Below are 72089 nucleotides of genomic sequence, written 5' to 3' on the forward strand. Positions count from 1 at the left end.
ATGCGTACATCTTATTCTTTATTTAGGTATCTAATCCCATAACTATAATTGGTATGTACTTGACTCGATAGTAGCATGGTCCATTTGGGTTGCATTCACCGGGGATAGGAAGGATATTTGAGAAAGAGGTTATTTGTGATTTATTAATATATTATAAGAATAATATATTAACTGAGAAATCATACTATTTAATTGGTATTGATCAAGAATTAATTTGTAATTAATTTATTGATCAAAAGAGACTGATTAAATTAACAAGGGCTGATTATGTAAATCAGTGATACATATAGTTTGGGCTAATGATCCATGATTAATTAGAGATGGACTAAGCTTATGTGAGAGTCCATGAAGTGTTAGTACAAATGAATTATTGGATCAAAAGCCTAAGTGAATGGATTAGGGTTTACAAGTGACCCTTGGAAGTCTACACTATATATGTAACCGCTAAGCCCCTAAAATCATGACACAAGAGTTCCAAGTAGAACCATAGACGATTTTGGTTCCTCCTAAACCTTTCTCATAATCCTCCATTTGTTCTTGGTGTTTTGTGAATCATTTGAGGCATCACATTTGAGGTGCTAAGCCCTCGAAAGATCAAGTTCTAAAAGCTATAACAAAGAGGTATTTATCTAACTAGTTTTTATGTTTCAAATATCAAAGTTGTATGCTAGTTGTAGGTTTCATGCTTTGGATAATTTTATTGCATGTATAACTTGAGAAAACTTAGATCCAAAACATTAGGGTTGTATGTGCACCATAGGGATGTTATAGTGCTAAAAAACTCATCAACGGTATCAGAGCCTAGGGTGTTTTCCGTTATATTGATGCAATTGTTTGATTTTCAAAGCTGAAAAAATGTCATTTTTTGGCCACTGACTGTTGGACTCGTCGAGTCCCATAAGGGAACTCGACGAGTTGGATCATATGTGATGAACTCGTCGAGTCTATGCCATGAACTCGACGAGTAGGATCCTCTGTTTGCATATTTTCGAGTTTTTTGGCCAGAATTGGGTTAGGTTCATTACCATAAACTATTTTATATCATAAAATCTGAGTTTTCTGATATGGTAGTGACTATCCTCATCCAACTAAATAATAAATTGTCAAATTTTAAGGTAATTACTAGATTATATGATAAGCTAATTATTTGCATTATTTGATTTGAAATTATCTTGCTATATGAGTTTAATTAGATCAAATTGGTAATGATAAAAAAAATATGTGATTATTTTACTTGTTTAAAATTTGATCTAAATGGCCTTGAAGAGTTACAAAACTTTTCATCAAGTTTTGGAATCCAAAAGGTTTTGAAGAGTTTCAAAACTTGCCCTCAAGTTTTGGAATTTAAAAAGTCTCATTTATGAAATATTAAATTCTAAAATTCAAGAGTTTTTTGAAGAGTTTCAAAACTTGCTCTCAAGTTTTGGAATTTGAATTACACCAAGTATAATTCATTAATAGGTTAAATCCATAATCATATGGTTTAAATTTAATTAAATTAAAAGTCTAATTCATTAATAGATTAAACCACCAAGTATTTTAAATGTGTAAAATACACCCTTATACTATATAATATTAAAAGTCTAATATATTATATGTATAAGTAAAAGGTCAAGCTTACCGTTAGTAGACCTCATTCACGAAGCTGGTCTATAAGGGGTGTTTAAGGAAGCGGCCTGTAAAATGACCGACATTGGGTATCCACGCTTACCCATCGCACCCTTGACTAGTAGAGGGTCGTTAGCCGATCAGTTAAGATAGGACACAAACTTCCATTATAAGTATAATGAAATACCAAGTAGCTAAATGTTTTATAAATTCCCAATCTTAGTTACTTAGGAAAAATGTGAATTTGGTGCTAATCCATGAAATTGCACATTGTACCTTGTTGGTCGTTAGTGGAGTGTGTGTGTTTAACCGTCACACTCATATGGGACTAATGAAGGATGACAATGGGTAGCTCGTAGTTTGATAGAGATCAATGGAGCGTGTGTAGTTAATCGACACATTGATTAGGTGATAAATGACTTCGAGAGTACCAACCTAATTTGCATGGTTATTCATACCTTCTTTGTGATCCTCGGTATCCCAGTCACAAACATGAAGGGCATTAATCGAGATTAAACATGTCATTGAAAAGTTCAATGAATCTCAAAAGATCTATGAATTTCATTTAAAACTCAATTCGTTTAAAATTTCGTTTACGTGGTGGAATTGGTAAATCGTCATTTACCTACATTCAAATATTCTACGATTGGATTACGACATCACTCTTTCGAATTGTAGAATATTATGTTAGGTCCTAGCCTTAATATTTCATTTGAGTGTTATATTAAGGATTAAATCAACTTACTTGAATTTGTCCCTTGTAGATGTCTAGTTCTAACAACTATGGTCTTCCTTATCCTTTTGGAAAAAGGATTACATCAACTTACTTGAATTTGTCCCTTGTAGATGTCTAGTTCTAACAACTATGGTCTTCCTTATCCTTTTGGAAAAAGCTTTCCTAATGAAGATGATATTCCACGTGGCGATCGAAGTGAAAGAAAAATCCTTTTTTCGTGCATTAGTGGAACTGGAAATCATACTTCACTTGCTCTACCTCCTCAAATAATTCTCCCTGACCCACATGTTCGTCGACTTGAAAAGTTCAAGATCACTCAAGCCTTGTTGGCAAGCAAACAGGAAGATGGAAAGTTTATATGTGCTCGCGTCTTGTAGATGAAGTTGCGTATTAACAAGCTGGGAATGTTGGGTGTCGATGTCTCGAGGAAGCTGGCTATTGACTTGGTTCTTCAATTGCTTCTTAAGTCATATAGTGAGTTGATTAAAGATTACTATATGACAGATCACGACGTGACCCTTATCGATCTTACCTATTTGCTAATTGTTGCTGAATCAGCAATGATTTTGCGTACTGGCCAAGAAAATTTGATTGGAAGATCAATCTCCCAAACTACCATGGACATTGACAATGGCAACATTGGAAGTCCAGAAAATGTTTCTCTTCCCAATGGAAAGGGATCGGCCAAGGTCAAACCGGTTAACCAAATGGTAAAGAGAAAGGCTAAGTCTGAGATTGTCCCGCGTACCATTCCGAAAGAGTCTGTTTGTTTCCATTGCCAAGAGAAGGGGCATTAGATGCGAAGCTTCCATATCTATCTGAAAGATCGCAAGGATAGTAAAGTCAAAATGTATGATTCTACTTTAGGTATATCCATTATTTAACTCCATTAAGTTCTATTTACAAATTCTTAATGCATGATGTGATATGATTGCATTTTGATGTTTTGTAGGATCGAAGAAAAGAAAGGAAGCTTAAAGGAAGAGTAGGCTGAGTCTGATCGCGAAGAGATGGATTTTGATCGCATGGTTCGATGATCGGATTTTTGAGCTGCTACTTAGGAGTTATGATAGATTGCTTAGGAAGATTTAGAAACAAAGTTTTCATATGTATTTGCATTGTAAGGAAAAGTTTTCCGCATTTTTATAAATAAAGAAAATTTTAAATTTTATCTTATTTTATATTTCCTTCCAATGGCATTTGTGAAAATTGTTGTTTATATGTTTCCATTAATAGCAATGTTAAACATGTTTGATTCTGAGTTATATCGATTGTGGTAGTGTCGTAATTTTCTAAGTAAGGAAAGATTATGATCGCCCAAGTTTCAATTGGACAGAAACTTGGAATCATGTGATTTGAATTATATGATGTATGAAAATCTTGGTACTTGAGAAAATTGGGACTACTTCCTTGTTCACATATGTATGTGAGTCAAGTGAAGGGATAAAGGATCTAGTACACATTGATGTGCACTGGTCAGATCCACCACAAAGGACGACAAAGTCTATTCGTCATGATTTACTGAAATTTCAATAAATATGGTTATGCTTACAAGGTTAAGTATAATTCTAATACCTTGAAAAGTTTCAAAGTATAGCAGAACGAATAAAAGGAATCAATTAGGCAGAAAGATAAAAGTTTCTCCAATCTGAAAGGAAAGGAGAGTACTTGAGTATCGTGTTTTATGATCATCCTTATGATTATGGAACCATGTCACAATTGATCCTCTAAGGACATCTTAGTGCATTTGTATGGCTAAGAAGAGAAATCGTGAATTGTAATTATAAGATAATTGCATTTGGGCTATGGATCACCTTGGAATAATAGGTTGGACGAATTCTATGGGGAAACTCATTAGAAATCGTCCAAGGGGTATTCTAAAAGGGTCCATGGGCTGCTTAGGGCTTAAGCAGTCAGATTAAGGTTTCCTAGTTGAAAACCCTAATAGCCTACATGTATATATAGTACCCTTAAGCCCCAAAAACGAGGAGAAGAGTTTCCTTAGGGTTTCTACACGTTTTGGGCAGCCTCCTCTCTCCTTATTCTTCATCCTCTTGCTCTTGGTGTTTGTGAGCCATTAGAGGAGTGACATTTGTGACTCTAAGCTTTCTAAAGCCATTACAAGGAAGATTTAAGATTGTTATTGCTACATAACAATCAAGGTAAGATCTAAACCCCATTCTTATGTTAATATTGATTTTCATATGCTAGATCTGGGGTTTAAAGTCTTGGATGAATGCATGTACAATAGAGAAACCTAGATCAAAGTATTAGGGTTTGCATGAGCACATAAGATGTTCTTATGGCTAAAAACCCATTAGTGGTATCAGAGACTTGATTTGTTTCTATTGTATTGATGCCTAGTATATTCATTCTTGTTGTAAAAATCGATTTTTTGTGCCCCTGACTGATGAACTCGGCGAGTTCCAATGTGGACTCGGCGAGTACCTCCAACTCGGTGAGTCCATAGAGGAACTCGGCGAGTTCAAGCGTCAGTTAGAACAGATTTTGGGATTTCTTGTTTTGCTTGAGGATACTTGCCTAAATTGTTTTGGGTCTTTAATATTCGAATTTTGATATATATATATATATATATATATATATATATATATATATATTTGAGTATATATCCTTGACCGAACAAAAGATAATTACCATTTGATTGAATGATAATTTCCTTATATGATAATAATTGATTATTTGAATTAAATTTGGTAAATTGTCTTGCAAGTAATATTGATTAGGTCAAATTTAGATAATCATTAAATTAATTATTCAATTTAAATTATTTGCTATTTGATCCTTGGTGTTTTCAAAAGTTTCAAAACTTTCCCTCAAGTTTTGGAATTTAAATTTTTTATTAAAAGGTTTGATTTTGAAATATTTAAATTCTAAACCCTAATGTTTTGAAATGTTTCAAAACCTGCCCTCAAGTTTTGGAGTTTAAAAGTTGATTAAAAATTTAATTTAGAAATGTTAAATTCTAAACCCCTAGCATTGTTTTGAAAAGTTCAAATCACACCCTTATGGTTTTATTAATTAATTAAAGTGTATAATTAAAAGAGATTTAATAAACCCATAAATTTTTGGTTTACATTTAATTAAATTAAAAGTATAATTTATTAAATTAAACCGCCTAGTATTTTAAAAGTGTAAAATACACCCTATACTATATATAACATTAAAAGTCTAATATTATATATATGTATGAGTAAAAGTCAGTCTTACCGTTAGTAGGCCTCATTCACGAAGCTGGTCTATAAGGGGTGTTTAAGGAAATTGCCTATAAAATGGCGATCGAATGGGTATCCACTCTTACTCACTGCATTCTTGACTAGTGGAGGGTCGTTAGCCGAACGGGTAGGATATGACAGAAACCTTCCATTATAAGTATAATGAAGTACAAAGTAACTAAATGCTTTTACAAATTCCCAAATCTTAGTTACTTTAGGCAAAAGTGAATTGATGCAATTCCATGAAATTACACTTTGTGCCCTTGCAAAGACGTTAGTGAAGCGTGTGTGGTTAACCGGCACACTAAATGGTTCTAAGCAAAGGTGACAAAGGGTGACTCGATGTTTGTCATAATTCGGTGGAGCGTGTGTGGTTAACCGACACATCGAATGGGTGACTGTAACATTGGGGGCACCATGTAAGTTTGCATGGTTATTAACACCCTGTTTTGTGATCCTCGGCATCCCAGTCACAAATCGAGGGGCATATCGAGATTTAAACATGTCATTGATAAAGTTCAATGAATCTCAAAGGATCTAGGAGTTTTCAATACATTTAAAACTTAATCTATTTTTCGTTTTTCATGGTGGAAAATTAGTGAATCGTCATTCACTTACCTTCAAATGTTCTGTAAATTGGGTTACGGCATCCCTCTCCCAAGTTGTGGAATATTGTGTTGGGTCCTAGCCTTAGTATCTCATTTGGGTGATTTATTAAGGACTCAATCAATCAACTAACTTGAATTTATTTTCTCCCGTTTTGTAGATGTCTAATTGTGACAATCATGGTCTTCGAAAATTCCAAGGAAAAAGTGTTCCTGCTGAAAATAGCCTGTTCCGCTATTCAAGTGAAGAATCAAGATGGACTAGCTTGATTTCACTTCCTCCTCCTCCTCCCATTGTTCTCCCTAACCCACAAGACCGAAGAATTGAAAGGTCTAATGTCACTAAAGCCCTATTGGCAATGAAACATGAAGATGGTAAACCCGTGTGTGCTCACGTTCTAGGATTGAAATCACACATCGATAGGTTGATTATGTTGGCTGTGTCATTCCCTGATAAGTTGGTTGTAGACTGGGTTCTGCAGTCACTCCCCGAATCATATAATGATTTCAAAAGAAAGTATTATATGATGGATCATGACGCAAGACTCATTGACCTAACTTACATGCTCATTGCTGCTGAATCAGAAATGATTTGGCGGAGCAATGGAGCATATTTGTTTAGAGAATCAACCAACCATGCTTCCAAAGACGTTCCAAAAGAACCGACCTGCTTTTGCTGCCAAAAGAAAGGGCATTGGATACAAGTCTGCCCTAAGAACCTGAAGAGTCCAGAAGATGGGAGAGTCAAAGAGTATGGCTCTGTTTCAAGTAAAATCCGCTATCTAACTTTGACCAAGTTCTATTCATTGATTCTTAATACGTAATGTGATAAGATTGCATTTGAATGTTTTGCAGGATTAGTGAAAAGAGAGGAAGCTTGATGGAAGAGCAAGATGAGTCTGATCACGAAGAAATGGATCTCAATCGCATGGATTCGAAGATTAGATTTTGAGCTTGGAAAGTTATGATAGAGTTGTTAGGAATATTTGACTACATAGTTTTTCAGTTGATTTTGCATTGTAAGGACAAATGTTTTCCGCTGCTTTTATAAATAAAATAAATTTTGGTTTGACTTATTTATTTATTTATTTCCTTGCAATAAAATCATTATGAAAAAATTGATGTTTGCATATTTCTACAACGAATGGATGTGATTCTTAATTATGTTATTTGTGGAAATCTCAATAATTTACCAAATAAGGAGAGTTTCTCATCACCCAAGTTTCAAGTGGATAGAAACTTGGAATCATGCAACGATATTGTATGATGAATGAAAAACTTTCACATTTGGGAAATTTAGACTAATTCTTTGACAAAGTGTCAATTGAAGGACTAGGAGATCGAGTACACTAGGTCGTACGTTGATCAAGTCTACCACAAGAGTGACAAAGTTATTCATCATGATTCACTAAAGTTTAGTGAATATGGTTATACTTATAAGATTGAGTATAATTCTGAACTGATTGAAAGAGTTTCAATCACTAGCAGAACGAATAAGAAGAATCAAGTAGGCAGAAAGAAAAAAGTTTCTCTATTCTAAGAAGAAGGGAGAGTACCTTTTATTATGTTCTATGATATGTCTTAATGATTAAGAACCATATCTCAATTGATCCTCTAAGTGAGTCTTAGTGCAATTGTATGTCTAAGAAGAGGAATAGAGAATTGAAGAAATGGTTAAATCAAGAAGTCAATCATACTTCGTTCCTAAACCAAGTCTTAGAGTTAAGATTGTGACATTGAGTGACAAGTCTAAAGAAGGTTTATAACATTCATCAAATTTAGAATTTGGAAAAAGGTTTTATTATTCTTGCACATTTGAAATTGGTAAGTTGTGATGTCTTGGATAAGACAAAGACCAACAAGGACCAATTTGTGAAGTGTTGTGTCTTGATAAAAACTGCACTAACTCTTGAATATTCATTTGTCAAGATATGTTTCTTGATAAAAGAATCTTATATTTCAAGGAGTTAGTGGGAGTTTTATTGGTCTTGAAAGGTTTCAAGAACAAATCAAGAATAAACCTTATCGAACATTACTAGCACACGACTTGAGGTTTACAACCTATCGTGTTGACGTTATTTTGTTTATGTGCCATTCCAATTGAGTTAATTGTACATATGAGTTCTATGAGTTCTCATTTGAATGCATAAAAGGCAAGCACCTTGATCAATGAAAATTAGTCTGAACTACTTGGAAGACATGGTGGGCACTCGTGTTGCCATAAGGCAAGAAATCAAGATTGAGAGAGTTCGGTCCATATGAGTTTGGATTTGTCGCAAACTTTGGTTTTGACAAATTTGCATGGATAGCAACACATACACCATTAAAATCTAAGTATCATAAGACTACCTCCTTCATGAAAATGACTGTGAGGAAATGCTTTCACTAAGAGAGATTTTAAGAAGATAGTGATTGTAAAATTGTATTCTCGAATTCGATTATAGTTACGGTATCCCTTTCAATAATTTGAATTGTGAGATTTGGCAATTAGTCTGAAGTGTTTAGACACACATATGAGCTATCTAAGGCAAAATTGTATAAGTTTAAGAAGCTTAGATAAAGGCTTATCGAAGCATCTGGTATTAGAAATCTGAAAGTTCAGTTGTTTTCTGAATACATGTCAAAGCTAGTGGGAGCATAAGTGTTATGTTTATAATAATCATCATGATAGTGAGAGCATAAATGTTATGCTTGTATGATTATTATGGCAAGTATTGCAAGTTAGCAATATTAATTATAGAAAACAAGAGTTATACTTTGCAAAGTCGTAAGCGTTGAACAGTTGTTTTGCTATAATTAAGGGAGAGAATATTATGCTTCATTTCAAATCTCAAGGCTTAGGTTGTGGAATGTTAATAAATTTAGTCAATGATACATAGTGTGTTCTCAAATTTCGATTATGACTATGGCATCCCTCTTCATAGTTCGAATTTTGAGAACGTGGCACATAAAATATTATGGCAGAAGATTGATAAAGTATCAAATATTTATGTAAGACATTATGCATCGTGTCCCATACGCTTCGGGTAAAGGATCGATTGCAGATGCTATAATATTTGACCATTCTAAATATTTCCAAATGTCTAGCACATTAAGAGGGAAAAAGGACAAGAATCAGTTTTTACTAAGATAATTAAACAACTATCAAAGGACGATCCAAAGTTCGCTGAGGATTGGTCGCTTGTGAATAGTTGGAAGTATGGTATTGGATGGAGCATATCGGCATTATTATGAATAGATAAGATTCTATTAAGAATGAGTTGTCATATGGCAAATATGGAAATGTTTCCATATTGGGAGTTGGATATTGAGAATCTATGTCTAGATTAGAAACTTTTATGCAAAAAAATGTTCAATGGAATATACTATGAGTGAGAGACATCATATCTATAGAATTGTTTCTGATAGAGATTGGCCAAGTCTTGATGATTTTGAGCTGTGACTTTAGGAAAAGGATCATTGCATAAAATGTTAGAATCTAGCATATTGTATAAGTGGAAAGAATTTGATATTCTTACACTTATGATAAGGATTGGGAGTTATGAAATGAGTATGATTGAACATGTGTTCATTTGATCTATTTCACGAAGTAAGGACCGTAAGTAAACATTGTGTGCATGCTGAGAGCATAGGACAAGTGTAGTAATAATTCAAGTAAGAAGTTGATTACCCGAAACAACAAATAATGAGTAATCAATATGGTGATGAAATAAAATGTTTTATTTATACCAAGAGTTTGAGGCCATATGGGATTAGTATTATTCTTGTGTTTCACTTTGCATGTTTTGACTTCCTGAATAATTATTTCAGAATAATTAAATTATTCAAACAGACCACAGTCGTTCATATGTTGGAAATAGGTATGAATGAAGACTGTTGTGAATTGGTGTGTGGATTGTCTAAAGTGTATTAGACATAAGCAAATGTTTGCTGCAACGTTCATGAGTGCTTATGAATATGATTTGAGCATTTGATTAAACCCACGCTCACAAGAATCACTTCATGGATTTGATCACGAGTGATTGTGAGTCGATAATATTGTATATTCTTAAAACCAAGATGTGTGAGTTGTATCTTGCGAGTCGGTTGCACATTGATAATATGTAAACGCACCATTAACTTGGTGTTATAAAACATATTGTTGTGTGTGATTCGGTGAGTGAGTGCAAACAAGCATTGAATCAAAGTTTATCCGTTCCTTTTACCCAAGGTGGGATAAAAGCGATATCTTTGGGCCCCTCGATGATTTAGTGATGGCACCTAAGCGCTTGGCCAAGCTGGGACTAAATTGATTTGTTCAATTGTAGTCTGTTGTCAGTTGTCATAAATCGGAAGTCGGGAAATAGTATAGAGAGAATGATTTAAATTCATGTCTCGTATCTATACAATATCTAGAATGGAGGAATATATGATCCCTTATCTAAAGGACACGCGTATCTGATAAGATCAGAGTTGACAGCGGCTTTTGAAAGCTACGATTGCGGATCGGGATCTGAAGTCACATGCAGAATAGTTATTAGACTTATCCAAGCGGGAGACTGTTGGATTAGTGTCTAAGTCCATAACTATTTTGGTATGTACTTGACCTGATGGTGTATGGTCCTTTTGGGTTGCCTTCACCAAAGCAACTTGATAGGATGAATTATGGAGAAAATGGATTAATTATGATTTATTAATATATTATGAGAATAATATATTAAAGGAGAAATCATATTGTTTAATTAATATTAGTCAAGAATTAATTGATAATTAATTTTGTGACTAAAAGAGATTAATTAAACTTAAGGGACTGGAACTGTAATTATAAGATAATTGCATTTGGGCTATGGATCACCTTGGAATAATAGGTTGGACGAATTCTATGGGGAAACCCATTAGAAATCGTCCAAGGGATATTCTAAAAGGGTTCATGGGCTGCTTAGGGCTTAAGCAGTCAGATTAGGGTTTCCTAGTTGAAAACCCTAATAGCCTACATGTATATATAGTACCCTTAAGCCCCAAAAACGAGGAGAAGAGTTTCCTTAGGGTTTCTACACGTTTTAGGCAGCCTCCTCTCTCCTTATTCTTCATGCTCTTGCTCTTGGTGTTTGTGAGCCGTTAGAGGAGTGACATTTGTGACTCTAAGCTTTCTAAAGCCGTTATAAGGAAGATTTAAGATTGTTATTGCTACATAACAATTAAGGTAAGATCTAAACCCCATTCTTATGTTAATATTGATTTTCATATGCTAGATCTGGGGTTTAAAGTCTTGGATGAATGCATGTATAATAGAGAAACCTAGATCAAAGTATTAGGGTTTGCATGAGCACATAAGATGTTCTTATGGCTAAAAACCCATCATATGATTGTGAGGGAACGCTTTCACTAAATGGATTTTAAGGTATTAGCAGTTATGATTGCGTTCTCAAATTCGAGTATGATTACGACATCCCTCTTCATAGTTCGAATTGTGAGAAATGGAAAATAGTCTGAACATTTGGGACTTACTACTGTAAACTTCTGAAATAGTTTAGACACACATATGAGTTATCTAAGAAAAGGTGTATGAGTTTAAGAAGCCTGGATAAAGTCCTATTGAAGCATCTTGTATAAGAAATCTGAACTTTGGTAAGAAAGTCAATAAGTATTGATTTCTAGAAGTCCAGCTGATTTCTAGGTACATCTCAAAGCTAGTGGGAGCATAAGTATTATGCTTGTAAGTACGTAATTATTATGCTAGTGGGAGCATAATTATTATGTTAAGTGTTGTGAGTTAGCAACACTATATATAGGAAAAAAAGTTTTAATTTGCAAAGTTGTAGAGTTTGAATAGTTGTTTCGCTGTAATAGGGAGAGGAACTAATACTTCATTTCGAATCTAAAAGCTTAGATTGAGATTTTAATAGAATATAGTCATGTACATACATGAATGTTATGTTAAAATGATTCAACATAAGGAAATTTTGTATGTGGAAATATTATAACAAATGACTGGTCAAGTATCATATCTTTATGTAAGACATTATGAATCGTATCTCATATGCTTCGGGTATAGGATCGATTACATATACTATAATATTCACATGCTCTAATTTTTCCAAATGCCTAGCGCATTTAGAGGGAAAAAGGACCAGAACTTGATATGACTAAAGTTGTTAAACAAGTGTCAAGGACAATCTAAGGTTTACCGAAGATTGGTTGCTAGTGAACAGTTGGAGGTATAGTAACGAATGGAGCATATTGACATTATTATGAATAGATAGGATTCTATTAAGAATGATTTGTCAAATGGCATATATAGAAATGTTTCCATAATGGGAGTTGGATATTAAGAATCTATGTGAGTTAGAAACTTTAATGCAAGAAGCATGTTTAAAGAATTCTCTTTGAATGTGAGACTTCAGTTCTAGGGAACTGTATTGTAACATTCTCAAATGGAATACGTTGTAATATCATTAGCCAAGTCTCTGTGACTTTTGTGCCTAGACATTACAAAAGGATCATTACATGTAAGTTTAGACTCGAACATTAGAAAATGTGTTCAATTTATCCATTTCATAAAAGAAAGGACCATATGTTAACATAGTATGTATGCTAAGAGCATGGGATGACTATTTTTTAATTCAAATGTTAAGTTGATTAGTCGAAACATTATACAATGAATAATGTGTAATCAATATGGTGATTAAATAATAAGTGTTATATTTATATTCAAAAGCATTGATTAAATAATAAGTGTTATATATACAATGAATAATGTGTAATCAATATGGTGATTAAATAATAAGTGTTATATTTATATTCAAAAGCATTGAGACCATATTGGATTCGATTATTCTTGTGTTTCACTTTGCATGTTTTACTTCCCGAATAATAAAGATTATTCAAACATCCACAGTCAATCATACTTTGGAAGTAAGTAATGAGGTAAGATTGTCATGAACCCAACTACAGATTGTCCAAGTGTTTAGACATAGCACAAGTTTGTTGCAGTATTCATGAGTACTACTGTAATAAGATTTGAGTATTGGATTAAACCCACGCTCATCTGAATCACTTCATGGATTTTATCATGAGTGATTGTGATACGATAATATATTATATTCTAGAAACAGAGACATATGAGTTTTAGTTTACAAGTCGGTTGCACATTGATGATACTTAAACGCACTAGTAACTTGGTGTTATAAAACGTATTGTTGTGTGTGATTTGATGAGTAAACTGAGAAAGCATATGAGTCAAAGTTTATCCGTTCCTTTTACCCTAAGAGGATAAAAGTGATATATGTGGGCCCCTCGACGATTTAGTGGTGACACCATAAGCGCTTGGCCAATCCTGGACTAAATTAATGTGTTTAATTGCAGTCTGTTGTCAGTCGTTATAAATCGGAAGTTGGGAAACAACACATGGATAGAGAGAATGATTATAATCTATGTCTCAGTCCATACGATATCTTGAAGGATGGAGGAATATATGATCCCTTATCTAAAGGACGCATTAGTGATCAGAACAGAGTTCAACAACGGCTTTTGAGAGCTATGATTGCTAATCGGATTCAAAAGTCGTACTTGCAATAATAGTTATTAGACTTATCCAAGTGGGAGACTGATGGATTAGGTGTCTAAGCCCATAACTATAATTGGTATGTACTTGACCCGATAGTAGCATGGTCCATTTGGGTTGCATTCACCGGGGCAATTTGATAGGAATGATATTTGAGAAAAAGGTTATTTGTGATTTATTAATATATTATGAGGATAATATATTAATTGAGAAATCATATTATTTAATTGGTATTGATCAAGAATTAATTTGGAATTAATTTAGTGATCAAAAGAGACTGATTAAATTAACAAGGGTTGATTATGTAAATCAGTGATACATATAATTTGGGCTAATGAACCATGATTAATTAGTGATTGACTAAAATTATGTGAGAGTCCATGCAGTGTTTGTCCAAATGAATTATTGGATCAAAAGCCTAAGTGAATGGATTAGGGTTTACAAGTGACCATTAGAATTCTACACTATATATGTAACCCCTAAGCCCCTAAAATCGTGACACAAGAGTTTCAAGAAGAACCATAGACGATTTTGGCGCCTCCTAAAATTCTCTCGTAATCCTCCATTTGTTCTTGGTGTTTTGTGAATCATTTGAGGCATCAAATTTGAGGTGCTAGGCTCTCGAAATGTCAAGTTCTAAAAGCTATAACAAAGAGGTATTCATGCTAACTAGTTTTTATGTTTCAAATATCAAAGTTGTATGCTAGTTGTAGGTTTCATGCTTTGGATAATTTTATTGCATGTATAACTTGAGAAAACTTAGATCCAAAGCATTAGGGTTATATGTGCACCATAGGGATGTTATAGTGCTTAAAAACCCATCACTTTTCACCCTCAAACAGACAGTCAAAGCGAAAGGACCATTCAGACGTTGGAAGACACGTTGAGAGCATGTGTGATAGACTTTGGTAAGGACTGAGATATCCACTTACCACTTGTCGAATTCTCTTACAATAACAGCTATCACACTAGCATCAAAGTCGCGTCATTTGAAGCTCTCTACGGATGCAAGTGCAGATCCCCTATGTGTTGGGCTGAAGTGAGTGACATACAACTAGCAAAGAGGCAAGTGCATGATAGCACTCTCACCGGCCCGGAAATCATACAAGAAACTATGGAAAAGATCGTCCAGATCCGTGAACAATTAAAGGCATCCCGGGATCGGAAAAAGAGTTATGCTGATAAGCGACGAAAACCCTTGAAATTCTAGGTTGGTCACCACGTTCTGTTGAAGGTGTCACCATGGAAGGGAATGATATGTTTTGGAAAACATGGAAAACTAAATCCAAGGTATATCGGGCCGTTCGAGATCATTGCTAAAATCGGCCCGGTAGCTTACAAACTCCGACTACCACAAGAATTTAGTAACTGCATCCTACCTTCCACGTGTCTAACCTAAAGAAGTGTCTGTCCGACAAGACTCTTGTTGTCCCACTCGACGTAATCGAGGTAAAAGAGAGTCTACACTTCGTAGAGGAACCTGTGGAAATAATGGACACGGAGATCAAGAGAACGAAACAAAGTCGTATACCAATAGTGAAGGCTCGCTGGAATGCCAAGCGAAGACCCGAATTCACTTGGGATCAAGAAGATCAAATTAATGAATCAGAAATACCCGCAACTCTTCTTGTAGTTGCAAGAACCCGTCCAAGATGCAAATTTTGGGATGAAATTCCCTCTAACGGGGGGATGATGAGACAACTGGAAAATTTTGGAATAAGCAATGTTGAAAATGTATCCATGTATAAGTACAACCACAATGTAACCTTGTAATAAAACTTTGAAAACCAATAAGGGCATTGTTTGTATATATATATATATATATATATATATATATATATATATATATATATATATATATATATAGGGTTAGGTTATTTTGTTTTCAATATCTATTGTGTGCATGTATGACTGATTATAAACCAATAATTTTAGTTATTTTAAGAAAGTAATTAATGCATATTACATGTTGAAGATATAATGAGTATTAATTACATCTTCAGGATTTAATATGCATTAATTACTTACTTAAAATAATTAAAATGATAGGTCCAGAATCAATCATACATGCACACAATAGATAGTGAAAACATTTGAACCTATGTCTATATATATATATATATATATATATATATATATATATATGTGTGTGTGTGTGTGTGTGTGTGTGTGTACATACTTTGAAAATCATGTTCGTAATAAACATTTAAAAGTCAAGCCAAGTCAATATAGTAGGATTTGATGCATGAATTATGTCATGCCTTTGAGATTTCGCTTTTGGGGACCCATGAACATGAGATTTCGGTTGTGGTAGGTCCAAGATCACAAGCCTAGGCCGAAAACACCCAGGATCCAAACCACTAGGACCGAAAACACCATTGTGGAGGGATTAGGACCGAAATCAAATGGGGTACATGGTGATTTTGGTCATACTCCCACATTTTCGAGATTTTGATGTTTTAGGGGGGGGGGAATACAAGTCAAAATTTGTTTATCATACAAATACTTGCATGTTTCATCTTTATGTTAAAGTATAAGCCATTATTTGTATAATATATGGTTATCACTAGCTATTATACAACTATTTGTGATATATTAGTTTAAAATGCAAAACTAACTAACATAAAACATGATCTATATATAAAAATCATGAGAAAAATGATGATTTGAAAATCTACAAGGTTTTTGGAAGCTTTTTACCAAAAATCTAGCTTTTCTAACAAAAATGAATACATTCTAATTATTTCACCATGTTGTGGGTTACAACCCAAAAATATAAATGTTTTGACCATACATTTTGACACTAGACAAGATAACAACTTTGTATTTATATAAAAGATTATATAAATAGCCTCAAAAAACAAACAAGATAAACTATAATTGGTATAGTTTGTGGAGACACAATATCATTTCAGAAGAAACATATAATTATTTAAAGGTATAATTATGTTATTCACAAAAGGAAAAGGATTTTTAATTCATCACACGTAAACTCGTTAAATCCATTATTTGTGAGACACATCTTCATGTATTATCTAAGTACCAACAAAAGTCCTGAATTATAATTATAACCAGAGTCTCTTGGAGGGAGAACGAGACAATTGTGTACAGATTTATATGGGACCGACAATCCCGCACCTTAGCTGCTAGCTACAGTTGGACCGACACCCGCAACAGGCATATCAGTAATAGTATGGTTATAATAACTCACATGGGAAAACGACACAATTGGTTTACGGGGTTAACATACGTTCAAGTAGTTTTATATAAAGATAAAACTTCACAACACTATTTTCAGGACACTATTACCTACATTTTTAGTCTTGGGATTTAAGACTGATAAGCCCCAGACTCTACTTGTCTATTGCAAAAGGGAAATAAAAGGCAATTGGGTGATTCCTTCTCCTTATACTGGTATTTTGCCAAAGGGGTATTTTAGTCTTTTAGTCCTTTCTTTTAATTTGTCAATTAGTGAGTCTACAGCCAATCATCGGTTGAAACAATTGTTAGTGGGTCAGCACATGATTATGTTGGCTGTTATTTCCTTTTTTCTTGTCTCAAGCGGTAGTATATATAGTCCTTTTGTTATAAGGAGTCCTTAGCTAAAGAATTAATCTGTAAAGAACTTTGTTCTTCTTGGAGAGACCATTCCTCTCGAATGAATGGAAATCTATCTTTAATTTCTGGTATTATTGAGTGGTTTGTTCCTGTGAATCTGTTAGAATGTCTGGGGTATATGATAGATTCAACAAGGATCTATCAATTAGTATCAGAGCAGTTGATGCTGGGGAAAAATGATAGGAAATGAAAAACAACAACAACAATCCTTGTGGATTCAACAACAAGCAAAGGCCCAGGAAGAGCTGAGGATCATCCGAACAAAGTTGCTAGAAATGGTGAAGATAATGGAGATGCATCGTCAGAACCAGATAAAGAGAGAGGAAGAGACAGAAGCTGAGATAGCAAAAATGAAAGAGTATTACTACTCAGAGGAAGGAATGAAGGCTGAGAAGGCTAAGTGGAGGAAGATTTATTACTCCACTTTGAAAGAGAAAGAGAAAGAGGTCGATGAGAAGGAAGAAGAAGTATCATCTGAACTTTCTGAGTCGGAATCGGATGATGAAAAAGAATCATTGGAAGTTACTGAGTTGGAATCGGAACCTATGATGGAACCTCAACTTCCACCATCACTATTGTCGGCTCCACAGCTTTCTCCAGCACCGCTGACTCCACCACCTCTAGAGTTCAAGTTGAGTAAAGAGGGTGCAATTCTGGACAATGGAGACTCAAATAGGCTCGTTAAAAAATCTGAGGTGCCTTTGACGGATAGCCACAAACAACCATTGCAGTCGCCGCCCTACCTGCCGTCGTCGTTATCTCCATCTCCACCACCATCAGCTCCGTTTCCCCCGCCACATCTAGGACTCGAAAACAGCAGCGAGAAGAAGGTTTGGAACACAAGAGACGCAAATCGAGAAGTCAGGAAGTTGGAGATGCCCATGTTCGACGGTAACACCGAGAGCTGGATAATGGAGGCTGAAGGATTTTTTTTGTTTCACAAATCACTTGAAGATGACAAGTTGGAAGGAGTAGGATCTCTTGAAGGTGAAGCGCTATGTTGGTATGGATGTGAGCATCGTAGGCAGCGTATACCAGGCTGGGAAGAGCTGAAGGGTTTGCTCCGTCTCCGATGCAACTCGTCAATGGTGGAAGTGTTTTACGAACATCATCTGACCATTCCCCTGGTCAGAAAGAAGACGGAGCAGAAGACGGATCTGTTAAATGACGGACAGAAAGAAGTACTGGTAGGGTTTTGTAAAAATGGGCTTAAAAAGGATAACTGGGTCGAAATTAACATGTTGGGATCATTTATTCTAGATCAGACGATGGGCTTAACTACTAAGGTGAAGAAAAAAATAAACCCACATTTTGTTAAGGCGGTGACAAAAAAACCTCCGACAACAACAATTTCATCTTTCCACGCGTCTTCTCCATCCTTTCCAGCGAATAACTCATCAACAGAAACATATCCAAGTAACAAGCAACACGATTATAAAGAAGATTTTGACGTCTCTCTTGACTTTTGCTTCTCGTATCTAACTCATCATGGAAAGGTTAGCTGGAACGTTGATCATCTTAAGCCATGGAGGTCCAGTTCGATTCAGAATCAAGGGAAAATGAAGCATGTTCCTTGCCAAACTCGTTTCGTAACAGATAGGTCAGGTACTTCAGAATTCTCAAATAGTTTTGTTAAGGTCTATCACTTAGATTCTGACCTTGTAGAGATATTTCACCGAGGTAATACTGATATTGCAATCCAGATAACCAATGGAAGTTTTTCATGGGATGTTTTATCTGGTGATCCGGTTCTGAAAAATATAAATATCAAAGTTACTCATGGCATTAAGGTGGTTGTATGTGATAAGGGTGGGTCAAGAAAATCAAGTTTACTTTCATGTATCCCAGAAGAAATGCCTAAGCTGTCAGGAAGTGTAAAACTCAGGGGTAACAAAGCTTTTCTTGCTCAGTCTCCATGGATACATAGTGGAAAGATAGAGGAGAACATCCTATTTGGTAAAGATATGGACAGGATAAGGTATGATAAGGTTCTAGAAGCATGTGCATTGAAGAAAGACCTTGAGATTCTGCATTTTGGTGATCAAACAGTCATAAGTGATGCCCATACGGAAAGCCATCTCTATAAAGAATGTTTACTTGAATTGCTGAACTCAAAACATAGTTATTTATGTCAACCATCAAGTGAAGTTCTTGGCGACTGCTTATCTTGTCTTGGATTTAAAAGTTGGGGGGATCAAACAAGCTGGAAGGTATGATGGCACATTGAATTTAGGAAGTGAGTTTACGGAACTCGTTAGTGCTCACAACAAAGCTTTATCAGTGATTGATTTTATAAAGACTAGCTTGGGATCTAACACAACAAAAGGTATGGAGGAGGATAGGGTTGAAGTTGAGTCACAAGGTACAAAAAGACAACCGCTAGTTCCTAAAGAAGAAAGAGAGAAAGGAAGTGTTGGTTCTTTTGTATACTGGAAATACATTACAACTACTTACGAAGGAGCACTTGTACCTTGTATACTTGTAGACGCAACTGTTTATAAATTGCTTCAAGTTTCAAGCAATTACTGCTTGGCTTGGGCATCACCTGTGTCACAAGGGGAGGTACCTCTGGTTGGAGGATCTACACTTAAAATTGTTTATGTAGGTTTGGCATTTGGAAACGCTTTTTGCTTATTTATTAGAGCTCTGTGTCTTACAACATCCGGGTATAAGACAACTGATCTTCTCTCCCAAATAAAGAGGTCTTCTAAGAGCATATGGGTGTCGTATGTCATTTTCACTCACCTTGAGGACAAGGTGAAATTTTGGGACGCCGGTATTGATAAGCCCCATACTCTACTTGTCTATTGCAAAAGGGAAATAAAAGGCAATTGGGTGATTCCTTCTCGTTATGCTGGTATTTTGCCAAAGGGGGTATTTTAGTCTTTTAGTCCTTTCTTTTAATTTGTCAATTAGTGAGTCTGCAGCCAATCATGGGTGGAAACAATTGTTAGTGGGGTCAGCACATGATTATGTTGGCTGTTATTTCCTTTTTTATTGTCTCAAGTGGTAGTATATATAGTCCTTTTGTTATAAGGAGTCCTTAGCTAAAGAATTAATCTGTAAAGAACTTTGTTCTTCTTGGAGAGACCATTCCTCTCGAATGAATGGAAATCTATCTTTAATTTTTGGTATTATTGAGTGGTTTGTTCCTGTGAATCTGTCAGAATGTCTGGGGTATATGATAGATTCAATAAAGATCTATCAAAGACTTTATAAAGAAAATATCAGATTTTCTAGAATTTCACGAAACAGTACAAATTCTTCTCATACAAAAACGTTTATGAACTCACCAACTTAATTGTTGACACTTTTCAAAATCACTTGTATTCTCAAGAAACCAGTTACAGGTAAACCACGAGAGTTTTTGGTGGATGGGACGTCATCGCATCATGTTATTCATTTTTATCATATGCATTGGAAATCATGTAAACAATGTTTTGAGCACAATGTAAACTTATTAAATATTCAATAAAATGGTTGTAATGTTTTGATTTCTATTATTCAATTGTTATGATACTGTACATGAAGTCATCCGCCTCCATACGTTTCCGTCGTTTTGGTTTAGGTGTGTGACAAACATTTAGGAGCCATTTTAGTGTGTGTATCATGTAAGGATTGAACCAAAACCCTTACATAGGCAAGCTTCCTTAACATTTTATGAAATTGGGACTATGTCCATGCGTTCTCTATATTAGGTGAGATGCTCCTCGGAATTTGTGGTTCCATCATACATCTTCATTTTTGCCATCTAAAACATTTTTAGAACATCAATGTTGCATATTGGGGGTGCAAATCTTGAAAACCTATGGATGACATGTGAGACCTCTGGTATTGGTTGAATGTCGCCTGGTACACTTGAGATCATATCTCTTTATTTCATGGGCTCCTTTTTCCTCATCAAACTTATCCCAAGATATTGGGTATTAAGCTGGATGTTAAATATCCCTCCAAGATCTTGGAAAACAGGGCCTCTAGTACAACGAGTTACACCATCTGTGAAAATAGGAGTATGTCTTGATATGAAGTCTCGAAATTTAGGTTACCGGGATGCAAGATTTAATATGTAGTTGGTGTAGTTTCCATACTTTCAAACAACATTTTGTTGGTTTTGCTTTGCTCAGTGATGTGTCGGTCCTTCTAGTTAGCATGGATATGATCTTGTTGTTCGAGATCATAATAGCTATTTCTTGGGTCGTGCTCCTTGAGTATTGAACTGGCGAGGATGTTGGAACAGTCCTCTTAGGGATCTAAACATTCATTCTCTACGAGTTGACTACAAGAGGTGGGGGTTGCTGCAAAATTCTCTTTCTCTTGATTTGTTTTTTTTTCCTAAAATCTTGTTGATTTCCTGTTTTTGTTGTGATGAAAGATATTTCTCTGAAATGTTGTGAAAGTATGCCTTATGATTTTTGAAAAATCTATTGAATGTTGTGAAATTATACCAAAAGCTATGAAAGTATGTTTACGGTTTGCATATAGATTGCAGATTACATTTTTTATGTAAATGAAAAGGTCTCAACTAGATGCTTAGACTATTGGTGTTGATGCTCCACCCACTATTGATGTTGATGTTGATGAAGGATATCGTGAAGAAGTTACAGATAACAAGGGTGGTGGTCATAAAGTATCTTGGGTATCGCAACATTTTTTCCTACAATGATGTGTGCAAATTCTGATGTGGCGACACTTGTTTTAGGAATGTTGATATCTACAGTTGCATCCAAGTCGGCATTTTCTACTGGCGAGATTGTGATTGATGAAAGTAGAACCTCCCTTACACATGTGACTCCCAAATAACAAAAAACTTTATACAAGGATCCCTCAATCGCATGGAGGCCAAGAAACTTATGAGAGGCTTTCGTCCTTTCAACTATGTTATTTCTGGATAAATCAGCGCAGACATGACTTGTGATCACATACTCATTTATTTTCCATTTATATTCCACGATGGCTTATCCGAAAATCGTTTCAGCAAGTATGATGTTTGCACTAAAATCGAAAAATACTCGTACAATGTGAATGGATTATTGAGAGACCATGATTACAAAATTCTGATAAAACCAACATGGGGACCAAAGTCTCATAAGACTTTAGCTTAAGAGATTCAACTAGTGCCTTATACATGGTTCAATGCTAGAAAAAAAAAGCAAATTCAAAAAATTGACATGGTTAAACTGTGTTGTAACTTGTAACCCAAAGAATGACGGATTAGTGACGTGTTTCTTATTGTTTTATTTCATGTACTCCTCCTAGCTTCTGACTAGTATGTATACCTTGTTAAAGATAATATGATTTTTAAAATGGCAAGAAAATAATTTATGCCGACATAAATAGTCCAATGCTCACGAATCATAGATAAACTTTACACTTATAGAAGAGAGTAGTACCATTTTTTAGAAAAATAAGGGTCATGTTTTTTAATTGTTTTGAATGCCAATAATATTTTTGACACCTAAATATATACCTTGGAAAAAAGGGCAATGATTTTTAAATATTGTTGGTTGAAACGCATGAAAAGGATACAAATGGCAAATCACCAACCATAAAATTAAGTAAAAATCATAAAATCCAATGACTTTTCATTTCAAGTAAAATCTAAAAGCCTTCATGGTTGGGACGGCTATGCCCTCATGACATGAAACATTTCCAAAAATAGTAGTTTGAGTGTTTTGGCATGAGTTTTTTTTTCTAAAATCAATGAGTAAAAAACTACCGTGTTATCATGATCAAGTGTGTGTCTGTAGTAAGAATGTATTTTTGCCTCCATTTAGTGCACCTAGGAAGCTATGTCAACCTGCATATAATCACAAAAACCAACAACATACAAATGGAAATCAAGTAAGCTTGAAGAAGATGAGAGTTTGATTAAAAATCAGGGTCTCTTCTATTTCTACCTATGAGAAAAAGAATAAAGATACTAAATCAAGTTCAAAACTCTCATCTATTTATAAGGCTACTAATCCGAGTGTAGAGATATTTTTTCAACTTGAAACAAGGTGATGGAATTTTCAACTTGATTTATTATATTTATTCATTTTCTTCTAAATTGAAGAAAGCAAGATTAGAAAGAAAAAAAAACAAGAATTTCAAAAACAAATGTGATCATATGACATAAATCAAACCTAATGACTGACAATATAAGCCATAAGTTAGCTATGCTCATTAGGGCTCCATCGATGTACATTGAGAAATAAAAACAAGTAAAAATACAAATATAAATCCATTTGGGTTACAAAGGGAAAATCGTTTGATACGAACAAAAGAGGGGGGTTTGAATTTCAAATTAACCAAGCGATGACTACTCACCGTTACAGATCTTATCCGAAGTAAGTTTCAATGAGGACTAAAAGTATTTGCATTAAAATTTTGTAATAATATAAAAATATAGTTAATTAGTGATAGATATTTTAACCTCAGGGTTTGGTAGTTTGTTGTCAATCAAAGGCTCGATTTCATCCATTACTTCATGAGTAAGCATGTAAACGACTTCAAACAGCTTCATCTAAAGCTTGATCTGTATTTTGGTTTTTAAATGGTGAAACCCTATATCTCCTAATTAAACAAAAATGATTTTATAATGTGATCATACCTCATCGGTGATCATATTAGAGTACCCAAGGTTCAGTGATGCGGCAACTAGGTTCGCAAGACACCATGCAGGTGTGCAATGTGACCTACGAAGACACCCTTTGTATCAACATAGGTGGAATAGCCTACATATTCTGATGATATCATGTATAGGGATATCAAGGTCATATCAATGAAGAAACATAAAACTTTTTTAGTATATATTTTAGATAAATATTCAAAGACCAGCATTAAAAAAATGAAAAAGATTTTACCCGTGTAGGGTTAGGTTCATCACCAGGAACAGTATAGTTATGAACCCCATCCATATATCTGTCATATTGTGAATCCATGACAAATACACCGATTCCATTTTCCTTACATGCCCTTAACCTACAAGACAGCCGGTCAATTGGATGAGGAACAACTACTATAAGCAGCAACAGCTCAAAAAGATAAGGCATTTTACAAAATAAAATTGGGAAAACAAGGTAAACTTTAATTTTGAAAAATCTTATCATATGAAACATTATCTTCCAAAGGATACAAACAATTCGTAAAAGAAACTAGATTGCAATGGTAACCCCGAAGATAAGGAGCTTGAGTATTTATAGAAGTTCTTCTAACATGTTGTGGATGATTATCAACATGTTATGCAATTTTAGGTTCATTGTTACTAACAACTTAACCAAGTGACTCATTACTATTAATAATAGGAAGAGTAATGACATTGTTGACAATAAAATTAAGATTGATATGTAATTAATCATCATGTAAAGGTAATGGTAAAACAATTTAGGAAATGGATCAATGGGTTCAGTAACTTTATCTCTTTGAAAAGAAAAAAGAGTTTAATGAAAAAAAAAACATCTCTAGGGTAAAGAACTTGTCTACAAGCTATTTCAAAGAATTTATATTCCAGAACTACGTGAAAAACAATAAGAAAAAAAAAAGTGCAAACATATTAATGAAAATCCAAAAAAAATAGCATATAATGACAGAGAATGATGGCATTGGTTTGTATCATTCAGCAAAATCCCAAAATAAACGCTATGTTATAATATCAAATTAGATGAGATCATATGAGATTACCTACTGCCTCACAAACATTGTGTAAGTAGCATGAGCAGCTACTGGTCCAGTGAGTTTCAGTCGCTCAGCAATCGCAATAGCCTTCTGATTGGTCTGTTCACCAGATTCAGGAGGCTATTGAGATTGCTGAGCGACTGAAACTCACTGGATGAGCAGCTACTTACACAATGTTTGTGAGGCAGCAGGTAATGTCGTCTAATCTCATATGATTTGATATTATGACGACGTTTGTTTTGGGATTTTGTTGAATGATCCTAACCAATGCCATCATTCTCTATCATTATATGCTATTGTTTTTTTTTTTTGGATTTTCATTAATTATGTTTGCACTTTCTTTTTCTTATTGTTTTTCGCGTAGTTCTGGAAGTATGCTTAGCCTATAAATTCTTTGATATAGTTTAGACAAGTTCTTTACCCTAGAGATGCTTTTTTTCATTAAACTCCCTTTTCCTTTTCAAAGAGATAAAGTTACTGAGCCCATTGATCCATTTCCTAAAATTGTTTTACCAATACCTTTACATGATGATTTACATATCAATCTTAATCTTATTGTCAACAATGTCATTACTCTTCCTACTGTTAATAGTAATGAGTCACTTGATTAAGTTGTTAGTAACAATGAACCTAAAATTGCACAACATGTTAATAATCATCCACAACAGCATGTGAGAAGAACTTCTAGAAATACTCAAGCTCCTTATCTCCGAGGTTACCATTGCAATCTAGTTTCTTCTACGAATTATTTATATCCTTTGGAAGATTATGTTTCATATGATAAGGTTTCTCAAAATCAAAGTTTACTTTGTTTTCCCAATTTTATTTTGTAAAATGTCTTATCTTTTTGAGATGCTGCTTATAGTAGTGGTTCCTCACCCATTGACCGACTGTCTTGTAGGATGAAGGCATGTAAGGAAAATGGAATCAGTGTATTTGTCATAGTGTATTTGTCATGGATTCATAATATGACATATCTCGATGGAGTCCATAACTATCCTAGTCTTGGTGATGAACCTAACCCTACACCGGTAAAATTCTTTTCATTTTTTAATGCTAGTTTTTGAATATTCATCTAAAATATATATTAAAAAAGTTTTATGTTTCTTCGTTGAGATGACCTTGACATGCCACTTGATATCCTTATAGATGATATCATTAGGAGATGTAGGCTATTCCACCTATGCTGATACAAAGGGTGTCTTCATAGCTAACCTTGTATACATTCGTGGTGTCTTGCAAACCTAGTTGTCGCATCACTAAACCTTGGGTACTCCAATATGATCACCGATGAGGTATGATCACATTATAAAATCATTTTTGTTTAATTAGGAGACATAGGGTTTCACCAATTAAAAAACCAAAATGCAGATCAAGCTTCAAATGAAGCTGTTTGAAGTCGTTTACATGCTTACTCATGAAGTCATGGATGAAATCGAGCATTTGCTTTACAACAAACTGCGAGACCCTGAGGTTAAAATATCTATTACTAATTAACTTCTACATCTATACTATTACAAAATTTTAATGCAAATACTATTAGTCCTCAGTGAAACTTACCTCGGATAAGATCTCTAACAGTGAGTAGTCATCTAATCATCGTCGTTAATTTGAAATTCAAATCCCCTTTCTTTTGTTCGTATCAAACACATTTCCCTTTGAAACCCAAATGGATTTATATTTATATGTTTAATTGTTATTTTTATTTCTCAATGTAGATCGATGGAGCGCTAATGGGCATAGCTAACTTATGGTTTATATTGCCGTTCAATAGGTTAATTAGGTTTGATTTATGTCATATGTTCACATTTGTTTTTGAAATTCTTGTTTTTTTCTTCTGGTCTTGCTTTCTTCAATCTAGAAGAAAATGAATAAAGATAATAAATCAAGTTGAAAATTTCCATCTGCTTGTTTCCATGTCCACAATCATGTCTTAGGTGAAAAAAATATCTCTATACACTCGGGTTAGTAGCATTATAATTAGATGTGAGTTTTGAACTAGATTTATTATATTTATTCATTTTCTCATAGGTAGAATAAAAGAGGCTCTAACTTTTAATCAAAATCTCATCTTCTTCAAACTTACCTGATTCTATTTGTATGTTGTTGGTTTTTGTGAATATATGAAGGTTGACATAGCTTCCTAGATGCACCAAATGGAGGCAAAAGTACATTCTTACTGCACACACACACTTAATCATGATAACATAATAGTTTTTTTTACTCATTGATTTTAGAAAAAAAACTCATGTCAAAGCACTCAAACTACCTATTTTTGGAAATGTTTCGATGTCATGATGTCATAACCGTCCCAACCATAGAGGTTTTTAGATTTTACTAAACATGAAAAGCTATTGAATTTTGTGATTTTTTTACTTAATTTTATGGTTGGTGATCTGCCATTTGTATCCTTTTTATGCGTTTCAACCAACAATAATTAAAAATCATGGCCCCTTTTTTCCAATGTATACATTTAGGTGTCAAAAATATTATTTGTATTCAAAATAATTAAAAAACATGACCCTTCTTTTTCTAAAAAATGGTACCACCCTTTCCTATAAGCGCAAAGTTCATCTATGATTCGTAAGCATGGGACTATTTATGTCGTTGGCATAAATTATTTTATTGTCATTTTAAAAATCATATATATATATATATATATATATATATATATATATATATATATATATATATATATATATATATAACAATGGAAAGGAATTGTATCAAAGAAAGCCTAAAAGAAAAGATAAAAACGTTAATATACTTTAAGGTTAAACAAAACACGTGTTAGATGAATTGTTATTGTTCATCATTTAGCTTATTAGTTTCGGCTAACCCCCGTCCTATAATCGTTAATCCTTGTGAGAGCCAGAATGATATGTATAGATCTATACGTGACTGCACCCCTACCTGCAATTGCTAGCTACAATCCGTACAGGATAACGTTCTTAAAATCTAAATCTATTTTAAACGTCGATGAAGCGTCGTGCGGGGAATATATCAAGTCCATAGCATCGATTATAGGGGCTCATTGTAATGATGCCCATCAACCATAAATAAAACTGCCTAGAGGGACACTTTCTAGTAGTTGTATGATTCGGTAAAAATTATAAGTAGGATAGGTAATACATCATAAGGAAAATGTAAGATTTTAAATAAAAAGATTTCAAAAAAATTAGGATTGATAATATATCCTAAGGAAAATAAAAGATTTTAAAAGAAAAAGATTTCAACTAAGCGAAAGGATTAAGGAGAAAAATATAAAACATGTGAACTCTTCAACTTTATGTTGATGTTTTCAAAATACATGTATTCTCAGGAAAATGAGTAAGAAGGGTAGTTATTGAAGGAAGGAAGTCGCCCTGGAAGTAGCAGGAAGTTGACTTTGCTTATTTTATGTTTAGTTATGGTTAGGAAGTATGCTTGATTATCGAACAATGTAACCTAAAATAAATTTTTAATAAATAAAAGTAATGTTTGTGTTATATTTTTGTGTATTGTTCAATATACATGTCACCGTGATTCAATGTCCCTACGTCGCAACACACCGACGATTCCGCCGTCGGCCTAAGGTGTGACAGATTGGTATCAGAGCTATAGGTTATAACCAACTAATAATTACTTAGGAACTACGACTATAACCTAGGGCATACACTCTAATTAGGATAAACCTAATAAAAGTATTATTATTAATTAACATACGAATAAACTACTTACGGGGGAGGTGACATGGAACTATTGCTTTGGGTTGCTAGATTTTAGAACACCTTTTATGCTAAAATGGTCCTGCACAATAAGATATAGAGTTATATATACATAAAGTCCTAAAAACTAATATAATTATCATAACAAGAAATCCATGTAAACAAAAACTAAAAATTTTAGGTCAAAAACTATATCTAGGGTTAATACAGTATTGCGGCAATACCATAACTAGATTTAGAATGCGCACTAAGTTTTATTATGGTCCGACGGACGCACGTCCTAATTCTGGATAAGGTAGTTAATAAGCTAAACACTTGAGGATTCTTGGATCGGTAACTTAGTTCTACTTCTTGAGACTTTTGGATTAGAGGCTTAGATCGAGACCTGTTACGTGAGGATTTAGCACTAAGCTTGAGTTGTACCCTTTAAGGATATCTGGATTAATGGATAGATTCAGGTATCCGACATACCCCCCATATAGAGAATCACAGGAGATACGGTACTATCTACTACATAATTATAATAGGAAATTATTTGTATTTGTTGATTCTCATGCTATCTCTCATAAACATCTTTTCTGTGCAGGTGCAGGATATCAGAGCGATATGGAGAACATATAGGCTTGGGTGTCGTATCCCACATCGGATGAGGACCAGTTTGTACCACACACCCAAGAGACGGAGGTTGATTATGAGATGCCTTTACCCCTACACCAATATCAGTTGAGGAGGAGGATGAGCCCGCCGAGGATGAGGAGGATGAGCCCTTCGAGGATGAGGAGCCCGTTGAGGAGGATGAGCAGCACGATGAGGAGTTTGGCAAAGACCCTGTGGATAGCTCACCTTATCTAGAGTCATCATCCAGTGACGACCCTGTCGAGCTTGGCGAGACTGAGTCGGAGTCATCCTTGGAGGTTGTGACATCATTACCCCCACCTTCTAGACGACCTTTCAGATTGCATGCTTCAGGGCCTAGGGCGATGAACACCCCCAAGAAAATCCATCCTCATTCCATCCCGAAAGAGAGCAACATCCTCTCCATCATCACTTAGGGCAACAAAGAGGTCGTACCCCACCCACAAGTGGACTCCTCAGGTAGATGAGTGGATAGAGGATGAGAGCATCAGATTTTATGAAGTAGGTGAGTCCTCACAGACACCATTACGAGATCCCATTCCAGAGGACCCTAATGATATGCCGATATCAGTATTGGTTCCATGGGTAGCCCGACATGAGGATATTATACATCATAACGATGTGGATCGTGGTTCATTGAGGAGGGAGATCAGGTTGTTGGATGATAAGGTACAAGAGTTAGAGTAGAGGATAAATGTGGATGAAATGAAATTCCTCCATGCATACGACCATCTAGAGGAGGCTGATTCTCAGGTCCAGTCCAGCATCAACAGATTATGACAGATGGATAGGAGCATCATGTGAGAGAGTTAGAGCAAAGGGTGATAGTGTCGAAGATTTTTGTAGATTTTTGTAGTTACTACAGAGGTGATGATCGGGTATCTACATATTCAAATTGCATAATTAGTTGCATCAATAGTATTTTACTTTGGAATATGGTAGATAGTGCGAGCTAAGAAAGCAGGGAACTATATTTTTTGGGTTTGAAGGATGGAAAATTTGTAAATCAGATTATACACACTACTCTATCTTTTGTATGTAAAATAGATACTTTTCCTGTTCAAACCACCCTTTTGTAACCTTTCGGGAAATCACAATGCAAATGTAACTGAAAACCAAAATCCTTCCACAGAAAGGAAGGTGTAGCGGTTTAACTTGGTGGACAGAGAAAATGGAGTCTTGAATTTGAGATTAGCTTCTGTGCAGAGGATTCCAATGTAAAATTTGCCACTTGTACCTTTACAAATGCATCCTTAAGCCGGTGGACTAGTTATACGAAAACAAGGATTGTGAATACCATGGCCTGGAGCGAGCTAAAGCAGCTCATATGAACCGTTTTAATGATCTCACCGCGAGCTAAAGCAGCTCATATGAACCGTTTTAAGGATTGTGAATACCTTGGCTTGGAGCGAGCTTCTGTGCAGAGGATTCCAAGGAGTATTGCCCCCGCGAGGAAATAACAACTTTGGATCGGGAACGATGGAATTTGATGATGAAAAAAGTCGATATAGCCGCTTATATGAACCGTTTTAATGATCTCACCACCTTATGTCCCAGAATGGTTACTTCAGAATATAAGATGATAGAAAGGTACGTTTTGGAGGTTGCTCTAGCCCATTCAAGGTTTAGTCATCGCCTCAAAGCCAACCACGTATGACAGTGCTAAGAGACTAGCCTTCAACCTGACAAATCAAGAGATACATCGTGGCACAATGGTCCAGATGGCTGATCTCCCAAAGGCAGAGGATAAGAAGAGAAAGTTTGGAAGACTCCAAGGGAAGGGCTAGGCAGCCATCAGAGAAGAAGAGGTGTGAAGTGGTTCACGCATATGCAGTTACAACAGCCCAGCAGGGATTACCACCTTGATCCAGTACACATTGATCCACAGGAGGTAATCCAAAGTGCAATCTGTATGGGTATCATCGTACTAGAGCCTGCTGATCTATACTAACTGTGGCAGAAAAGGTCATTTTTCCAATAAGTGTAGAACTCCAACAAATCAAGGAACCGCAACAACAGCAATACGAGATAGAGTGTGTTATGAGTACAAAGAGATTGGGCATATGAGGAAGCATTATCCAAAGTTGTGGGGATAAGGAGGGAATGCTAGAAGTCGAGCATTTGTGATATGATCTAAGGAAGCCGTCCAGGATCCGACGATAGTTACTACAGTTACTGGTATGTTCCTAATCAATGACTCAGTGCCGATCTAAGTTATATTACCCTTGAATTTAGGAAATTATACATCAAATTCTAAGATGCTTTCATCGTTTATTACATAGCAACATCATTGTATGACCTTAACCTTGGAAGTTGGTATATCTTCATAAACTTCTATATGGTCAATGATTCCTATTGAATAACTTGACTTAATTTATTACTAAATTATCATGGTAGTTACCAGAACTTGGAATCTATGTATATATTAAATATATAAGAATTTATATCATCATTTATAAATATCTCTATTTAAGTATTACATACATTTATAATTTTGATATCAATAAATTAAGAATCTATATCATTATCTATACCAAATACTTTTTGTTGAAGTATTTCATAGATTTATAATTTGTCATTTGGAATTAATTTATAGTCAGAACATATATCAAACAAACAACCATTTGTCAATTGCACTAACTCAAAACAGAAGGGTAAAATGGTTCATTCACCCCCCCCCCCAAAAAAAAAAAAAGAAACAACATTTGATATGATCATGTCATATTCCAATTGTCCATAAGAGTAAGGAGCTATCAAAAACCACAATCTATACAAGGAAAATGTCTTCAGTAATCTTACTACTTGATAAAAAGACATCATGAGAAGCACATATAAGCATCAAATTAAAAAGGGTTGAAGTTTAATGTTCATATTTTAAATAGGTGTGCTTCCATTGAAATGCTAGAAACATTTGCATTCTCAATAGGAGACCGAGGTGAACAACCAACATCATAAAGTAGACTTTTGGAAGGAACCCACAAAAGAAAAAGAAAAAAAAATTCATGAATGCTTTTTGTTGTTCCAACTTGCATCAACAAAATATCCATTAAGCCAATGTTTTATTCATATTTTAAGTTTTATGGAGAACTATTTCCCCCTTCAATGTCATATCCAATATAACTTTCATCTCATTTCTAAATATTATTAGGATCATTAATTCTAGTTCCCTTCAGCCAAAACAAAATAGTCCAAAATCCACTTAATAAAAGAAACATGAGACAAAAAAAAATAGAATCTTTAAATTCATATAAATGCATACCTGCTCGATTGCTTCTTCAGTGAATGGATGCCAGTGAATGGATGCCAGTAACGCATACCTACATACTCTTCTATTGGGACATTCTTTTCATAAAGTGCTTTCCTCAACTCTTTAGCCTAAATCAACACAAAATACCAAATAAACAAATTTACATTTTAAACATACTAAAAACGGCTTAAATTTAGCAAAGACTTCCAGTTATTAGACAAATAATGACATAACCATATGTTTAAAACAGAGTATCATGCCTGATCATTGGTCATCTGGCAAAGAGGGGACCCACCACCAATTGCAGCATACACTTCCTTACTCTTGGGTGCTCTAGCAACCGATATAAATTGTGCCAAAGGCTTTTGAAGAAAACGAAACAATCTTGGTAGTCGAATAATATCCTGTGTGTAGTTAATTTGTCAAGATTTACACATATTTCCACAACTAGAATGTCAAAACAAATAGAGGGATAAATGCGAGAAATAGCAGCATACTTCAATTTATTTGTGTGTTGTATTTGTAGCATTCTTTTTTCATTTTTTTAATTCTTTCTATTAAAGAATATTACTTTCAACCTTTTTTTCTTATTAATGCAATCTACTTTCAATAATCTACCCAATTATAGCAGTGAAAATTGTTTTGTAATCGGATGACATTGCTATAATTGGATAGAATTCTCAAAGTAGAATATTGTAAGAGATAGAGCAAATGCCATAAAACCCCTTAAGTTTGCAAGTTTTTGTCGGTTTTACCCAAACTCGTATTTTAGGTCCATTAATGCCGCAAATTTGCAACTTTTTTTTTTCAATTTTAACCTTTTTGCAAATTTATCCAGTAAAACTGAAATTTTCTGCCATATTTAATGGCTTTAATGAACCAGAAAACCAAACTTAATGGTTTTTATGAACCAAAAAAGATGGCAAAACCGAACATTTCTGCCAAACATAAGGATTTTAATAAACTAGCGGATAAAATTGAAAAAAAAAAAGAAAACAAAAAAGTTGCAAACATCTGTTTTGATAAACCTAAAATCCACAAAAGAGTAAAATTGACAAAAACTTGGAAACTTAATGGTTTTTATGTCATTATCCCTAAGAAATAAAAGTAGAATACTGAAATACACAAACCATGAAAGTATGTTGCTATTTCTTGCATTTACCCAAAAATTTAAAACAAAAAACCTTCAACTTTACAAAAATCTTTACAGAAAGAAAATAAGGCTTTAATGTCGGTCACCTAGTGGGACCCTGTGTACCTGATTTACATATCAGATAATTCCAAGGCAATGTGGGCCAGTTCAAAGGTTGTCTCAAGAATAACCTTTTTACAGAAACTTTGCATAAAGTGTTTGAATTGAAGAAAAAAAATGGTGTATATCGGATCTGCCAAAAGGTTGAATAAGAAAGGTTGCACATCGTCAAGAGTTTCCGGATCTCCAAGATTGAGCAACAACACTCCTATTTTTCAACCATTGACAACAGAAGCGGATGTGTCTAGTGTGGTGGATGACAATAATGCCCTCAATGGCTTTAAATCTTTGTTGAGTGGCTGTTTTAACAAGGATTGTTTTGTTGAACACCCAAAGGCGCCTTTATGTTTTGAAGTTGTAAGAGATGAATTGATCGTATCAGAAGAGGCCTCCATTTGTACCACAACATTGGATACAACTTCAGAAGAGCAAATTGCTCGTGGCAATATTCTGTCAAAGGCAAAGAATCGATTCAGTAAACTATAAATTACAATGCCCTAGGGAATACAAATATGTAACCTATTTGGGAGAACAACAAGGATAAAGAACAAAACCCAGATAATAAAACCCTAAATCAAGTGAATTGACGAATGTAAGAAGAAGAACAAGAAGAAAATCACCCATTGAAGAAGTAAGCAAGAAATAGCTACTTAACAGATAAAAACTAAAAATTGAGTAAATCTCAGATACAGGAACCGAGGAAAACAACAAATAAAACAAAACAAAAGGTGAATCTTGAGAAATGACTATAATATAAGCAAAAGTGCAAAACCCAGATACAAAAACCCCAAATTCCCAACAAAGGCAACTTTGTTCAAAGAGAACAAAAACAAAACAACCCATTTCGGTAATATGCGCAAAAACAGAAAGGCAGTAAGTTATAAGTACAAAAGGACACTTACAAAGAGGTTTTCTGATGGAATCTTGGACGAAATGCAGAAGAAGGAGAAGGGGGGCATGGTGCCTGAATTCGGATGTTTATAGATGGACTTTCTTCATCGGAAACGGAATCAACTTTCGGACCTCCTAATTCCCAGATTCATCTGCTAAACTCAACCGGTTGCCTCAACTCAAAATAATGTCCATATCTCGCTAAAAATCCAAATAAAACGAATTAAACAGAAAAATCTCGGTAATGGTGGTTTCTGGCGATTTCGGGGTTGCCGGAGGCAGCGCCGAGCACCGCAGCGACGGCGAAGGATTGGGGATAATATTAGGGGGTGAGCAAGACACTTACTTGGCTTGAAGGTGGACTGAAACGATCTCACTAGCAGCTTCTTCCATATAAAAACCCTAGCCGGGTTCCAAACTTTGCTAACCGATTTCTCTGACAAAACTGCAAATTTGGTCCTTGTGGTTTTCAAAAACTTTTGGATGGGGTCCAAAAAATTTACAGCTTGCATGGAAGGTCCAAAATCAAGGTTTTTTTGGGTTTTTGGTCCAAAAAAACTTAAAAAGACGATTATGCCCTTTTATATTCTTTTTTGTATTTTTTATAATTATTCTAATGTTATTTTAATTAAAAAATAAAGAAAAAAGAAAAAAAAAGTATCCTCACCCCCTCTCTCTCTCTCTCTCTCTCTCTCTCTCTCTTTCTCTTCGTCTTCTCAAAAATCTCATGGAATTTATCTCTGATAACCCCAAATTGATGAACAAAACCCAAAATCAAGTAATAGAAAGAAATTGAAACCCAAACACAAAGACACACACATTCTAGCGCAAAGCACCCACATCAATTGGAAACAATCTCATCACAGTGAGTCTCTTGTCTCAATCGGACGAAGCAAACAAGAGGGGGAAGGCAATCACCTTCAAATTAGAGTGGTGGCTGGACAGAGAGGGTCGACGGAAGCAGCATTCGGAGGTGGCGATGGTTCACAACAGTGGCGGCAACGAGGTGGAGGTCGGTGACGGGTGGCAAGCGATAGCAGCTCCACTGCCTCATTCCCTTTGCGTCTGGAAATAACAATCGAGATGGAAGAAGAATGGGGAAAAACATAACAAACACAGCAACAACAAATTTCTTGGAGTCTAATTCTGAAACTCACAAGAACATATATACACACAGATTTCTTGATTTCTTATAAAATTCCCTTTTTTTGGACCTCCGATTTTGGATCTTCGTGTTCTTGGACCTCCGATTTTACTCTGTAACTCAACTAAATCAAGACCTTCATCCATGTTCAAAAACCATTACAAAACTGCAACTAAATCAAGACCAAGACCCATAAATTCCATGAAATCAAACCCAATGAACTTAAATCACCACATCCAACCCTTGACCTTCAACATCGAATCAATAAATCAAAGTTATCCACCTAGAAATCGAACCATTGGACGTCTACGGTTGCAACGTGGGTAAGGGGTGAGGCTGTGAACTTCTCAAGTTCAGTAGTATCCATGGATTCGCTCTAGAAACTCATTGCGAAGGAGAGAGAAAAGGGGCGAGTGAAAGAGTATGTGATGGAGAGGGAGAGAAAGAAGAAAGAAAGAAAGAGTTCAGGCAGACCATGTAAGGAAGAAGTCAAGTAGATGGAGGCATGTGGGATGTAGTCGATGGACAATGAGAGAAAAGGCCGAAAGGGTTAGGAAAATATAGTAACGGGTTTTTTTTTGACTTTCTTGAGAGAGAGAGAGAGAGAGAGAGAAAGGAGGGTTTTGGTGAGATTTTATTTTTTATTTTTTATTTTTAATTAGTTAAATACCAAAATAAATAAAGAAAATATAAAAAAGAAATGAAAAGGGCAAAATCGACTTTTCAAGTGTATCAGGGACCAAAAACCCAGAAAAACTTTGATTTTGGACTTTCCATGCAAGTTGGAAACTTTTTGGACACTATCCAAAGTTTTTTGAATACCACAGGGACCAAATTTGTAGTTTTGTCGATTTCTCTCGATAATGGAGCTGAAAAAGAGAGTGGTTAGGTTCAAAGGTCGGGTCTAAGCGTATTTGAGGTAGAGGATGAAATTCCTTTCAAAAAGATCGAGATTGTTGGTCTAAAAATGTAGAAAACGACAGCGACGTTGATACTGTGAATGGAGTTTCAATTTCTGAAATGGCATATTGGTCCCTGAAACTTGGCACATTAACATTTTTGACCCTGTATTCGAATTCCTCTTCAAAACTTATTTCGGGAAATTGCACAGTTTGCACTATACCGCATGAACTTATAAACCATACTTATTTTAAATAAATCAATTTATTTTTTAATTATTATTATTATTATTATTATTATTATTATTATTATTTTAACCCTTTATATTTATATAAAGTCTTTTATTTAATTAATTCACTTGCCAAACTTATAAAATTTAGTCTTTAATTATACAAGTACTCGTTATTATTTATCAACCCTATTATGAAATCATTAAAAGGAAATGGGTGTTATAAGATAGGGTAAGTCGGGTCGAATCCACGAGAAGTCCGTGTTCAAACTTTGTGTTGAATAGTCAATAAAAGAAGAAATAATACTTGCAACTGTTATAAACTAATTACACCGAAAACAATGAAAAATGTTTGAAACTTTATTAATTGAGACAAACTTTTAATGAGAAAACTAAGATACTTTTGATTCAATTATCAGACAGTTTAGATTCACACACAATATGTTAATTTAACTAGTTGTCTTGCTTCCTATGTCTAAATGGATTAGGAACAATTGGTGAATTAGCAATAAAGTATCTTACAACTACCTATTAAAATATTAAGATTGAATATCAGAAATTGGAATAATACATGTTGATTCAACCAATTGCCTTTATTCTTACACTACTTGAACTAGGAAAAAATGGTGGAATGACAATATACTATTTTAGTTATGACATCAAACGAATTCACACAATCCAATCTCAATTATAATTACTAAAAATCATCACATGAAGCATAAAATAACAACTGAACTCAATTAGAATCAAGTAATAATCAAGTGCGTTATCCAAACGTCCTAAACATTCCTGGGTGTAACTGGTGTTGTAACTTGTAACCCTAAGAATGACGGACTAGTGGCATGTTTCTTGTTGTTTTATTTCATGTACTCATCCTAGCTTTTGACTAGTATATATGGTGGCCGTTGAAAAAATTGGTGAAATCTCTAGGAAATTATACCTTGTTAAAGATAATGTGATTTTTAAAATGACAAGAAAATAATTTATGTCAACGACATAAATAATCCCATACTCAGGAATCATAGATGAAGTTTACCATTTTTTTGAAAAAAGAAGGGCCATGCTATTTAATTATTTTAAACGAAAATAATATTTTTGACACCTAAATATATACCTTGGAAAAAAAGGGTCATGATTTTTAATCATTGTTGGTTAAAAACGCATGAAAAAGATACGAATGGCAGATCACCAATCACAAAATTAAGTAAAAAAATCACAAAATCGAATGACTTTTCATGTTAAGTAATATCTAAAAATCTCTATGGTTAGGACAGCTATGGCCTTCATGACATGAAAGCTTTCTAAAAATAGGTGGTCTGAGTGCTTTGGCATGAGTTTTTTTATTTCTAAATTCAATGAGTAAAAAAACTACAATGTTATCATGACCCTAACAAGAAATATAGTTAATTAGTTATAGATATTTTAACCTCAAGGTTTGGCTGTTTGTTGTCAATCAAAGGCTCGATTTCATCCATGACTTGATGAGTAAGCATGGCAACGACTTCAAACAGCTTCAGCTAAAGCTTGATCTGCATTTTCGTTTTTTTAATTGGTGAAACCCTATGTGTCCTAGTTAAACAAAAATGATTTTATAATGTGATCAGACCTTGTCACACCCCAAAACCGGAACGGCGAAAACATTATGGGGTGGATGACGTCATGTCAAGTATCACAACACATGCATTATAGTAATCAAAGTACAACAAAACATTGCATTAATAGTAATAGTTTTACATGGTTTACATTACAATACATCAAAGTAATACAAGTAAGTATAATAAGTACAGCTTGGTACTAAGCTATCTTCATCAACAGCTCCGGGAATGTACCTGTCTAAAGCTGACCTGAGAATACAAGTTATTTGAAAAGCGAGTATCAATATTTTTACAAATGTTGGTGAGTTCATAAGTATTTAGTGTCATTTTATTCAAATAACTTTATAAAAAGTAGCAGTTTAAGAATTCACAGTGTATTAGAGTTCTTTCCAGAAATCCTATATTTTCTTTAATAAAAGCAGCCTTCTACCAAGACTGGACGGAGTAATTGTGGTAAAAAGTAGTTTTCCCTTAGACGTTATCATTATCAAAATACAGAATTTTATTGTTAAAGAAAGCAGGAGAAATCAGGGAAATGAGATATGCCTCAGCAGTGAAGACTGCTGACTAAGGCAAGAGGAATCATAGACTCCAGGAAAATATCGAATGAACGACACGCCTGGCTCTGTATAACAAAAGGAGACACAGACCTCAGGCGGTACCAAATGAGAGGTACGGCTAGCAAGGTCTAAAAGCAGAGGGTACAGAACCCAGACAGTATCAAATGAAAGATACAGCTAACGACGTCTACAAACAGTGTGACTCTGAAAGAGGGTTTCCAGCATATAGTAACCCGGGATACTCGTAACCATACTGACTAGAGTACCAGACGCCCTACAAGCGTCTATAAAATATGACATTTGTCACCTGTTGGCTTGGTAGGCCGGGACTGTAGCTAGTAGTCTGGGTGCGGGGGTGTCAATCCCGTATAGATCTATACACACAATGTCCGCTCTCCCTACAGGAGACTTTGGTTACCAACTAGACGACGGAGAAGGCCGTGTCCCGAAGATGCATCCCAAATAATGGGTAGTGACTTCCAAATAGTGGGTAGTAGGTTTCTAGTCGGTAGTGGGTTTCCAATATAAGTGTTGAACTAGAGGTAGAGACTCATAACTGAAATGACTAGAGTAAACCTATATGTCTATGCTCGCATACATAATATATAACTAATGAACCAAACGACCTTCGGACGGCCATCCGATCCCACCAGACCACATCTCAACGAAGAAAAGGAAATAGGGCGAACGAGCCTTCCTAAGTCCTTCAATCATTATTTATATGTACCTATACAAGCACAAACATACATCTAACTACGACTGAGTGTGTAACAAGTGGAAACATATCGTGTGGATTAACCGAATCGTGTGGAATAACCGAATCGTGAAGTATAAGCGTACCAAATATAAGTGTACCACGAAGTGGAAACGACAATTGGTGAAGTAAGAGCGTCTAACAGGTATAAGCGACTACAAGTGTAAGCGAAATAGAGGCAATAACAGGTATAAACGCATCACGAAGTGAAAGCGTTATCAAGTAGGAGTTTAAACTAAGTGAAAGCGAAGCAGCGGTAACTAACAAGTAAAAGTATACAACATGAAAGAGAACTTTTATACTTGAGAAATCCCGACAGGGTATTCTTTTGTAAAATAAGTTGGAAAACCTTTGGAAATCCTTTGGAAAACCTTTATAAACAAGTTTAAAATGAATTCTGATAAAACAATATAAGTAAAAGATTTGAACAAGAGAAAACATTTTAGAAAACCATTTATAGCGTCCTACTCGGTAAAACAGTTTACAGTGTGGTAAATCTTTATGCATGCGGGTTATCAATCACATGTGATTGCTATGATGACTGGCATGTTTAACTTGTATTCCCCCTATAAAACATGTAAAAGCATTTGAAAGGTTCAATCAGGGGTATGAACTCACCTTGTGTAAGTGGATCCGACGAAGGTGCCGGTTGGGTGCTCGGTGTCAAGTAAAGACTCGAACACACTCAATGACCTATTTAACATATGATAACATATGTTCACATACAATTAGTATATATAATACTAATTAAACAAGTATACGCACCCTAAGTAGCGGAAAACACTTTGGTTAAGTGTTTGGAGTGTCCCGGGTAACATCTAAGGGTGTGTATGGCCTAGGAATGGAGTTTACTCTCCGAGAGTAAACTCTCCATATGCTGTTTACGGCCCTGGGACAACTCCCCATGAGTTTACGGCCGTAAACTCATGGTGAGGGTTTTCTAGGGTGTTTAAAGGCTTTATCTTGATCGTGGAATTATACTAGGTCCAAATCTAAGTTGTATGAGTGGATTGGAGGGGTTTAAAGGGACCATATGGGAGTTTACGGCCCATGAACCACCCCTATGGGAGTTCACGGCCGTGAACTCCTGTACCCTTGGTTTTATTGCAGTTTAAAGTCCCTATTTCACTTCTAGCATTTTATAATAAAGGATGAGGCCATTTGGGGGAATTAAAACTAACATTTGGCATGGTTTGGGGGTGTTTACAGCCTAAGCATGTGCTTGGGTCGTAAAATCCTTTTTGCCCCTCAATTCTATGTGCTTAAATGTTCTAAACCCGAAATAGCATGTCCCTAATTTATGTATTAAGCCTAAGGGTGGTTTGGGAGTGTGTTTGGGGCATTTTTGCAAGGTTAAGAGGTGTTTACGGCCTAAGCATGTGCTTGGGCCGTAAACTCTCTTTTATGCCCTAAAATCTTATGTTTTGATGATTAAACACTCCTAGACAAATTCCTTAATTGGTTCCTAGGCTCAATGGGACAAGTTTGGGTCATTTTGGCCTCATTTAAGGGGTTTACGGCCTAAGGAGGATCTTAGGCCGTAAACTCCTTTTCCACAGCTTAAATGGTCGATTTCCGGGTTACAAACACAACCAATAATGTTTAGAACAAGCTAGGGTAAGTGGATTTAGAATTTGGAAGCGTTTGGTTGCGGATTTGAGTCGAAAACGAGCCTAGAGAGAGAGTATAGAGAGAGAGGGTGAAAAAGGTTGAAATGGATTTTATTCCCCCTTATATAGGGGTTGGAGTTGAAGCTCAGTGGAAATCTACCCAATACTGCCGTTAAACGGGGCTTTTGGTCGCACCCGATTTAGTGGTCGTAATAATAAAAACTAACTTTTTCTAAATTACTATGGAAATGTAATTTAAGTGTTTTTATTTACTTTATTACGACTATAACGACGTGTATTATAAATAAAAACATTTATTTATTTGGCGACCTCTAACTAACAGACCTTTTATAAAATGGAATATTCCGTTAACGGTAACGGGGTAATGTAACGGAATAAGCTTGGGTTGTCACATCATCCCCCCGTTAGAGGGAATTTCGTCCCGAAATTCAGGTCTAGGCAAGGAAGTAGGTATGGATGATAGAGGCAGGAGGGTACTTCCTATTTGGTTTGTCCTCGCATTCCCCGGTGAACTCTGGTCTGTGTTTGTCATTCCAACAAACCTTCACCTAAGGGATGCGGATTTCCGTCTCGTGTAGCTAGTGGGTTCCGACTAGTGTATCTACGAGGTTAGGTTTCTCAATGGTTTCTATCAAGATGAGTGGGGTACAAAAAGTGATGTCGGGTAAGCACTTATCAAGTCTAGGAAGTGGTTCGATCGGGTGTGAAACTTGTGGATTTTCCGAAGGTAGTAGTGGTCTGACGAGGGTTGGACCAAATCTCTGTGAGGATCTCGGATGGTTCTAAGCTCTCGGAAGGGTAGAACTTTTTGGTACTTAGAACATAGTGTACTTCTAATGCGAGATCATCATTGGTGTGATCGTCATTCCGAAGTTCTAAATGTTCTCTCTAATACTGGAAGTGTAGTCCTTCAGGTTGGTTCTCAGGAAGCTCGGGTTGTCTTTGGTTTCGTGTTTCCTGTCCATTGGCCTTTAGAGGCTTTCTAGATCGTCGAATGGGTTGTGTGACTAAGGTTATCCGATTGTTGTAGGGTGTCTATCTCAAGCTCATGCAGAATGAACCTGCACTTCTGATGCTTGAGATATTTCTAACGGAAACCCTCAGGGTCAGGGAGTTAGGGTTTCACCAGATGAGTGTTGGACTATCTCGGGAGGTGGTTCTACTATTTCTGCGTGAGATAGTATTCGTGGAACACCTGATAGTCCGATGAATCTCATATGACTTTGGTTTATTCTAGTGCGGAAAGCGCATGCTCCTGCATAACCCCTCGACTAACACCAAGGCTGGTGTCAAGTCTATAATCTCTTCGGGACCTGGGTCATGAGGCTTAACGTAACTACTTTCTCACTTTGATCAAGCATTCATGGCTACGGAGGTTATCCTATGGTTCTCGGTATCCTAGTGTTTACTTCGGAGAATGAAGTCGATCGTCTATAGGGCAACGACGATTTCCTCCATGCAAGAGGGTGGAGGATCCTAGGCACTACTCGTCAGTAACGGGTGGACGAAGTGCCTAAGTAGTGCGAGCATCTGCTGCAACTACTCTTCTGAAGGTTCTGAGTTTCCTCTGTCTAGGTCAAATCTAGTGAGTATTGGGTTCCATTATTTGGAACGTTAATCTCTTCATCCATTCTTCTGAGTGTTTAACATTATCGCCGCTTTCGGATTTCTGGGATATCCGCTGCGATGCTTAATTCGGGGGATTAAGCGTGAATGGATGGTCTTAGTTAATGTCCTTGACTCTTACGACTCGGGTGCCTTTACCCATTGCGGGTGCTAGCTACTAAGCTGGCTAAACTGGGATGTCAACATATTTTGGATTTGTGGTCATCATAGTAGCTCAACCCACTGTGGTTTTCTTGTCTCTGGCTCCTATTCTGCGGACTAGAATGAAGGGTTTTACTATGAGGTTCGTGGTAGAGCTCATACTTGGCTTAACCACTAATACTTGGTGTATGCAAGCCATATATAATTGAGGTCGGCAGGATGTTCAGCTGTACGACTCCACCCCAAACCCACAACCCAACGAGGAACAGGGAGTAGGGAGGAAACACAAACCTTAAATCTTTTTAATCTCAATTATATACCACCTTTATGCATATACTTGGTTATAGTGGTCAGTCCCATGAGTTCTATCCTCTGGGTTCACGAACCTAATGTGCGAGGTGCGAAGGGCCTTTCTGGGGGATCTATGGAGTGTGCTTCGGGTGGCCATTGTCTTCTGGAGTATCTGCAGTGTCTTTCGCTTCGGATTTCCATATGACTAAGAGGGGTCGGTTAACAGCACTTGGTACCCTTCTCTTGGGTACTTCAGAAGGTTTGAGATAAGAGGGACGACTGACGGATCGTATTAAGTTTGATTATTTGTTTTATGTTTAGGTTCGAAAGAACCTTTATTTGCTAGAATGGCTACGGAGAAAGTTCTTTTTACACAGCACTAGCGGTTTACACATGGTTGCATGAAGTCGAACCATGATCGATAGAGTCGTCGAAGTTGGCACGCTTCGACATGATATAAAATGGAGATCGATAGAGTCATGTGCCGAACAGGCACACAAGTTCTAGGCGTCTAAGGTTTCGTCCTATGTATCACTGTCACGGATACTGGGACCGATAGAGTCGACGCGGAACTATAGGGAGTCCTAAGTGTTTCTGAGTAGAGTACCTTTTCATGAATGGATTTTCACGAGGCATTTCTGTTGGATTAATGTCTAAGTCCATAACTATATTTGGTATGTACTTGACCCGACCCGGCATGGTCCATTTGGGTTGCACTTCACCGACACAATTTATATGGATAATCTTTTGAGAATAGTATGTTTATGATTAATATTAATATATTATAAGTTCTAATATATTAATATGGAATCATATTATTTAATTAGTATTGATCAAGAATTAATTTATAATTAATTAAGTGATCAAAAGGAACTAATTAAATATGGACTCTTATATATATGGAATGGGCCAAGTTCATTTAGGTTGGGATAAGCTTTCATGGATAGTCCATGGAGTGTTTAACCCATGGATCCTAGGAAATGAAAGGTCATGGGTATTAGGGTTTAACCCTAATCCTCCATACTATATAAAGATGTCTTTGGTTGGTGAAATTGGCACTAGTGGTGATACACTAAGAGGGCTAGCCGATTTCACTAAGAGAGAACCAAGTATTCATATTCTCTAAAGTCTTCCAAGGTGTCTTGGTGATTTGTGATTCCACTTGAGGCTTCCACACTATTGGGGCTAAGCTCTTAAAGCTTGAAGACATCAAGCTACATCAAAAGGTATGTCTTCTAACTAGTACTTTGTAGATTAAGAACATCATAATATGCTAGTTAGGATTAAAGCCTTGGAAAGTTCTTATTTGCATGTATAATAGAGAAAACATAGATCCAAGGTTTATAGGGTTGCATGTACACCATAGGAGTGTTAGAATGCTCAAAACCCAACAGTGGTATCAGAGCCACGGGTTGTTTTCTGTTATATTGATGCAAATATTTTATTTTCAAAGTTGAAAAAAAAAAGAAAAAAAAACATGAAGTTCGTCAAATTTTAAGATAATTACTTGTTCTTGTGAAAAACTAATTATTTGTAAAATTTGAATAATTTGCTTTATGAGTTGAATTAGGTCAAATTTAATAAAAGATAAAATGATATGATTATTTTATTAGTTTTAAAAGTTTGATCTAAAGAGTTTTATTTTTTGAAACCTCCATAACTTATGGATATGAAAAGGTTTTAAAAAAAATTGATTCAAAGTTTTTATGGAGTTACAAAATTTGGTGTTAATGTTTTAAAGGATTCCATAACTTAAGAATAAGTTATGGATCACCAAAAGTTTTTTGTATTACCTTGTTTTATGAGTGAATTTAGATTAATGAATATATTATGTGATAGTTGGTTTTAATCCAAATTAATCTAAGAATTGATTCTAAAATGTGTTTTTGTAACTTGTCCTCAAGTTATATGAAAAGTCACATTTAAGAATCATAAAACTCATAAAAATTGGCAAAGGTTACAAAAATGAAGAGTCTAGTTCTAATTAAATGGTTTTATGACTCCATAACTTGTCCTCAAGTTATGGAGGACCAAGAGTCTCTTCATTTAATAAACTAAAATAAAATAAAAAAAAGGTGTAACATTAATTAATTCCATAAGTTATAAAATAAAGAAAAGTTAATTCTTTTATTAGTTTAAAGTCTTCCATAACTTGTCCTCAAGTTATGGAACTTGAAGAGTTTTTGGATTAAAACTACTTTAAACACATAAGTTATGGAATTAATTAGTTTTGAATAGTTTCAAAACTTGCCCTCAAGTTTTGGAATTTGTAAAGTTTTCTCTTATGAATACTTTAATTCCAAGTTAGCCCTTAGAATTTGAAGAGTTAAAATTCAACCCTTATACTTTATAATATTATAAGTTAATAATATATATATATATATATATATATATATATATATATATATATATATATGTATAAGAGTAAAGTCAGTCTTACCGCTAGTACGCCTCATTCACGAAGCCGGTCTATAAGGTGGGTATAAGGTTGTTGCCTATAAAATGGCAACTTAATGGGTGTCCACTCTCACCCACCGCTTGCTTGACTGGTGGAGGGTCGTTAGCTGAACGGGTTTGACAGGACTATAATTCTCCCTTCATTAAAAATATTAATGATAAATACTAAGTAACTAAACACATATAAATACCCAATCTTAGTTACTTAGGAAAATGTGAATAAGGTGCTAATCCATGAAATTACACTTTGCACTTTGTTTAAGTCGGTTAGTGGAGCGTGTGTGGTTAACCGGCACACTAACTCGTATTTAACAAGGTAGGCAAAGGGTAACTTAATGTTTATCATAGTATCGGTGGAGCGTGTGTGGTTAACCGGCACATCGATTGAGGGGTAAACACTTAAGGGTACCAAGTAATTTGCATGGTTACTTCACACCTTGTTTTGTGATCCTCGGCATCCCAGTCACAAAACCTGAAGGGCACACTCGAGATTGAAACATGCCTTTGAACAGTTCAATGAATCTCAAAGATCTAGGAGTTTCAAAACGAATTAAAACCTAATAATACATTTCGTTTATCTTGGTGGAAATTGGTGAATCGTCATTCACCTACCTTCAAATATTTTATAGCTTGGATTACGGCATACCTCTTCTAAGTTATAAAATAGTTTGTTGGGTCCTAGCCTTAATATTTCATATTGGGTGTCATATTAAGGACTTTAAATCAACTATCTTGAATATCTCCCAAAAGTTGTCTGGTTTAGGCACCTATGATCTTCCCAAATCTTTTGAAACAAGGTTTCCTAATGAAGATGATTCCCCATGGATATCATACTTCTTTCTCCTCCTCCAACTATTCTCCCTAACCCACAAGTTCTTGAAAAGTTTAAGGTCACTCAAGCCCTATTGGCAAGGCAAGGTCTAGGTGTGATCACATCTTGGAGATGTAGTCACATATTGACAAGCCGGGAGAGTTGGGTGTCAACGTCCTGAGAAAGTTGGTGGTTCAATCACTTTCTAAGTCACATAGTGAGTTCCTTTGGGAAACCTATGAAACAGACTATGACAAGACCCTTAATGATCTTATCTATTTGTTAAGATCAACTTCCAAAATCTTAATGGACATTGACAATGATGACATTGGATATCTAGTAAAGCTCTCTCTTCCCAATGGAAAGGGATCGGCCATAGTCAACTCGGTTGACCAAATGGTAAAGAGAAAAGCTAAGTCTATGATAGTCCCGTGTACCATTATCAAAGGCTCCATATGTTTATATTGCCAAAGGAAGGGGCATTGGTTGCGAAGCTGCCAAAATTTACCTAAGGATGTTAAAGTCAATAAGTTTGACTCTACTTCAGGTAAAGTCCACTATCTAACTCTGTTAAGTTTCTATTCTGAGATTCTTGATACATGATGTTACTGGGTCACATGGTGATGTTTTAAGAATCAAAGAAAAGTGAAGAAACTTAAAGAAAGAATATGCTGAATCTGATAGCGTAGATGGATTTCTATCGCATAGTTTGAAGATCGGATTCTTGAGCTACCTCTTAGGAGTTATGAGATATTGCTTAGGAATAGGTAATAACAAGTTTTCATATGGATTGTAAGGATAAGTTTTCCGCAAAGTTTAAAAATAAAAGAAATTTTTTATTTTATTTATTTTAAAATATCCTTACAATGCCATTTGAGGAAAAATTGTTGCTTATATGATTCCATTAATAGCAAGAGTGGAGATATGAAATTGATTCTTTCATTTGTGGTAATGTCTAAATTTACCAAATAAGGAAAAATTCTCATCACCCAAGTTTCAAGTGGACCGGAACTTGGAATCATGGAAGTTGTATAGCATGATGAATGAGAACTTTCAAGTATTGGAAAATTAAGACTAATTACTTATTCACATGGATGTGTGAGTCAAGTAATGGACTAAGGGATCGAGTACATAGTCTTGTGCACTGGTCAAGTCCACCACAAAAGATCGATAAGATTATTCGTCATAATTTACAAAAGCTCAGTAAATATGATTATACTTACAAGCATAAGTGTAACTCTGAGACATTGGAAAAAGGTTCCAATGTATGACAGAGCGAATAAGAAGAATCAAATTAGGCAGAAGGATAAAAATTTCTCAAATCTAAAAAGATGGGAGAGTACATTCGTATCAGTTTTGTGATCATCTTAATGATTTTGAGACCTTATCACAATTCATCCTCTAAGAGCCTTCTTATAGCTAAGAAGAGGAACTTGAATTGTTGAAGTGGTTAAATCAAGAAGATGATTCATACTTCGTTCCAAAAATAATTCTTAGAGTTATACTCTAAGATTGTAACTTGAGTGACATGTCTTAAAGAAGGTTTAAAACTCTTGTACATTTGAAATTGGTAAGTTGTGATGTTTTGGATAAAACAAAGACCAACTAAGGCCAATTGTGTGAAGTGTTTGTCTTGATTAGAATCCGCACTATCTCTTGGATGTTTGACAAGGGAGTCTTATATGTCAAGAGGACAGTGGGAGTCTTAAAGGTCTTGAAAGTCTCAAGAACTAATCAAGAATAAACCTGAAGCTCTTCACTAGCACACGACTTGAGGTTTATAACCTATCGTGTTGACATATTCTGTGCCCATTCCAGTTAAAGTTGGCTTTGCATATGAGTTCTTAGAGTTCTCAATTTGTTGCACAACTTCTTGGAAGCAATGGCAGGCCCTTGAGCTGCCAGGTGGCAAGAAATTAAGATTGAGTTCAGTCCATATGAGTTTGTATTTGTCATTATCCTTGTCTTGTGTCTATGGTTTTGACAATTTACATGGATAAGAACACATACACCATTAAATCTAAGTGTCATAAGGTTTCTCTCCGATTCATGAAAATGATGGTGAGGAAACACTTTCACTAAGTAGATTTTAGCTAGATAGCAATTGTGATATTTGCATTCTCAAAGTCGTTAGTGGAGCGTGTGTGGTTTACCGGCACACTAACCTGGACTTGTGAGAAGTAGCAAAAAGGTCTAACCATTATGATTACGACATCCCTCTTCATAATTGTTTAGACACACAAGTGTGATATCTAAGGGAAGGTGTATGCTTTTGATTAAGTTTTATCAAAACAATCTAGTATCAGAAATATGAACTTTGGTAAGAAAGTCAGCTGATTTCTGAGTACATGTCAAAGCTAGTGGGAGCATAAGTGTTATGCTAATAATCATCATGTTAGTGGGAGCATGATAATTATGATAAGTATTGCAAGTTAGCAATGTTAATTATAGAAAACAAAAGTTTCAATTGGGAAAGAGTTGTTTTGCTATAATTAAGGGAGAGGAAATTATACTTAATCTCAAATCTATAAGCTTAGATCGTGAGGTTTTAATCATTTAGTCAAGGATATATATATATGAATTTCATGTTGGAATGGCTCAACATAAGGAAATTCTGTATATGGGTCCATTATTTGCGTTCTAAAATTCGATTATGATTACGGCATCCCTTTTCATAATCTGAATTATGAGAACTTGGCAAATAGAAATGGAAATGTTATAGCAAAAGACTGGTTTAGTCTTTATGTGAGACATCATGAATCGTGTCCCATATGCTTCGGATATAGGATCGATTACATGTGCTATATTCATCCATTCTAAAATTTTCCAGATGCCTGGGGCATTAAGAAGGGAAAAGGTTTAGAACTGGATATGACTAAAAGGATTAAACAATTGTCGAGGACAATCTAAGGTTTACCAAAGATTGTTTACTCAAGGAAAATTGGAAGTATAGTGATAATTCTGGAAGGACCATATTGACATAATCTGTAAGGAGGCAACTCTTGTTCAGAAGTGATAGTCAAAATGGAATATGGAAATGTTTCAAAGTTAGAAATTATTCAATCTGTGTAAGATTAAGGAAACTTAATGCAAGAAGGATGTTTCCAAGGAGATGATCTCCTTTGGAATGCTCTGTAATGTTTGTTGTCAAGTCTTTATGACTTTGTACATAATTATTACAAGAGGATCAATGCATATAAGTTTAGAATCTAACAGATTTCAGTAAATGGCATGAATTTGGAATTCTTGCATTTGCGGTAAGGATTTGGGAGTGTGAAAAGAGAATCATTGAAGTTATGTTCAATTGATCTAGTTCACAAAGTAAAGATCATAGACAAACATAGTATGCATACTTGGTGTATGGCATGACTAGTGTTTAAGAAAACATAGTGTACATGCTTGGAGCATGGGACAACTATTGTTTTAAATTCAAGAATAAAGTTGATAGCTGAAACAGTATACAATGAATAATGTGTAATCATATGGTGATAAATAAAAGGTGTTTTATTTATGTTCAAAGAGTTGATACCATATTGGATTCAATTATTATTGTGTTTCATTTTGCATGTTTTGACTTCCCGAATAAACTGGGTTATTCTTCCGGAATGACTAAGTTATTCAAACCATCCACAGTCGGTCATATATTGGAAGTAGATATGAATTAAGACTGTCATGGGTTGGCTTGTAGAGGTGTAAGGTGTTGGACAAAGGGCTACAACACTCATGAGTGCTCATAAGTTCTGAGTATTGGATTCAACCCGCGCTCATTGGAATCACTTCATGGATTTTATCACGAGTGATCATGAGACGATAATATCTTATATTCTTCAAACCTAGAGATATGAGTTGTTATTATGAGTTGATAGTACATTGATTGCACGAAAACGCATATGGTAACTCGGTGCTATAAAACGTGCCTTTGTGTATGATTCAACAAGTAGTAGAACAAGCCATATGAGTCGAAGTTTATCCATTCCTTTTACCTTCGGGATAAAAGCGATATCTGTGGGCCCCTCGATGATTTGATGATGACAAATGGAAGTGCTCGGCCGGGCCAGGACTGATTTGATTTGTTCAATTAGTCAGTCGTCATAAATCGGAAATCGGGAAACAACAAATAGACAGAGAGAATGATTATAATCCATGTCTCAGTCCATATGATATCTAGAATGGAGGAATATATGATCCCTTATCTAATGGACAAGTTCGTTGACAAGATCAGAGTTCGACAGCAGCTTTAAGAGCTACGATTGCCAGTTAGGTTTGAAGTCATACGCAATAATAGTTTTAGACTTATCCAAGTGGGAGACTGTTGGATTAATGTCTAAGTCCATAACTATATTTGGTATGTACTTGACCCGACCCGGCATGGTCCATTTGGGTTGCACTTCACCGACACAATTTATATGGATAATCTTTTGAGAATAGTATGTTTATGATTAATATTAATATATTATAAGTTCTAATATATTAATATGGAATCATATTATTTAATTAGTATTGATCAAGAATTAATTTATAATTAATTAAGTGATCAAAATGAACTAATTAAATATGGACTCTTATATATATGGAATGGGCCAAGTTCATTTAGGTTGGGCTAAGCTTTCATGGATAGTCCATGGAGTGTTTAACCCATGGATCCTAGGAAATGAAAGGTCATGGGTATTAGGGTTTAACCCTAATCCTCCATACTATATAAAGATGTCTTTGGTTGCTGAAATTAGCACTAGTGGTGATACACTAAGAGGGCTAGCCGATTTCACTAAGAGAGAACCAAGTATTCATATTCTCTAAAGTCTTCCAAGGTGTCTTGGTGATTTGTGATTCCACTTGAGGCTTCCACACTATTGGGGCTAAGCTCTTAAAGCTTGAAGACATCAAGCTACATCAAAAGGTATGTCTTCTAACTAGTACTTTGTAGATTAAGAACATCATAATATGCTAGTTAGGATTAAAGCCTTGGAAAGTTCTTATTTGCATGTATAATAGAGAAAACATAGATCCAAGGTTTATAGGGTTGCATGTACACCATAGGAGTGTTAGAATGCTCAAAACCCAACAATTTCTATAATCGCTTAACATATACTAGTCATGTATAATTAAGGTGGGGAGGACTGTCGACTGAGCGACTCCGCCCTTAATCCACAACCAAACGAGGAACAGGAAATGAGGCGGCATTCACTCACTCTAGGTCTATCCATCTTAACTATACATGGCCGTAACACATATGTTTAGCCATTATAGTTTTACCTGATGGATTTTAAATTTTATAACAGTGCTGTGACTTTCGCCTTACTAGGAAAAATTTTACATTTGAATTAGTCTTTTAATGTTTTTAGTTAGTTATCTGAGATTGAAGGGCGTACCAAAAATCTACCGGGTTACTTGATGCTTTTCCCTAAGCAGTAGATTCAGACTCCTCCTGTGTCTTTTTCGTTTCCTACGGTTGGGCAGTCCCTTTTGAAGTGTCCAATCTCACCACATAGTCGGCAAACTGGATTGGCCGTCACCTTCGTGATTGATGCAATACGCTCCACCGAAGTTCTGCATACACGGGCAGTATGCCCCTTCATGTTGCACCTAGCACATAAGAGTTCCCGACAGACACCATGATGATGGTAACTGCACTTGCTGCAGTGGGGAAGGTTTCCTAGGTACGGTCTTCTTGAAGTTGGGAGGGAAGGATTGACAGGGGTTGCCTCAGCTTGTTTCCCTTCGGAAGGTCCTTGAGCCGAGGTACCTCCCTCCTCGATCTTGAGTTTTCTCTTTAGTGGGTTCGGTTGAGGTTCTTGGGTGGCTGGGTATACGGGAGTCGATTGTTGCTGTCCATTGTTAGGAATGGAATCCCCAATAGGGCCCTTGCTAACATTGGCGTTGTTAGCATTCAGGTGAGCCATGACAACTGCTACGACTGCCGAGACTGCAGCTTGGAACGTAGCCTCATCGAACAAGAGAGAAGGTTTCTTGCTTGCGGACTGGTTACACTTTTTTGGAGGCATGGTTTTCCTACACGGAAAGGAATACAAGGTAATGAGAGACGATGGCTAACCCTGGACATTTCTGTCCTGACTGTATTAGCCATAGATTTTTCCCGTGCCTCGGGTACTGGTTGTCTGAGTGTCGACCTACATCCCTATGATGTAGTCCTGGTAATCATGGTAGGAGTATGAGTATCGAAAAAAGGCCATAAGATGGGAATCGTTCTTACTACGTTACCTTTATACTGGGAAAGGTTTCACTCTCCGACCTGGAGAGATTTGAGAACAGTTCGGAACGAAGACTGTGGTAAGAAAGGCTCATGAAGGCTTATGGCTAAATACCCTCAATAGAGGTGCGGGGATATGCTCTAATCATGTTACTGGCAACGGGAAATGGCGATTTACCTAACACATAGCGTGAGTAGTGTAACCACTAACTCACTAAATTGTATTATTTTATGGGTGTATTAGCATGACGAATACGAGGAAAAGACAATTCTCGGGTTCCATGTACTGGCTCCCTCTGTCTGCCTCGTATCTTTGACAGCTATCGGCGTTGGTTTCCTTCGAGTAGTTACCTAGGGTTCTCTCCTCGTATGGACATATTGAATCTCTACTCCGCCTTGCTTCCGGATTCCGACTATGGGTGTCATCACCTCATAATGGGTGACTGGGAATCTCGGAAGTTTAGGCAAACTCCTCACCGATGTCCCTAAAAAGATATAGTCACTTGGTGATTTCAATAGTCTCGTCCCAGTTCATTTATTTCCGAACTGGAAATCTTCTCAATGAACTTCCTTTGGGTCTGAATCAACTCTTCTGCCGAGTGCTGAAGTGGATAGGGCTTTCTATAGGGTTCGTGCGAGAATGGAAATGTCTAAAGAATCCTAAGAGATTATTAACATTTCACTAGGTGATCCATATCGAGTCCTGCTACGATTACACAGGGTATACAAGTCATATATAACGTAGATTCGATAGGCCTTCGAATATGTGATACTACTCTAGGTCCACATCCAAACAAGGAAAAGGAAGTAGGGGGAAACCACACATTCTTAGCCTATGGGATCCTTATCATATATAACCTTGGGAGTATACTCTCTGTAATTGTAGGTATATCAATAAGGATCTTTTTAGTTCTTCACACAAGGTTGTTTATGGATCCTAAAATACCCCTATGGTATTTTAATGTTCTTGTTTGTTTCTTATCTTCTGAATATGATTCTGGAATTAATGGGAGTCTTTTAGTGTTCCAAAATACTCCTATAGTATTTTGACTTTATGTTTGGCTCTAGCATTCCTAGTTGGTAAGTTTCAGACCTGTTGCACACCACTATCACTCCCAAGCACATGTTCATCGCATCTCGAATAAATGTAGTTGATCAGGTTACATTTATTCCAACTTTCGATTACATAACTGCCCAGGTTTGACGGTAATGCCCAACATCTGAAGACTTTTATTATTGTTCTTCTTGTGATACTTGTGTTCGAGTGTTTAGATTCTGGATGTTCTTATACTTTGGTAAAATATGGTTATATTTTTAAAGTATAATTCATGGTCAGAGTGTTTTATCCCTTTGTATTTATAGGCTGTATATCTTTTATGAATTGATATACTTAGCTCACTATAAACAATGCTCTAATACTAATCTGTCACACCCCAAAACCGGAACGGCGGAAACGTTCTGGGGTGTATGACGTCATGTCAAGTATCACAACACATTCATTATAGTAATCAAAGTACAACAAAACATTGCATTAATAGTAATAGTTTTACATGGTTTACATTACAATACATCAAAGTAATACAAGTAAGTATAATAAGTACAACTTGGTACTAAGCTATCTTCATCAACAGCTCCGGGAATGTACCTGTCTAAAGCTGACCTGAGAATACAAGTTATTTGAAAAGCGAGTATCAATATTTTTACAAATGCTTGTGAGTTCATAAGTATTTAGTGTCATTTTATTCAAATAACTTTATAAAAAGTAGCAGTTTAAGAATTCACAGTGTATTAGAGTTCTTTCCAGAAATCCTATATTTTCCTTAATAAAAGCAGCCTTCTACCAAGACTGGACGGAGTAATTGTGGTAAAAAGTAGTTTTCCCTTAGACGTTATCATTATCAAAATACAGAATTTGATTGTTAAAGAAAGTAGGAGAAATCAGGGAAATGAGATATGCCTCAGCAGTGAAGACTGCTGACTAAGGCAAGAGGAATCATAGACTCTAGGAAAATATCGAATGAACGACACGCCTGGCTCAGTATAACAAAAGGAGACACAGACCTCAGGCGGTACCAAATGAGAGGTACGGCTAGCAAGGTCTAAAAGCAGAGGGTACAAACCCCAGACAGTATCAAATGAAAGATACAGCTAACGAGGTCTACAAACAGTGTGACTCTGAAAGAGGGTTTCCAGCATACAGTGTAAATTGCTGGTAAAATACTGTTACCTTAAAGCCATGAATTATAAGGTAACCCGGGATACTCGTAACCATACTGACTAGAGTACCAGACGCCCTACAAGCGTCTATAAAATATGACATTTGTCACCTGTTGGCTTGGTAGGTCGGGACTGTAGCTAGTAGTCTGGGTGCGGGGGTGTCAATCCCGTATAGATCTATACACACAATGTCCGCTCTCCCTACAGGAGACTCTGGTTACCAACTAGACGACGGAGAAGGCCGTGTCCCGAAGATGCATCCCAAATAGTGGGTAGTGACTTCCAAATAGTGGGTAGTAGGTTTCTAGTCGGTAGTGGGTTTCCAATATAAGTGTTGAACTAGAGGTAGAGACTCATAACTGAAATGACTAGAGTAAACCTATATGTCTATGCTCGCATACATAATATATAACTAATGAACCAAACGACCTTCGGACGGCCATCCGATCCCACCAGACCACATCTCAACGAAGAAAAGGAAATAGGGCGGACGAGCCTTCCTAAGTCCTTCAATCATTATTTATATGTACCTATACAAGCACAGACATACATCTAACTACGACTGAGTGTGTAACAAGTGGAAACATATCGTGTGGATTAACCGAATCGTGTGGAATAACCGAATCGTGAAGTATAAGCGTACCAAATATAAGTGTACCACGAAGTGGAAACGACAACTGGTGAAGTAAGAGCGTCTAACAGGTATAAGCGACTACAAGTGTAAGCGAAATAGAGGCAATAACAGGTATAAACGCATCACGAAGTGAAAGCGTTATCAAGTAGGAGTTTAAACTAAGTGAAAGCGAAGCAGCGGTAACTAACAAGTAAAAGTATACAACATGAAAGAGAACTTTTATACTTGAGAAATCCCGACAGGGTATTCTTTTGTAAAATAAGTTGGAAAACCTTTGGAAATCCTTTGGAAAACCTTTATAAACAAGTTTAAAATGAATTCTCATAAAACAATATAAGTAAAAGATTTGAACAATAGAAAACACTTTAGAAAACCATTTATAGCGTCCTACTCGGTAAAACAGTTTACAGTGTGGTAAATCTTTATGCATGCGGGTTATCAATCACATGTGATTGCTATGATGACTGGCATGTTTAACTTGTATTCCCCCCCTATAAAACATGTAAAAGCATTTGAAAGGTTCATTCAGGGGTATGAACTCACCTTGTATAAGTGGATCCGACGAAGGTGCCGGTTGGGTGCTCGGTGTCAAGTAAAGACTCGAACACACTCAATGACCTATTTAACATATGATAACATATGTTCACATACAATTAGTATATATAATACTAATTAAACAAGTATACGCACCCTAAGTAGCGGAAAACACTTTGGTTAAGTGTTTGGGGTGTCCCGGGTAACATCTAAGGGTGTGTATGGCTTAGGAATGGAGTTTACACTCCGAGAGTAAACTCTCCATATGCTGTTTACGGCCCTGGGACAACTCCCCATGAGTTTACGGCCGTAAACTCATGGTGAGGGTTTTCTAGGGTGTTTAAAGGCTTTATCTTGATCGTGGAATTATACTAGGTCCAAATCTAAGTTGTATGAGTGGATTGGAGGGGTTTAAAGGGACCATATGGGAGTTTACGACCCATGAACCACCCCTATGGGAGTTCACGGCCGTGAACTCCTATACCCTTGGTTTTATTGCAGTTTAAAGTCCCTATTTCACTTCTAGCATTTTATAATGAAGGATGAGGCCATTTAGGGGAATTAAAACTAACATTTGGCATGGTTTGGGGGTGTTTACGGCCTAAGCATGTGCTTGGGCCGTAAAATCCTTTTTGCCCCTCAATTCTATGTGCTTAAATGTTTTAAACCCGAAATAGCATGTCCCTAATTTATGTATTAAGCCTAAGGGTGGTTTGGGAGTGTGTTTGGGGCATTTTTGCAAGGTTAAGAGGTGTTTACGGCCTAAGCATGTGCTTGGGCCGTAAACTCTCTTTTATGCCCTAAAATCTTGTGTTTTGATGATTAAACACTCCTAGATAAATTCCTTAATTGGTTCCTAGGCTCAATGGGACAAGTTTGGGTCATTTTGGCCTCATTTAAGGGGTTTACGGCCTAAGGAGGATCTTACGCCGTAAACTCCTTTTCCACAGCTTAAATGGTCGATTTCCGGGTTACAAACACAACCAATAATGTTTAGAACAAGCTAGGGTAAGTGGATTTAGAATTTGGAAGCGTTTGGTTGCGGATTTGAGTCGAAAACGAGCCTAGAGAGAGAGTATAGAGAGAGAGGGTGAAAAAGGTTGAAATGGAGTTTACTCCCCGTTATATAGGGGTTGGAGTTGAAGCTCAGTGGAAATCTACCCAATACTGCCGTTAAACGGGGCTTTTGGTCGCACCCGATTTAGTGGTCGTCTACAAGGATAGCAAGTGTCATGTCAAGGTCATCTCTATGCAAAGAAAGATAAACGTTTTTTAGTATATATTTTAAATGAATATTCAAAAACTAGCATTAAAAATGAAAATGATTTTACCGGTGTAGGGTTAAGTTCACCACCTGGACCAGTATAGTTATGAACTCCATCTAGATATTCGTCATACTGTGTGACAACACGAAATTTATTCCGTTATTGTAACCCACTTCCGTTAATAAAATTTAAAATTTTATTAAAACTTTCTGTCAACTTCTTGGGTTAAGTAAATCAACTAGGACTATTGTTATAATCACATTCGTGCCGGAAAACGAAAAATCACACGAAAAATTCACGATTCCCTCGAAAATAGACGAGTTCACGACCAAGTCGAGTTTACGGCCGTAAACTCTGTTTACGGTCAGTGCCAGGTGGACCCCCACCCCTGGCCGAAAATTCACCCTATATAAGGGTTGAGAGACCTTCATTTCACTCTTTTAAACACTCCAAAGACTTTCTCTCTTTACTCTCTCTCTAGAATTTTCGTGTTTTGCTCAAGGACCCTCAAAATGTAAGTGATTATTCACCTTTATTGTGTTTTAATCCCTTTTCTAATGATAAAATCATGTTTAAACTCATTCAACCTCATCTTTGATTAGATTTTCTCTCTCACCAAGAAGACACACACTAGTGTTTGGTGGCTAAAAACCTCATTCCAAGCCTCTTACAGTAAGTAACATCCATCTATGCTTGATATCCACTAGAAATCATTATTTTATCACCTGGAAATCGACCCAAATCATGTATGGCCTTACACCCTTCAATGACCGTAAACTCCATTTTAGGCCGAATATTGACCTTTAAACCCTACTTTGAGCTTTGCACGAGACTTAGAATAATTCCAAGAGGCTAGGAATGACTTTGAAACACCAAAAATCACACATCTCGTCAAGTGTTTATGGCCGTAAACCCATGGACCGCAAACACTTAGGCCGCAAACCCATGACCGTACACTCCTGATTGCGGCCGTAAACTCCCCACCTTCAATCACATGTGATTCTAACACTTAGTTTCAAGTGTTTCCTAGTCCCTAAGGTGGGTTCCTTTTATAACAAATGATGTTATTTCCTCATCTAATGCGTGTATGTGTACCGTATATTAATAGGGTCCATTTGCGTACGAAACATCAGTTGACACTCAACACTCATCCCGATCGTTCACTCGAATCCTACGTTAAACAGTGAGTTCATACTCCTACGCTTTTATAAGTTTTACAATGTTTTCAGGGGGATACAAGCCAAACCTAAAGGTTTCCACAACTTAAAACCTAATGCAACTACAATGGTTTTACGTTAATCATTTAGATACTTTATCCCTTTTGTAAAATGCGGAGCATAAGGGACGTTTTCTAAACAAAATTGCATAGTTTTCAAAACAGTACATGAACATAACTTACCAGTCAAACTATAATGGGTATAGTTTGGGGATTTCCTTACAGGTTTTACAAAATCAAACTATGTACAAAGTCAAACATATAAACTAGGACATCTTAGTTTATCCATACAGTCGACAATAGTATCTTACTAAATAATTATTTTGTGTATAATTAGTTATACTCTACTACGTATACATCAATTTCGAACTCGAGAACAATAGAACAACACGTAAACTAGTTAATACAGAATTGTGAGACTTATCTTCACCATGCCCTTCGGGGTACCAATAAATCCTCTCCGTTAGTATAACCAGAGTCTCCTGGAGGGAGAGCATGAAATTTGTGAATAGATCTATTCGGGACTAACAATCCCACACTTGAACTGTTAGCTACTGTTAGGCGGACACGCCTGGGGTGACAAGTTTTGTAATCTTACGACGCCTGAAGAAACGTCGAGGAGGTTCATCGGTCACATTAGTATGGTTATACGAACTCACAATAGTATCAACTAACCTTTTGTTTACAGGATTTTCTTTCTTATATAGTTTTATTTTAATTAATAAAACTACCTATCTACATACCGGAGGGTAATCCAGGGACACAAACTTTGGTTTTATTTGCATAATAAAACTACATTACATACTGGTGGGTAACCAGGATTTCGAAACAGAATATATATTACATACTGGTGGTAGCCAGGGTTTCCAAACGGAACTTACTTTTCATACAGAAATCAACCAACATGTTAGAAAATATTGGATTTTCTTGGAAAGCATGCATACATATTTCAGAACTTGATAACAATGGTTTTCGATACAAACGTCATTTTTCTTACATTGAAAAGACACTATTTGTACAAATTCAGCGACTAGTTTTCGATACAAAAATATGCTTATGAGCTCACCAGCTTTATGCTGATTCATTTTTCAAAACCGCTTGTATTCTTAGGACAACGTTAGACAGGTATCTCACCAGCTTTTATAGAAGACGAAGCATATTAGAGTCTCGTCTTTATCTTTTGCTTATACTGATGTATATAAACTATGTTATCAAATAGATATAAACATTCATATCGTAATGTAATGGTTGTGTTTGCTTGATTTACTATGTTACAATTTTTATGATACTACGCATGACGTCACCCGCCCCCGGATGTTTCCGCTGTTACTTTCTGACGGTTCGGGGGTGTGACATATTGTGAGTCCATGACAAAATACATCGATTCCAATTTCCTTATATGTCCTCAACTGACAAAACACTTGATCAATTGGTTGAGGAACAACTACTATAAGAAGCAACACCTCAAAAAGATAAGGCATTTTACTAAATAAAATTGGGAAAATAGAGTAAACTTTGATTTTGAGAGAATCTTATTATATGAAACATAATCTTCCAAATGATAAAAGCAATTCGTAGAAGAAACCAGATTGCAATGGTAACCTCGGAGATAGGGAGCTTAAGTATTTCTACAAGTTCTTCTAGCATGTTGTTGTGCATAAATATCAACATGTTGTTGTGCAATTTCAGGTTCATTGATACTAACAACTTAATCAAGTAACTCATTACTATTGCTAGAAGGAAGAATAATGACATGTTGACAGCAAAATTAAGATTGATAGGTGAATCATCGTGTAAAGGTAATGATAAAACAATTTTAGGAAATGGATCAATGGGCTAAGTAACATTATCACTTTGAAAAGGAAAAAAGGAGTTTCATGAAAAACAACATCTCTAGGGTAAAGAAATTTTCTAGAAGCTACAGAAAAGAATTTATAGGCGAGCATACTTCCAGAACCACGTGAAAAATAATAAGAAAAAGAAAGTGAAACCATAATTAATGCAAATCTAAAAAAGCAATAACATAAAATGACAGAGAATGATGACATTCGTTTGTATCATTCAAAAAAATCCCAAAACAAACTCTATGTCATAATATCAAATCATATGAGATCAGATGAGATTACATGCTGCCTCACAAACATGTTGTAGATAGCCTGGACATGTACTGGTGCAGTGAGTTTCAATCGCTCAGCAATCTCAATAGCCTCCCAAATTTGGTCAATATGTCATTTGACTACCCCCAGTAATGAACATGACCTTGATTGATCAATATAGTAATCGCTCTCACCATCTCCATCATCGAAATGACAGGATTAGGCTTGTGCAAATACATAAGGTCAATCGCCTGGAGGCCCAGAAAACTTCTAAGAGGCTTTTGTCGTGTCAATTTTGTTCTTATTGGATAAAACAACACATACATGGGTAGTGATCACATACTCATTTCTTTTTCCATTTATATTCCACGGTGACTTTTTCGACAATCGTTTCAGTAAGTACGGTAGTAGCAAGATTGGTGGGCTCACAGATATCAAAAACGTTGATGCCAGAATCCCAAATTTTTTGTAGTTCGTTGACCAATGAATGATGAGAATCAGAATCATAGCTTCTTACACTCACATATCCTCGAGAAACTTTCAATATGGATTTACCAACATACGTGTACTCCATTGATTTCGAAGGCACATCCCAATCTCATATCACTCATATTCAAAATCAATGGAGGAAACGTATGTTAGCAAATCCAGATTGAGAGTTTATCGAGGATTTATGAGGGTAAGAAGCTATGATTCCGATTCTCATCAACCAGTGGTCAGCAAACTACAAAAAATAGGCATCATGGCATCAACTTTTTTGATATCTTGGAGCCCACCAATCTTGCTACTACCATACTTGCGGAAACAATTATCAGAAAAGCCATCGTGGAATATAAATTGAAAAGAAATGAGTATGTGATCGTATCTCATGTTTGCATTAATTTATCCAAAAATAACATAGTTGACATGACGAAAGCCTCTCATAAGTTTTTGGGCCTCCAGGCGATCGGGGGATCCGCATAAACCTTTTTGATATTTGGGAGTCACATGTTAGAGGGAGCTTGTGCAGTCACATGCGTAAGGGAGATTATACTTTCATCAATCACCCTCCCACCAGTACTAAATGCCAATTTTGATGCAACTATAGAGATCGACATTCCTAAAACAAGTTTCACCACATCATAATTTGCACACATCATTGTAAGACAAAATGTTACGATACCCAAGATATTTATAACCACCACCCTTGTTATCTGCCACTTTTTCATCCTCTTCTTCATCAACATCAACATCAACTGTGGGTGGAATATCAACATCAATAGTCTATGCATGTAGTTGACACCTTTCCATCTACATAGAAAAAATGAAATCAACAATCTATATAAAAACCATAAGAATACTTTCACAGATTTAAGCATAATTTCACAAGATTTCAGTAATTTTTCAGAAATCATAACAAGACTTTCGCAGCATTTCAGAAAATATCTTTCACAACAATATAAACAAGAAATCAACAAGATTTCAGGAAAAAAAACAAGAGAAAACGAAGAAAATTTTGCAGCAAAAACGAAGATTTGGGAGCGTGTCCTCGGGTTTCAGCAACATGTCAAACATAGAGAAAAACCCAAGAAGGGTAAACTTCAGAAAGATTTCAAGGGTCAGTTTCACATCAAATTAGTCTTAGGTATCCTCAATTACAACACCATGTTTATGCACATGCCATATCTTGTTTTGGTAAGATAGGAGAGCTTGATTTAATGGAGAATACATTAAAAGATATGGTCTCAAAGGGATTTCATGTTGATTCTACTATGGGTAATGCTTATATATTGTACTATTGTTGTTTTAGTTCAATACCCACGATTGAAAAAAGCTTGCAGACAAAGTTTGCTGATTGGCCAGTGAGTGGGAGGGAAAAGAGGTCATGCGATGGTGGCATATGGAAGGGGTCCTGTGTGATGTCCGAAAAGAGGTTATACATGGGGATAAAATTAATGAGAATCAGATGGGAATCCAACCTCATAATAAAAAAATTCAAACATGTCGATTACGTCAAGATGGTGGAGACGACGATGCTTAGAGAAGAGGGGGAGATGTTGTGCAAGGGCGGCACCGGCGTTGTGTTGGGTCGGAGAGCGTAGAGATGTCGGAGGAGGGTTGAGGGAAGCAAGGTCGACGTGTTTTTGATGGAAGGAAGATGGAAAAAGGGCAATGAGGAAACAAATGTATTTTTCTTTTCTTTCAAACCCGACTCTAGGTCTATGCGAATAAGATCAAAATTTCAGATGCATACCTCAAAATAAGTGGTAAACAAAGACTCTTAATCAAACAAATACATGCCTCTTTTAGTGTTGTTTTATTTTAATTTTTTAATATATATATATATATATATATATATATATATATATATATATATATATATTACAAAACTGCAAAAATGATCCCTATTATATGTATTTTTCCTGAGGTTTAGTCCAAACATCGACTTTTTTGGCGTCATTGTCCTTTTGAGCTAGTTTATTTATGGAATTGGTCCCTATTAAACTTGAAAAGACTAATCTACCCTTTTAGTTTGTTTTTCTATTTTTTTAAACATTTTTTCCTTTTATTTAAATATTTAAAAGTAAAAACAAATAAAGAGGGGGCCCCACCTCTCTCTCTCTCTCGTAAGCATATAACCTCTGTACACTTTTTTTACCCAAATTCTTTTTACCCAACAACACTTCACCTCTATACAACTTCTTCATAAAAAGTTTCCACCAAATAAAACGTTCAGGTATTTGATTACACAGTGGGATAGCGAAATTTAGGTTAAAAGTGGATCGAATTTGTGGAGGAACCAACATGATGGAAGCAGAGCTCTGAATTTAGATATTGGTTGCAGTTCGCCAGGATTGTACCGGTGCCAGTGGTGGTGATGACGGTGAGTTCAACTTGTTGAAATGGAAGGATCCTTATGTGACATCCTTGAATTTAGAGCTAAATTTGTAAACACTCGTTTCACCGCGAACCATCCTGTAACTTGACCCATTGAATTTTAATGCTTATTTTGGCTACAATGTAGTGTCATTTCAATTACAATAAGTTATGAGATGGTATCTTACTTCCCGTTGTCGAAAATCCCAGTTGAATCATAAAGTATAAACTGTAACCTTAGTTAACGTCTAAAAAACTAAAATTTAGAATTTATCGTATGTCAGCAAAGAAAATACTCTAGTCTTGTAGTTCATGTTTACCCGAGTCCAAAAATATAATGAACGTATAAAACGGAGTTTGTATACAAAAGTTACGGCTGTTTTAAGAAACCAAACTGATACTCTAGTCTCGTAGTTCATGTTTACCTGAGTCCAAAAATATAATGAACACCCAAAACGGAGTTTGTATGAAAAGTTACAACTGTTTTAAGAAACCAAATCGGTATAATGCTGATTTTACCTAAACTGCATAAACCATATTAATCCGTTGAGACACTTGTGTTGGTTTTTATATGCGTCAAATTCACTATAAACTAAGTAGCGGAAAAAATCGAAACTACAGTATACCTAAGTGTACATGCAACCTATGGATCTATGGTTTCATGCTAATTACATCTACCCTAGAAAACATAAAAATACATAAGAAAACATACCTCTTATGTAGCCCTTGATCTCCATGCTTGAGATCTTTCATCCTCTAAGAAGTTTCTTGGATGAGGGGACCCAAACTAGAATCCCTCTAATGGTATCACACCTAATGACACCAAAGAGTGGAATAAAAAAATAACTAAGAGAAGGGTCAATTTCACAAACCCAAAGATTGTTAGAAGTCGTCCCTAAGATGGAGAGGAAGAAGGGTTGGCGAAACTTCAAGCCAAGGTGCATGTAGGAATGAAATCCCTAAGGCCCTATTTATAGCCTTGGATGCCTCCTTAGGTTTTGTACTCCTTCCCATGTGGGAAAAGGAGGAAACCACAAAATTTCACTACTTTCCCATGTAGAATAGAGTGATTTTCATCCAACCCTAATTCCATAAGGGTTCCGGAAGATTCCCGATTAACCAACTATCGATTAATAAATATTCAACCCTTTAATTAATTAAACTATTAATTAATTCCCTAAATATATTTCCAATTACTTTCTAGTTAATTATTAAACATAATAATTAATAAACCAATTTCTCCTTATTTATTCTACTCAATTTGGGTCTTGAGGGCAACCCAAAAGAACCCTATTATTATTAGAGATATCACCTATAGTTAATGACCTTAGACACTATTTCCAACAGTCTCCCACCTCGACAAGTCATCAACTATACGAGGACTAAGAATTCACCAATAATCAAATAATTCACCAATAATCAACAGAGAGTTAACCATCCAATGCAACTACCAAACTCTTGATGTAATCAAGATTCATCCCTTAGATAAGTGATCAACTATCCCTTCATTCTAGATATTTGTATGAATTCAAGACATGGATAATGGTCAATCTCAAAATTTAAGATTATGTTTCCCGATTTAGATGTGTAACGATTGCATCTGACTACTAAACTGAACACATCAAATCCAGTCAGGGCCCAGCCAAGCACTTTAGATGTTATCACCAAATCATCGAGGGGAACATAGATATCACTTCTCCTGTTAAGGTAGAAGGAACAAATACACTTTAACTACATAGTTTTTGTCAATTTCATCATGTCACACATGAATATACCCTTTATAACTACCAGTTACAGATAGCGTTGGAGTAAACCAATGCATAACATAATCATAGAGCAAAACCCCACATGTATCTAGGTTTGAAGAATAGAAGATATTATTGTCTTAGAATTACTCATGATTGAATCCATAAAGTAATCTCTAAGCATGGGTTAGTCCAATACTTAAATCTCTATTAAGCACTGATGAGTGTTAGCGCAATCTCTATGATATGTCCAAACATTATGGACAGTCCACTAATACTCATGACAGTCTTGAATCGCTACTTACTTCCAAAAGTATGACCGACTATTGATGTTTGAGTAAATTAATACTCGAGAAGTGGGTTCCAAACATGTACAAGGAGAAAATAGTGATAAGCTAATTGAAATGATTGAACTACATCATATATTATGATCTTCACATAATAATCGCCAAATCGAATTAACACTTATATTGCTTCAAGTTCTCAAGTTTAAAACAAACTAAACTAAGAGTGTTTAATCTAATTCATTTTCAAATCTAATGCATATCGACTTTGTTTGACTGTCAGACTTGGTCAGTGACATTGGCTTATGGAATGGATCGACAAGATTGTCTTTCGATATGACATATTGACTATGATCTCTTTACATTTGACTCATTATCAAATGTATTGGTACTTACTGAGTATGTGTATTGTGAGCATGTGTGACTTGGGATCCATACTTGAGGTAAGTTCACCCATAAAGTGACAAGAACCTTCACAAGGACCATCAATGATTAAATTTCAACAAGGATGTCACTAATGAATCTCTTTTAGTCACATTGTTTTCTTTGAAATTTAAAAAATTGCAATATACTCTAAGTTTGTTAAATCCACTATGGTCTATGTCCTGGAACTCTTCCAAGCTAAGACTTCACCATTCAGAAAAGCACGAATTCCAGCTGTGAACGGAACCGTCTTTATTAGTGTGGAATTGAGCATCAATGTAACTTTTATAATGATCTCTCCCATATTGTTAAGATCATTTCCTCTCTCCTCATGGGACACTTATAATCTTCTTGATCTTGATTTGCTGATTCTTGCCTAATTGATCTAATCCAACTTGTCATGCTCAAGTCATACGAGTCATCAGATTTGGTACATGTCATGACACATATGATCGATCCCATAGTAGAAGCATGTGGGACACGACTCGTAACCTCTAGTAGAACTAGGACATTAACATCGCTCAATGTCATGCCATATTTTAATAAGCCTAAACTCCTTTTTGAGTTCTGCATGTCGAGTTTCCTCAACATTCCTTGTACTTTGGCTTAATTCAACGAATCACTTAGATCTATCTCCATAGATCTTTATTATGTACGTGTTTTGTATTTCCCATGTATATCTTAGTGAAACGATTCTCATACCAAGCCAATATTTTACACTTGCTAAATTAGAATATAGTTTCTTATGAATCGTACATTATCTATGTACAATACAAGGATGACTACAGTGCTCCCACTAGCACTGACACACACACACACACACACATATATATATATATATATATATATATATATATATATATATATATATATAAACTCCTTGAAATTTCTCATTGAAACAGAGATTCCAATGACTCCCACTAGATTTGAAATATATATGGCTTATCCTTATTTCTACAAATTCAAACTCTTTGAACTTTCTCATTGAAATAATGATCCCGCTTGTGAGATGCTTATTTAATTCCATAAATGAACTTATTAAGCTTACACATCCTTCACAACATTTCTTGGTTTGATTGTGTGTTTGTTCATATCCATGCTTGTTTCTTCTTGAAGATCCACTTATACCTAGTGGTTAAGGCCAAGTGCTTGATATACCATGTTTTCACACACATAGACTCAATCTCGCTCTCTATTTCCTCTTTCCATGTTGTAGCCTTTAGGGCCTACCATTGCTGTATACCAGTAACTCACATACCTTAGTAATATAAACTATTATATAACTAGTATATGATGTCATCTATCGGATCTATAAAGAACAGGTGGAGGTATAGCTCTTTCAATCTCGAATTGAATGATATGTCCAACTTTAGTCTCTTCGTTGGTTGACTCTTGAATCTTATCAAGATTTATGTGGCTCCCACTAGCCCTTTTGGAAATCATCTCCATCTCTTGGAAGACTGCCCTTCGAGCAACATACATTTTTTTCTCAGAAGGATTGTTAAATAATTATCCAAAATGCTTGATGGGTTCTCCAATGAGATAATACATCTCTATTCAAAGTTCTAGGTTGTTGTGACAACCGTCAACTTTGGGTTAAACAAAGTCGACAAATCAACTCGGTCAACTCAACCGGTACTAGTACGTTAGGATTTACACAATGTTTTCCTAAAGTTCCTAATATACAACTTACAAGTATGAATACAAAGTACCTCTCTGGATCTGCCAATAAGGTTTAGTAATGTAACAAACTTGATAACTCAGATATATATTATTTGGGATTAAATAATACTCGTAACCCAAAATAGTAGGGTTCATAAACCCAACACTACGGGGCAAAACCATAACAAGGGTTACAAACACAAGTCGTGTTGTAGGTTCGACCATTTGGGTCGACCTTAAAACATCACTCTTCAAGGTGCAATGAAAGTCACAACTCTAGGCCTTGTTGCGTAAGTATTGAATCTTACCTGACAAGAAGACTCTTTGAATACTATAAATAGAGGCCTTGGCCTTCCATCCTCAGCATAAAATATTAGCTCTCCAACCTCTCGCAAAGTTAATCACAATCTCTCTCTTTCTCTCTCTCTCTCTCTCTCTCTCAAATCTCTCCCAAATCTCTCTTGGTAACAAGAACCACACTTCTAACCATTTCCATAAACACCTATACCATCCCAACCCTTTAAATTATTGAAAACCACTCGAAATGGGGGGGGGGGGGAGAAAACGGGAAATAACAAGCTAATTTCGGAGTTTTGGCTACTTAAGACAAGCTGACTTCGGACCCTCTCACCCCGAAACCCTCTCATTCTTGGAGTCTTTCTCATCCCGGACCTTCTCACTCCAAAAATCCATCAATCTTGGACCTTCTCGCCTCGGAATTTAACCAGCTTCAGAAGAACCCGCACCGAAATCGACTCGCCTCAGAAATCAACTGGCTTCAGAAGAACTCGCTCCAGAACCGACTCGCCTCGGAAGTCTGCTGACTTCGTACCCAGGCGCCTTGAAACCCCTGATGACTTAGGATTTCCCTTCAGCCTCGCACCCCACTTCGGAAATTTGGCTACTTCGGAGTTTTTAACGTCGGGGTTTCCATCAAACCCATTTGTTTTTCACATCTTAGACCATCTAACCTCATATTTTATGCCCATCTTGAAGCTTTATTTTATATAAAGCACACCATCATATAAAATAATATCAAGAGTTATAAAGACTTATATTATTTTATACATAGTGTTACTAGCACAAGTGATTCCCCTATCATAACACAAGTCTCCTTTATGTCACTTCTCTAACTCTAGCTAGTAATCCGTTGGTCAAATCCTTGTCCCCCTCATAACTCATCCTAACCACCCCTCCACTTAAATTTCTTATCCCTTATAACCACGATCAGTAGTTTGATTTCCTCATTTCACCATCACTTCCACTAATTCACTTTTCTCTCTAAAAAGAACTCTCACTCCCTCTCTAGCAACGATTTTTCCAAGGTTTTTCTTGGGTTTTTTTGGTAAGTACTTCCTCTAACCTCTAATAGTTCTACATACTTCTATACTAATCTTGAACCATTTACACACATATTCACGTATTAATATCCATAGGGCCATTAAATCTCCAAGTATTTTTCAAGTGTTCTTGACTTGAAAACTTCTCATCTACAACCTTCCACAAATCAAGAAAACACACATAAGGTGAGTTCATACCCCTCCACTTTTTCGATATTTTTATATTTTAGGGGGAGAATACAAGTAAAATACAAGAGAACTTGTGTTAATATACAAATTTTTAGGCATGTTTTCTTACTTTCTGTGTAAAAGTGCTAAATAAATGAAATGATGTTACTACCAAGCTTTATGAACTTTTACATACCAAAGTTTGCTAAAATCCAAAACCATGAAAAACAAGTACAGCTATGCTAGATATCCTCATGCAAAAGGCATAAACATAAAACTATAAAAACTAGGATTTTTATAAAAACAATATGATTAATCTAACAAAAATGGTGATAACTAGGTTATGGCACCATTTTTGGTGGGTTTTTGACTAAAAATATGTGTTTAAAAAATATAAAGTTAACTTGACATAAAATCACAAAAACATAAACATAAGCTTTTACGTAACAATATCTCACTATTTTGTCGTTGTGACATTAAAAGTCAAAAACTAGTCAAATAGACATTTTCGTAATAAAGACCCATTTATTTGCGCTAGATATAAATTACTTGTTATTTATGGACATCTAAGTATACTAGCCCCTATATCTGAAATATATGTATATATTAGGTATTAAAATTCAAAGTACTAAAATAAACTGTATAAGTATAGTTTATGTAACTTTAACACTTTTGTATCCTGTTGAGTAATATGTATAATTATATAAAAATACATATATAATTATTTCATAATATTTTATTATCATGGAAAAGTGATAATTGTACATAAAAAGATTTTCATTACAACTAAATATTTATTGTAAACAATAATAGGTATAGTTTATGGGTCATTTACACTATTTTACCATTTTGGGGCGAATAAATAATTATTTAAAAGTATAATTATTCCATGCTATGAAATTTATATGGAAAGGTAATACTTCTACTTACTAAAGGGTTTTCATTTCACTACACGTAAACTCATTGAATCAAATTTTGTGAGCTAAAGTCTTCATTGTATGAATCAGTGTACCTACAAAAGTCCCGTATTATAACCAGAGTCTCCTGTAAGAGAGCATGGTACTTGTGTATAGATCTATACGGGACTGGCAATCCCGCACCTAAGCTACTTGCAATAGCTACACCGGCAGGTCTGGGGTGACAAATGTCATAACATTCCGACGCCTGAAGAACGTCGTAATAGGGCATCGATGTCATTAGCACAGTTATAATAACTCACATGGGAAACAACGATACATTTAGTTTACGAAAACTTTCATTCAAATGGGTTTATATAAATTAAAACTGCATATTACTATTTTAAGTATGGAAAATACTTGTACATTTCGGTCTTAGGGTTCTAAGACTACAACTCATTTTTAAGGAAAATATTGGATTTTTCTGGAACGAACACTATCATTTTACATGGAAAGGCTTACAATTCTTCATACAAACTCTTACGAACTCACTAACTTAATTGTTGACACTTATTCAAACCACTTGTATTATCAGGAAATCATTAAAACAGGTAACTACAAGCTTTTGAGGATAGGACGCTAAGGCATTAGACGAATCTTTTTATCATCATATTGTAATTGATTTTGAAACATGTAACTCTTAAAACAATGTAATCTTTTCAATTATATTTATGATGGTTGTGTTTTCTTTGGTCACTATTATGCATTATGTTATGATACAATACATGAAAGTCATCCACCCCCGGACGTTTCCGCCATCCTGGATTGAGGGTGTGACAGATTGGTATTAAAGCCAAGTTTATACTGAACTAAGTATATCAAACCATGTAAGATATACAAGTATAAATACAATGAGACTAAAACTCGCTGACTAAACATTTTCGCAACCATGTACTTTTAAAATATAATGATACTTTAGTAGGTTAAAAGTACATACCTACATACTAGGGTTGTGTCTTAACAAGAACCCTATAAAAGTTTTATGATAAGTTGAACATTACGAGTAGGCTTTGGGGTAGGCAATCAGATCTAGGATAAATATAGTCTGATCAACTATATTTCTCCAAGACGTGACTAGCATATGTTTGGGAATAGTCATGGTGAACAACAAGTCTAAAACTTACCAACACTCATACAAAGAAACTCTAAGAACCAAACATAAAGTTTAAAATACTATAAGAGTATTTTATAATTCTACAGAGCCATACCTCTAAATTCGTTATGTGTCTCTCATAGCTCTATCATTGCACAATCAACATGGTAAGATTTCACTACCCTGAAGACCCTTATTTTCCCAACCAGGGAGATGGCGAATGGATTGAGGAGGACCCGTAGAGGATCCTGAAGAAGATCCAGAGGAGGACTCTGACATGGAGTCCGAGGTCTATAACCCACCATGTGTCATCCGCGATCCTGCACCCAGACAAGGCTATCAGGGCCCGACGCCCCGATGGGCAGTGGATTAGAGGAGGTGGAGCTAGGAACAGGGCCAGCACCCTCCTTACGGTATGGAGCGTGGCTGTTACAACCTCCATAACGGGGGTCTAGCAGAAAAGGCTCTACCTGTCATGGTTCGTCGTATTGCATGCCAAGCATGCTAGGGCTTCCACTAGC

General features: G+C 35.8%; 2 long non-coding RNA genes across 2 annotated transcripts; one reads left to right on the forward strand and one right to left on the reverse strand.

Annotated features, from left to right (window-relative positions):
* Nucleotides 1-28952: 28952 nt before the first annotated feature.
* LOC145086557 (uncharacterized) lies at nucleotides 28953-33095 on the forward strand. The gene is made up of 2 exons (XR_013700497.1): nucleotides 28953-31520; nucleotides 32840-33095. It is a non-coding gene; the product is annotated as an uncharacterized LOC145086557 (long non-coding RNA).
* A 99-nt stretch (nucleotides 33096-33194) lies between these two features.
* Nucleotides 33195-35170, reverse strand: LOC145086556 (uncharacterized). The gene is made up of 3 exons (XR_013700496.1): nucleotides 35079-35170; nucleotides 34744-34933; nucleotides 33195-34291 (listed from the first exon to the last, which is right to left on the reverse strand). It is a non-coding gene; the product is annotated as an uncharacterized LOC145086556 (long non-coding RNA).
* Nucleotides 35171-72089: the final 36919 nt, after the last annotated feature.

This window comes from Lactuca serriola, chromosome 2 (genome assembly GCF_051521515.1).
Source record: "Lactuca serriola cultivar US96UC23 chromosome 2, Lser_US96UC23_V15, whole genome shotgun sequence".
Lineage (NCBI taxonomy): Eukaryota > Viridiplantae > Streptophyta > Magnoliopsida > Asterales > Asteraceae > Lactuca > Lactuca serriola.